The sequence below is a fragment of the Oculina patagonica genome, chromosome 13 (assembly GCF_052425735.1).
Source record: "Oculina patagonica isolate OP01 chromosome 13, crgOcupat, whole genome shotgun sequence".
NCBI classification, from domain to species: Eukaryota; Metazoa; Cnidaria; class Anthozoa; order Scleractinia; family Oculinidae; genus Oculina; species Oculina patagonica.
In genome coordinates, this window is record NC_135770.1 from 17,096,203 (window position 1) to 17,167,505 (window position 71,303).

The window sequence follows — 71,303 nt, forward strand, 5'->3', positions numbered from 1 at the left end:
CGCCGCATTTCGGACAAAAAAGTTAATAAGTGCCGCCCCCGAATAAGCGCCGCAGTACCAATGCTGCGCTTATTTGAAGAATTTCGTTTAACTTTAAACGGCACTACAAAGCAACTCTAAAACAAGCTTGAACATTTCTTTGCATCAAAAGCGATGTCTTAAAGTTATGAGTGATTGTTTTACCGCTCTCCCATTAGTTTTTCTATTCAACACTCCTACAATACATAGTTTTGTAAATGTTGTGAAGGCCGCAAACTTTGCCACGACAGCTAGCGCCACTTCTCTCTTGAGCAAGAGACGAATACTGACAATCAAAATACGCTATTTTCAATTACTGTTAAAGATTGTAAGTCCAAATTTTAAATAAGCGCCGCACTTGAGGCGCGAAAAATTTAATAGGCGCCGCGGCGCTTATTCGAGTAAATACGGTATTTAATTTTTCGTGCCACGAGTGCGGCGCTTATTCGAGGGCGGCGCTTATTTGAGGGCGGCGCTTATTTAAAATTTGGACGTCGCAAACGAAACTTCTACATTTACTAAAAGAAGGGTCTTTTGATTGTCAGTATTCGTCTCTTACAGAAGAGAGTAGTTGCGCTTGCTGTCCCGACAAAGCTTACGGCCTTCACAACGTTAACGGAACTGCGTATTGTTAGAATTTTGGATAGAAAAAATAATAGGCGAGTGGTAAAACATAATAACTTTGAACTGCGAAACATCGCTTTTGATGAAAAGGAATTTCCAAGGATGTTTTAGAGTTTCTTTATAGTGCTATTTTAGGTTATACGGAATTCCTCGAGTAAGCGCCGCATCGGGACTGCGGCGCTTATTCGCTGGCGGCGTTTATTAACTTTTTGGTCCCGAATGCGGCGCTTGTTCGAGGGCGGCGCTTATTCGAGTAAATACGGTAAGCACAAAACGTCATTTGCGTGCGCAAGGCTTATATATCAAATAAGCACAAAACGTCATTTGCGTGCGCAAGGCTTATATATCAAGTAAGCTCAAAAGGTCATTTGCGTGCGCAAGGCTTATATATCAAGTAAGCACTAAACGTCATTTGTGTGCGCAAGGCTTATATATCAAGTAAGCACTAAACGTTATTTCTGTGCACAAGGCTTATATATCAAGCAAGCACTAAACGTCATTTGTGAGGGCAAGGGTCATATTTCAAGTAAGCACAAAACGTCATTGTGTGCAGAAAGCTTATATATCAAGGAAGCACAACACGTCATTTGTGAGCGCAAGGCTTATATATCAAGTAAGCACTAAACACCATTTGCGTGCGCAAGGCTTATATATCAAGTAAGCACTAAACATTATTTGCGTGCGCAAGGCTTATACATCATGTAAGCACTAAACGTCATTTGTAAACGCAAGGCTTATATATCAAGTAAGCACAAAATGTCATTTGCGTGCGCAAGGCTTATATATCAAGTAAGCACAAAGCGTCAATTGCGTGCGCAAGGGTTATATATCAAGTAAGCACTAAATGTCATTTGTGTGCGGAAAGCTTATATATCAAGAAAGCACAACACGTCATTCGCGTGAGCAAGGCTTATATATCAAGTAAGCACTAAACGTCATTTGCGTGCGCAAGGCGTATACATCTAGTAAGCACAACACGTCATTTGTGAGCGCAAGGCTTATATATCAAGTAAGCACTTAACATGATTTGCGTGCGCAAGGCTTATATATCAAGTTACAACTAAACGTCATTTGTGTGTTTAAGGCTTATATATCAAGTAAGCACAAAACGTCATTTGTGTGCGCATGGTGCGCATGGCTTATACATAAAGTGAGCACCAAACGTCATTTGTGAGCGCAAGGGTCATATTTCAAGTAAGCACAAAACGTCATTGTGTGCAGAAAGCTTATATATCACGTAAGCACAGAACGTCATTTGTGTGCGCAGGGCTTATATATCAAGTAAGCACAAAACGTCATTTGTGTGCGCAAGGGTCTTACATCAAGTAAGCACTAAACGTCATTTACGTGCGCAAGGCTTATATATCAAGTAAGCAAAAAACGTCATTTGCGTACGCAAGTCTTATATATATCAAGTAAGCACAAAACGTCATTTATGTGCGCAAGGCTTATATATCAAGTAAGCACAAAACATCATTTGCGTGCGTAAGCCTTATATATCAAGTAAGCACAAAACGTTATTTGCGTGCGCAAGGCTTATATATCAAGTAAGCACTAAACGTCATTTGCTTTCGAAAGGCTTAAATATCAAGTAACTCCTAAACGTCATTTGCGTGCGCAAAGGTCATACGTCTAGTAAGCACTAAACATCATTTGCGAGCGCAAGGCTTATATATCAAGTAACCACTAAACGTCATTTGCGTGCGCAAAGGTCATACGTCTAGTCAGCACTAAACATCATTTGCGAGCGCTAGGTTTATATATCAAGTAAGCACAAAACGTCATTTGCGTGCGCTAGGGTCATATATCAAGTAAGCACAAAACGTCATTTGTGAGCGCAAGGGTCATATATCAAGTGAGCACTAAACGTCATTTGCGTGCGCAAAGGTCATACGTCTAGTCAGCACTAAACATCATTTGCGAGCGCAAGGTTTATATATCAAGTAAGCACAACACGTCATTTGTGAGCGCAAGGCTTATATATCAAGTAAGCTCTAAACGTCAGTTATGTGCGGAAGGCTTATATATCAAGTAAGCACTAAACGTCATTTGTGTACGCAAGGTTTATATATCAAGTAAGCTCAAAACGTCATTTATGTGCGCAAGGCTTATATATCAAGTAAGCACTAAACGTCATTTGTGTACGCAAGGTTTATATATCAAGTAAGCTCAAAACGTCATTTATGTGCGCAAGGCTTATATATCAAGTAAGCACTAAACGTCATTTGCGTGCCCAAGGCTTATACATCAAGTAAGCACAAAACGTCATTTGCGTGCGCTAGGGTCATATATCAAGTAAGCACAAAACGTCATCTGTGAACGCAAGGGTAGTACATCAAGTAAGCTCTAAACGTCATTTTTGTGCGCAAGGCTTATATATCAATTCAGCACAAAACGTCATTTGCGTGCACAAGCCTTATATATCAAGTAAGCACAAAACGTCATTTGCGTGCGCAAGGCTTATATATCAAGTAAGCACTAAACGTCATTTGCTTTCGAAAGGCTTATATACCAAGTAACTCCAAAACGTCATTTGCGTGCGCAAAGGTCATACGTCTAGTAAGCACTAAACATCATTTGCGAGCGCAAGGCTTATATATCAAGTAAACACAAAACGTCAATTGTGTGCGGAAGGCTTATATATCATGGAAGCACAAAACGTCATTTGCGTGCGCAAGGCTTATATATCAAGTAAGCACTAAACGTCATTTGCTTTCGAAAGGCTTATATATCAAGTAACTCTTAAACGTCATTTGCGTGCGCAAAGGTCATACGTCTAGTAAGCACTAAACATCATTTGCGAGCGCAAGGCTTATATATCAAGTAAACACAAAACGTCAATTGTGTGCGGAAGGCTTATATATCATGGAAGCACAACACGTCATTTGTGAGCGCAAGAGTGATATATCAAGTAAGCACAAAACGTCATCTGTGAGCGCAAGGGTAGTACATCAAGTAAGCTCTAAACGTCTTTAATGTGCGCAAGGCTTATATATCAAGTAAGCACTACACGTCATTTGTGTGCGCAAGGCTTATATATCAAGTAAGCTCAAAACGTCATTTGGGTGCGCAAGGCTTATATATCAAGTAAGCACTAAACATCATTTGCGTGCGCAAGGTTCATACATCAAGTAAGCACAAAACGTCATTGAGTGCAGAAAGCTTATACATCAAGTAAGAACTAAACGTCATTTGTGTGCGGAAAGCTTATATATCAAGTAAGCACTAAACTTCTTTTGTAAACGCAAGGCTAATATATCAAGTAAGCACTAAACGTCATTTGCGTGCTCAAGGCTTATATATCAAGTAAGCACTAAACGTCATTTGTGTGCGCAAGGCTTATATATCAAGTAAGATCTAAACATCATTTGCGTGCGCAAGGCTTATATATTAAGTAAGCAGAAAACGGCATTTGTGAGCGCAAAAATTATATATTAAGTAAGGACAAATCGTCATTTGTATGCCCAAGGCTTAGTTATCAAGTAAGCACAAAACGTCTTTTGTGTAGGCAAGGTATATATATCAAGTAAGAAAACTACGTCATTTGTGAGCGCAAGGATTATATATCAAGTAAGCACAAAACGTCATTTGTGAGCGCAAGGATTATTATATTCCATGTATATTCCATGAAGACAAGAAACATTCTTTTAAAGCAGGGGGCAAATGTTGTAAGCAATCTTCAAACGTTATTTGGGAGCGCAGAGGGGGATTAGCGAGCACCCATGTTACTTTTGAAGGGGAGGGGGGTGGTGGGGTCGGGTGATTTGTCGTGGGAAGAACTTTTTCAATTCCTTCATTCTCAATAAAGTTCGTTTCATGTAAAAACGAAGTTTGTCCTAGAGTAAATCTTCTCACGTTCTATTCGTCTAAGGCGTACGAATAGAACGTGTTGGTCGATCTTTATTTAGTCGGACGAACTAAACTGAGTCAAACATCGAGCTTATCATGAACTTAATTTGCTCAGTTGAGCTCGTTCATGTGAAGTTCGACGTTTGGTCCGGGCCATAAAGAGGTTTTACTGACCTTTATAGTACATCAACAGTCAACTCACCCCCCCCCCCCCCCCTTGCGTACACCTCAATATTACGGACACGCCGTTGGTCCTGAAGGTTTTCGTTGTAGTGGAAGTTGACTGTATTTAGCACTGAGTGTAAAAGCAGCGAGAGGGAGACCCCTTCCCACTGATAAAAGGAATCAGGCCTATTCCAGGACAGCTGCTTTCTTTCAAGCCATAATAGGAAATTCATTGGCCCTGTACAGATATCTTGCACGTGTAGTGATGGCTTGAGAAAAATGTGAGGGTATAGAGCCTGTATCTGAAATGAATAAACAAAAAAAATGAAACCAACAATGCGTTATATTAAAGACGATACTATAAAGCAAGAAATTAATTGTTGAGGAATATTCATAATACTGTAAATTTGCATCAATATGGCTATTGCTTTCTATTTTTTAATAAAATGTACCATTATTTAATGGTATTAAGGAAATATCTTAAGACGGATCCGTTTAAGGTTCAAGCAATGAGTGCAAACTTAAGCACCAAAAATTCTACTCATAGCACGACAGCATACTATTTTCAAAAAGATCTTATTGAAATTCATTTGTCTAAGTGACTTCGTAATTAAACTTTAAAGCATGCTCGAGAAAATCAGTCAAATCTCGTAAAAATGTTAAAAACGCGTGCCATTTTGTTTTGAACTGGCGTGAAAAGCGGGGTTACCCTGAGTGCTAAAGTTTTGGCGGGTTTTTGTTAGCTGTACGTAAACCGTTACCATGCCAAGAGGTGTCTTTATTTTTTGCCTGTATTAATCGAATGTTGGGCGGAAACCATTGTAATTGTTTTAAAGTACCTTGTTCCAAGGAACTGGATTTGCATGAGAAAGTCTCTTTCTGCAAGACCACCTGAGGTTCACAGAAATTCGACATACACCACAAGGAACAATGGTGCAGCATCTGGGAGGTGGCGAGTACTTTGGATCCTCAGACCATCACAGTATGCACGCTGAATCAGCCTGGGTATAAAAAATGGTTGCTAAAAATATATTATTGACATACTGGGTTAATTAAGAATTAAAGGCTTACATATCTCCATCACGGCCATCAGGCACTGTTGATGATAGAAAGGTGTACCAGCGGGATCAGTTAACCGTCTACTGCATTTCCTCCACACATCACCCAAGCTTGTATCCCTCTTTAATATCCTGGTCTACAACAACAAGCTTTATTTGCATGACTATAAGTACATACAGTATTGCAAAAGCGTGAAACTTAACTAAAGCGAAACTTATGACAATCATAATCATGTAACAGGTAAAAAAGCAATAGTTAGTTAGTTGAACTTGTTGAAAAGACAATCAAGCTGATAGTGACAACCTGTACTTAAAATCCAACTTGTAAGATCCAACTTACCAGAGATTTAGAACCATGATTGCATTTCCTGACAGGACAATCTGGGTTTGCTTCACGATTCCCATTGCGACGTTTGTTATATTTAGAACAAAAAATAAACAAAGATTATTATTTGAAACACGTCATAAGCAACAACAGTTTAGGAACACTTACATTCACTTTCTACTAGAACTCTTTCTGAGAGTCAGTCTACCAATAACCATACAAGTCAGAAAACAGAACAGCCAAACCACCTAACCCTATTTCACTGACCTGCTGCGCTAACGATTAGAAAAAATCACAAGAAAAATGCTAAAATTATATAAAGACACCATCATAATTCTAAATACCAAAAAAGACATCTAAAAAAGTTGCACCCTTGCTCTTCCATCTTGCACCAGGCCAACACCTAAAAGTCAAATATAATAACATTGTCATGGATACATTCGTTAAAATAATATAATACGATGTGACTGTTACGTTTGTAAATGTTAAAACTCTTGATGTCGTTAATGTAAACCTCATTGTAAGTTACAAACTGTCAGTGATTGAGTAAGTTGATATCAAAAGATACAACAAAAAGCTGGCCAATGACCAAAAATACTTATATTTCAACTTGGAATGATGAACACACCAGAGATTTAAAACCATGACTCCATTTCCAGACTGGACAATCTTGTTTGCTTCGTAATTCTCAAAGTGCCATGGTTGTTATTACACATACAAACAATAAATATTGTTAGAAACAGTCAACTACAGTTTTGGTTCAGTAAAATTCACCTATTTCTACAAAAGCTTGTCATAAATGTTCGTCTAGTATACATGGAATGTATTTAAAGTAATTAACTAATATATATCACGGTACAGTTGCTGTTTTCAGAAAAAATGACGCAATAATTCAACCGTTAGAAGAGTCGTTGTCATTTGTTAAACAACACTGAAGAACTTCTTGAATGCCTGGATTTTTCCTTACTAAGAATTAAAGACGTAGATCGACTTGTAATGCTGGTCAGTTGACGAATCAAGCAATCGCGTGAATACCAACGGAAAAGAGAACTCCGACAGAAATCAAAATGGCCGAGAAAAAACTTGTTATCTTTTAAGAACTTGAAAACTTTCACGTGACTGGGTAATTTGGATCAAACAGGTGCACACAAACCCTTGCATGGGATACTGGTGATCAGGAATTTTGGACTCTCATCGACTCTCATGTAAACCAGGCGGTTTTCACATTAACAAATACAATCATCGAGCCCCAAAAACGCAGCCGAAGAGAACCTTCGGTGATTTTACCAAGTATCCAGGAAGAGTATTGCATGAACCAGGAACAACCAAACCACCTAACCCTATTACACTAACGTGCCGTGCTTACGAAAAAACAACATAAGGAAAATGCGAAGATCGACTTGTAATGCAGGTCAGTTGACGAATCAAGTAATCGCGTGAAACATCAACGGAAATGACAACTCCGACAGCATTTAAAACAGGCTAGAGAAAACTTGCAATCTTTACTGAGCTTGAGGACGTTTACGTAAAGCAGTTAACAAAACCGTAAAATTTGGCTCAAATAGGTGCACACAAACTCTTGCATGGGATACTGGTGATCAGGAATTTTGGACTCTCATCGACTCTCTTGTAAACCAGGCGGTTTTTATATTAACAAATATAATCATCGAGCCCAAAAAACGCAGCCGAAGAAAACCTTCGGTGATTTTACCAAATATCCACGAAGAGTATTGCATTAACCAGGAACAGTCAAACTACCTAGTCCTATTTCACTGACTTGCTGTGCTTACGTCTAAAAACAAGGAGAATGCGAAGATCGACATGTACTGCTGGTCAGTTCACGAATCAAGTAATCAAATTATCATGCATGCATTGGTTGAGATAATATACCATAATGTAACTGTGATGATTGTAAATGCTAAAACTCTTGATGTCATTACTGTAAACCTCATTGTAAGTTACTGAAATACAAACTGCCAAAAGATACAACAAAGCAGCTGGTAATAACAACAATTAATTTTTAAATATTTAACATACCAGAAATTTAAAACAGTGACTCCATTTCCAGACAGGATAATCTTGTTTGCTTCGTGATTCTCATTACCATGGTTGTTAATACACAAGAAACAAAGTTTGTTAGAAACAGTATATAATTAACTACAGTTTTAGTTCAGTTAAACTAACTTATTTCTACAAATGCTTGTCATAAACGTTCGTCTAGTGTACATGGAATGTATCTGAAATAATAAACTAATATATATCACGCTACTGTTGCTGTTTTTAGAAACATATGACGCAAAACTTCAACCAGGAGAAAAGTCGTTGTTATTTGTTAAACAACACTGAAGAAAATTTTGAATGTCTGTTTTTTTTTTCATTACTTAGAAGTAAAAAGATGGAGATCGAATTGTATTGCTGGTCAGTTGACGAATCAAATAAACACGTAAAGTACCAACTGAAAAGAGGTTTCGGATGGAAATTAAAATGGCCCAAAGAAAACTTGTTATCTTTGAGCAACATGAAAACTTTCACATGAAGAGAGAAATTTGGATCGACACAGGTGCACACAAACCCTTGCATGGGATACTGGTGATCAGGAATTTTGGACTCTCATCGACTCTCATATAAACCAAGCGGTTTTCATATTAACAAATATAATCATCGAGCCCAAAAAACGCAGCCGAACAACACCTTCGGTGATTTTCCCAAGTATCCAGGAAGAGTATTGCATGAACCAGGAACAACCAAACCACCTAACCCTATTACACTAACGTGCCGTGCTTACGAAAAAACAACATAAGGAAAATGCGAAGATCGACTTGTAATGCAGGTCAGTTGACGAATCAAGTAATCGCGTGAAACATCAACGGAAATGACAACTCCGACAGCATTTAAAACAGGCTAGAGAAAACTTGCAATCTTTACTGAGCTTGAGGACGTTTACGTAAAGCAGTTAACAAAACCGTAAAATTTGGCTCAAATAGGTGCACACAAACTCTTGCATGGGATACTGGTGATCAGGAATTTTGGACTCTCATCGACTCTCTTGTAAACCAGGCGGTTTTTATATTAACAAATATAATCATCGAGCCCAAAAAACGCAGCCGAAGAAAACCTTCGGTGATTTTACCAAATATCCACGAAGAGTATTGCATTAACCAGGAACAGTCAAACTACCTAGTCCTATTTCACTGACTTGCTGTGCTTACGTCTAAAAACAAGGAGAATGCGAAGATCGACATGTACTGCTGGTCAGTTCACGAATCAAGTAATCACGTAAAATTCCAAAGAACAAGAGAACTCCGACGAATATCAAAACGGCCTAGAGAAACTTGTTATCTTTTGCAACCAAAGAACTTTCACCTGAAGCGGTCAACATGTCTGTGAAATTTGGATCAAATAGGTGAAAACAAACTCTTGCATGAGATACTACTGGTGATCAGGGATTTTGGACTGTCATCAACTTTCGTGTAAACCAAGTGGTTTTCATATACCAAATATTATCATCGATTAACAGTGAATAAGGACACCATCATATTTCTAAATACCAAAAATTAATAAAGCCATTCTCTGAATATACTTAATGTTGCTGTTAAAAAATGACAATGACTCTTACCTGCAAATTTTAAGATCAGTAGAAGGTTTAATAGATATATCCAAAAAGTTGCACCCTTGCCCTTCCATCTTGCAGCAGGAAAACGCCTTTAGGTCTAACATAATAAATAAAATTCCAAATTTAATTATCATGCATGCATTGGTTGAGATAATATACCATAATGTAACTGTGATGATTGTAAATGCTAAAACTCTTGATGTCATTACTGTAAACCTCATTGTAAGTTACTGAAATACAAACTGCCAAAAGATACAACAAAGCAGCTGGTAATAACAACAATTAATTTTTAAATATTTAACATACCAGAAATTTAAAACAGTGACTCCATTTCCAGACAGGATAATCTTGTTTGCTTCGTGATTCTCATTACCATGGTTGTTAATACACAAGAAACAAAGTTTGTTAGAAACAGTATATAATTAACTACAGTTTTGGTTCAGTTAAATTAACTTATTTCTACAAATGCTTGTCATAAACGTTCGTCTAGTGTACATGGAATGTATCTGAAATAATAAACTAATATATATCACGCTACTGTTGCTGTTTTTAGAAACATATGACGCAAAACTTCAACCAGGAGAAAAGTCGTTGTTATTTGTTAAACAACACTGAAGAAAATTTTGAATGTCTGTTTTTTTTTTTCATTACTTAGAAGTAAAAAGATGGAGATCGAATTGTATTGCTGGTCAGTTGACGAATCAAATAAACACGTAAAGTACCAACTGAAAAGAGGTTTCGGATGGAAATTAAAATGGCCCAGAGAAAACTTGTTATCTTTGAGCAACATGAAAACTTTCACATGAAGAGAGAAATTTGGATCGACACAGGTGCACACAAACCCTTGCATGGGATACTGGTGATCAGGAATTTTGGACTCTCATCGACTCTCATATAAACCAAGCGGTTTTCATATTAACAAATATAATCATCGAGCCCAAAAAACGCAGCCGAAGAACACCTTCGGTGATTTTACCAAATATCCACGAAGAGTATTGCATGAACCAGGAACAGCCAAACCACTTTACCCATTTTCACTGACTTGCCGTGCTTACGACTAAAAAACAAGGAGAATGCGAAGATCGACTAGTAGTGCTGGTCAGTTGACGAATAAAGTAATCGCGTGAAATACCGACGGAAATGAAAAATCCGTTTGAAATCAAAATTGCCTGAGAAAACTTGCAATCTTTACTGAGCTTGAGGACGTTCACGTAAAGCGGTCAACAAAACCGTGAAATTTGGATCGACACAGGTGCACACAAACCCTTGCATGGGATACTGGTGATCAGGAATTTTGGACTCTCATCGACTCTCTTGTAAACCAAGCGGTTTTTATATAACCAAGTATAATCATCGAGCCCAAAAAACGCAGCCGAAGAACACCTTTGGTGATTTTACCAAATATCCACAAAGAGTGTTGCATGAACCAGGAAGAGCCAAACCACCTAACCGTATTTCACTGACCTGCCGTGCTTACGACTAAAAAAACAAGAAGAATGCGAGGATCGACCTTGTATTGCTGGTCAGTTGACGAGTCAAGTAATCACGTGAATTCCAAACGGACAAGAGAACTTCAACTGAAATTAAATGCCGATAGAAAACTTGTTATCTTTTAGGAACTTGAGAACTTTCACCTGAAGTGGTCGACATTACTGGGTAATTTGGATGCCACAAGTGCACACAAACCCTTGCATGGAATACTGGTGATCAGGAATTTTGGACTCTCATCGACTCTCTTGTAAACCAAGTGGTTTTCATATAATTAAATATAATCATCGAGCCCAAAAAACGCAGCCAAAGAACACCTTCGGTGATTTTACCAAATATTCACAGAGAGTTGTTGCATGAACCAGGAAGAGCCAAACCATCCAACCCATTTTCACTGACCTGCCGTGCTTAGCACTTAAAAACCAAGGAAAATTCGAAGATCGACATGTATTGCTGGTCAGTTGACGAATGAAGTAATCCAAACGGACAAAAGAACTCCAACTGAAATTAATTTGCCGATGGAAAACTTGTTATCTTTTAGGAACTTGAGTTGAAGCGGTCAACATTACTGGGTAATTTGGATTCCACAGGTGCACACAAACCCTTGCATGGGATACTGGTGATCAGGAATTTTGGACTCTCATCGACTCTCTTGTAAACCAAGCGGTTTTCATAAAACTATAATCATCGAGCCCAAAAAACGCAGCCGAAGAACACCTTCGGTGATTTTACCAAATATCCACAAAGAGTGTTGCATGAACCAGGAACAGCCAACCAACCTAACTCTATTTCACTGACCTGCTGTGCTCACGATTAAAAAAAAAACAAAGAAAATGCGAAGATCGACTTGTACTGCTGGTCAGTTGACGAATCAAGTAATCGCATGAAATACCAACATAAAATAGGAACTCCGACGGAAATAAAGATGGCCTAGAGAAAACTTGCAATCTTTTAGAAGCTTGAAGACGATCACCTAAAGTGGTCAACAAGACCGTGAAATTTGGATCGACATAGGTGCACACAAACCCTTGCATGGGATACTGGTGATCAGGAATTTTGGACTCTCATCGACTCTCAGTTAAACCAAGCGGTTTTCATAAAACTATAATCATCGAGCCCAAAAAACGCAGCCGAAGAACACCTTCGGTGATTTTACCAAATATCCAGGAAGAGTATTGCATGAACCAGGAAAAGCCAAACCACCTAACCCTATTTCACTAACCTGCCGTGCTTACGATTAAAAATACAAGGAGAATGCAAAGATCGACTTGTATTGCTGGTCAGTTGACGAATCAAGTAATCACGTGAAATCCAAACGGACAAGAGATGCCGATAGAAAATTTGTTATCTTTTAGGAACTTGAGAAGACAAAAACTGTAATAAGTAAGCTAAAAACATCACTTGGGAGTGAACGGCAACTGTAACAAGTATGCCTAAAACGCCATTTTTGAGTGCACAGCATCACGATTTTAATAAAATGAATGAATAATTCAAGTTGCTGTTAACGAATGACAATGACTCGTAACTGCAACGGTTTAGATCATTTGAGGATTAAAAAGGCAACTCAAAATACTTTACACATCCTTGGTCTTCCATCTTGCAGCAGGCAAATACCTTCAAGTCAAACATAATGAATAGAATTTCAATTTCAATTATAATGAAAATATTTTTTTAAAATAATGTTAAGATGTGGTTCAAATGTTAAATCACCTGTTGTCATCACTGGAAACCTCTTTTTGCTACTAAAAAAACCTGTCAGTAATGAAGTTAGTTGAACTTGTTGAAAAGACAATCAAGCTGATAGTGACAACCAGTACTTTAAAAAATCCAACTTGTAAGATCCAACTTACCAGAGATTTAGAACCATGATTGCATTTCCTGACAGGACAATCTGGGTTTGCTTCACGATTCCCATTGCCACGTTTGCTATATTTAAAACAAAAAATAAACAAAGATTATTATTTGAAACACGTCATAAACAACAACAGTTTTGGAACAGTTACATTCACTTTCTACTAGAACTCTTTCTGAGAGTCAGTCTACCAATAACCATACAAGTCCGAAAAACCTGTTATCTTTTAAGAACTTGAAAACTTTCACGTGCACCTGAAGCGGTCAACATGACTGGGAAACCACTTCCACATTTGTTGAAATAATATAATATGAAGTGACTGTAATGATTGTAAATGTTAAAACTCTTAATTTCATCACTGGAAACCTCATTGTACTGAAATACAAACTGTCAGTACTCAGTAATTAAGTAAGTTGACATCAAAAGATACAACAAAGTATCTGGTAATGACAACAAATACTTGTAATTTCGTCTTTTAAGGTCCAACATACCAGAGATTTAGTGACTCCATTTCCAGACAGGACAATCTTGTTTGCCTCGTGATTCTCATTTCCATGGTTGTTATTACACACACAAAAAAACAACAAAGATTGTTAGAAACAGTAAATAATTAACTTTAGTTTTGGTTTAGTTAAATTCACTTTCTACTAAAGCTTGTCATAAACGTTCATCTACTACACATGGAATGTATCTGAAGTAATTAAGTAATATATATCACGCTACGGTTACTGTTTCAGAAAGACAATGACGCATCAATTCAACCAGGAGAAGAGTCGTTGTCATTTGTTAAACAACACTAAAGAACAGTTTAAATGTCTATTTTTAATTGAGAATTTAAAAGACGGAGGCGACTTGTATTCCTGGTCAGTTGATGAATCAACTAATCGCGTTGAATACCAACGGAAAAGAGAACTCCGACGGAAATCAAAATGGCCGAGAGAAAATTTGTTATCTTTTAGGAACTTGAAAACTTTCACCTGAAGCAATCAACGTGACTGGGGAATTTTGCTTAAACAGGTGCACACAAACCCTTGCATGGAATACTGGTGATCAGGAATTTTGGACTCTCATCGACTCTCTTGTAAACCAAGCGGTTTTCATATTGACAAATATAATCATCGAGCCCCAAAAACGCAGCCGAAGAACACCTTCGGTGATTTTACCAAATATCCACAAAGAGTGTTGCATGAAACCACCTAACCTATATTTCACTGACCTGCTGTGCTTACGACTCAAAAAACAAAAAAGGAGAATGCGAAGATCGACTACTACTGCTGGTCAGTTGACCATAGTTAACTAACTATGAGTTGACGAATCAAAAATTCGCGTGAAATACCGACGGAAATGAAAACTCCGATAAAATCAAAATGGCCTGAAAAAACTTGCAATCTTTACTGAGCTTGAGGATGTTCACGTAAAGCGGTCAACAAGACCGTGAAATTTGGATCGACACAGGTGCACACAAACCCTTGCATGGGATACTGGTGATCAGGAATTTTGGACTCTCATCGACTCTCTTGTAAACCAAGCGGTTTTTATATAATCAAATATAATCATCGAGCCCAGAGAACGCAGCCGAAGAACACCTTCGGTGATTTTACCAAATATCCAGGAAGAGAGTGTTGCATGAACCAGGAAGAGCCAAACCACCTAACTCTATTTCACTGACCTACCGTGCTCACGACTAAAAAACGAAGAAAATGCGAAGATCAACTTGTACTGCTGGTCAGTTGACGAATCAAGTAATCGCATGAAATACCAACATAAAATAGGAACCTTCGACGGAAATTAAGATGGACTAGAGAAAACTTGCAATCTTTTAGAAGCTTAAAGACGATCACCTAAAGTGGTCAACAAGACCGTGAAATTTAGATCGTCACAGGTGCACACAAACCCTTGCATGGGATACTGGTGATCAGGAATTTTGGACTCTCATCGACTCTCTTGTAAACCAAGCGGTTTTCATAAAACTATAATCATCGAGCCCAAAAAACGCAGCCGAAGAACACCTTCGGTGATATTACCAAATATCCAGGAAGAGTATTACATGAACCAGGAAGAGCCAAACCACCTAACCCTATTTCACTGACCTGCCGTGCTTACGATTAAAAATGCAAGAAGAATGCAAAGATGAACTTGTATTGCTGGTCAGTAGACGAATCAAATAATCACGTGAAATCCAAACGGACAAGAGAACTCCGACTGAAATTAAATGCCGATAGAAAATTTGTTATCTTTAAGGAACTTGAGAGCTTTCACCTGAAGCGTTCGAGATTACTGGGTAATTTGGATTCCACAAGTGCACACAAACCCTTGCATGGAATACTGGTGATCAGGAATTTTGGACTCTCATCGACTCTCTTGTAAACCAAGTGGTTTTCGTATAATTAAATATAATCATCGAGCCCAAAAAACGCAGCCGAAGAACACCTTCGGTGATTTTACCAAATATCCAGGAAGAGAGTGTTGCATGAAGCGGGAAGAGCCAAACCACCTAACCCTATTTCCCTGCCGTGCGGTGCTTACGACTAAAAAAAAAACAAGGAGAATGCGAAGATCGACTAGTAGTGCTGGTTAGTTGACGAATAAAGTAATCGCGTGAAATACCGACGGAAATGAAAACTTCGTTAGAAATCAAAATGGTCTGAAAAACTTGCAATCTTTACTGAGCTTGAGGACGTTCACGTAAAGCGGTCAACAAAACCGTGAGATTTGGATCGACGCGGCTGCACACAAACACTTGCATGGGATACTGGTGATCAGGAATTTTGGACTCTCATCGACTCTCTTGTAAACCAAGTGGTTTTCATATAATGAAATATAATCATCGAGCCCAGAGAACGCAGCCGAAGAACACCTTCGGTGATTTTACCAAATATCCAGGAAGAGAGTGTTGCATGAACCAGGAAGAGCCAAACCACCTAACTCTATTTCACTGACCTACCGTGCTCACGACTAAAAAACGAAGAAAATGCGAAGATCAACTTGTACTGCTGGTCAGTTGACGAATCAAGTAATCGCATGAAATACCAACATAAAATAGGAACCTTCGACGGAAATTAAGATGGACTAGAGAAAACTTGCAATCTTTTAGAAGCTTAAAGACGATCACCTAAAGTGGTCAACAAGACCGTGAAATTTAGATCGTCACAGGTGCACACAAACCCTTGCATGGGATACTGGTGATCAGGAATTTTGGACTCTCATCGACTCTCTTGTAAACCAAGCGGTTTTCATAAAACTATAATCATCGAGCCCAAAAAACGCAGCCGAAGAACACCTTCGGTGATTTTACCAAATATCCAGGAAGAGTGTTGCATGAACCAGGAATAGCCAAACCACCTAACCCTATTTCACTGACCTGCCGTGCTTACGTCTAAAAAAACAAGGAGAATGCGAAGATCGACTAGTAGTGCTGGTTAGTTGACGAATAAAGCAATCGCGTGAAATACAGACGGAAATGAAAACTCCGTTAGAAATCGAAATGGTCTGAAAAAACTTGCAATCTTTAGAGGACGTTCACGTAAAGCGGTGAACAAAAACGTGAAATTTGGATCGACACAGGTGCACACAAACCCTTGCATGGGATACTGGTGATCAGGAATTTTGGACTCTCATCGACTCTCTTGTAAACCAAGTGGTTTTCATATAATAAAATATAATCATCGAGCCCCAAAAACGCAGCCGAAGAACACCTTCGGTGATTTTACCAAATATCCACAAAGAATGTTGCATGAACCAGGAAGAGCCAAACCACCTAACCCGATTTCACTGACTTGCCGTGCTTCCTATTGTTTTCTGCGTTCTTTGTCAAAACGTTTCGATACGGCGAATTTCATTTGCCGGGTTTTCCGCAGTTGCTCCAACAATTTTAGTTGATGACAACTAAATTATGACAAGTCTGTGGATGCCCTTAGTTTCCATGCAAGTTGAAACCAACATATGACCTGACATCAACTTTGAAAAGAGCGCTGTTTACTTGGAAAAATTTAAGTTGACAAAGAACAGCATCACGTAAAACGAAGCTTGAAACGAAGATTATTACTCTAAATTTCTCATTTGTTTTGTGGAAAAAATTAACTGGAATATCGATACAGTTTGAAAAAACATTTTACTGAAATAAAAAAGCCATACGCATTGCGTTTATTCCACGGTAAATTTTGTCAGTGCGGATTAAATCTCTTGTAGCGGACATAGCTGTAGCGATATCATTAAATGTTTTGGAAATTGTGTTCCTTTATCACGACTTCGAGCTTACATACATGTAAGATATCCAGCTTGCTTATTCAAGGACTTATTGACCAGTAGTCCAGTATTAAAGCGCAAATAAACCGACTAACCTTGCTGTCTTTGCTTTCAAAACCTCTTCTTGCACATTAACAAAGCCAACATAACTTTGTTTGTACTCGTTTTCTTGGCTGGAAACAGCGGCTTAAACCCATTTATACTTTTGTGTCCTGTTTCACTAACTCCCAGCCATTTTCACGCAGTAAGCCAACTAAGTCTGGACTTGGAAAGCCGATCAGTTTGAAGTCGTAAACTTTATCGAAACGTGACATGCAACTCGAAGCACAAGCAGCAAATAATTAAAAACTTTGCATAAAACCAACATTAGCATACACTGCACACGCCTGGAAAATAGGGAAATTCCATCATGCAGCGTCTGCAGAACAATACAAGCATTCAAGCGCACTGATTGCAAACATCTTTGCTATTGTTTTCAAACTTCCAGACTAGAAGGATTGTTCTACACCCAACACTTCGCTAAAACACAGAAAGGGATATTGGAGAGAATTGTTAATTTATGCATTCGATTTAACAACTAAAAAATGATTGTCCATCCTCTGTAAAAAAAAATCCATTGGGCGTATTCAATGGTTATATTCCAAAACACCGTCTACATTGTTCCGGATCAATTTGAACACGCAGTTTAATATTTGCCTTTGAAAACGGATAAAATGTTTTACTTCCACAATCCGGATAAAATTAAAAACGAACTCTACATCGCACGCAACTTTGCAACCCACAAGCGCAGATTTGTTTATGTTCATGACCTTTTGACGTATGCGTTTTCGCAAAGCCCCGTTTTCGTCTTCCACACTCCACTACCGACACCAACTAGCGGTTAGCCTGCGTAGTTTTTTTTTTTTTTACAAAAGAGAGCGCGATCGCGAGAAGGCCACGCGAAGAAAAATCGAGGAAGATTTTTTCCTCGCGTGGCCCCCTCGCGCCTTTCGCGTTTCCCATACGCGCGCTCGAAACTACGGCGCCTGCTACGCATGCTAACTAGCGGTGTTTTCAAATTCCCGCTTTCTGGTGGCTGTTTTTGAAAAGCCCCATTTTCTGTGACCGAAATCACCGTTTAGAAGTATGGACAGGGCCAAACCGGAAAAAGTAAGATGAGTTTTCAAATTTACCACACGTTTAACCTTTTACCATTTCATATTAGTGAAATGCAAGTTTAAAGGCGTTTCCTCGCCCACCAAGGGGATCAAATGGAGAGGTATATTGTTCGAAAAACTGCGAAGGATAATTTTCAGCCTGGAAAGCAGTGTCAAATTTTTATACAAAAGCTGGAAAAAACATCGCTCAGGGACAGAGGTTATACTCCCGGGACAACTGTTCGGCTCCACAGCAAAGGGACGTGCATCTAAACTGTGGAGCAATTATAAAAAGAGAGAACATTTTGCGATAGGGGCAACCGTTTCAGATCGACTTAGGGAGGGGGGGGGGGGGGGGGGGGGAGAGGGATCCCAGCATGGGCCACTCATTTCTCCTCGTCAAATTTTCCTTTCAAGATTTATATTTTTGTGAAACACTTCTAATGCTTCTACAACTCTTCATTTTCCACTTGAACCAGTTAAATTCCGGCGTTCACGCGATCAGTTTCACCGTAAACTCGGTAAATTGCAGTTAAATTAAAACGCATTCCATGTGCAGAGGGGGGGGCCCGAGCCGGAGACAGAAGGGGAGTTTTGTGAAAACATGAATCGTGGCTAGTCTGACGCAGCGTTTCCTTCACGCGGCCAAGGGACTCTTTAGAAAAAGTTTCAGCGAGTTTGCTAAGCAGAAAGATAACTGTCAACTTCTATATTTAACTTGACTTTTGCCATGGAAATGACTAAGGTATGCTCTATCTCACGTCATTTCATTCTTCCTTTGCCACAAAACCTAACAGAATAATATACTTATTATTAGCAATCAATCTTTTCGGGAGAACTTAACTCAAGCTAACATCCTTTTAAAATTCTCGGGTAAAAAATTTTTTTTTTTTTTTTCCTAACTCGGAAATCATAAAAAATGTTCATAACACAAACACAATGCTCTTTCTAATGATTTCTTGTTTGTCGTTAGATGATAGCTCCAAAAATTAAAGTTTCCAATGAAGCAAGGTCAAGTGTAGCCAAGGACTGCCATTATAAAGTAAAGACGATAATATGCTAAGGTGCTACGATCACGTAAACTGTTTCAGGGGGTACACGTGCGCAATGCAGCAAGTCACTGTTGTAGCTCGCAGAATACAGTCGGGGAAATAAGTGCCAGATATTAGAGGCAAATCGTAGGAGTCGTTGAAGCACTCGACAGAATTTCCGAATTATGGTTGCATCCAAAACTACAAAAACTGGCGGCAAGCGCTCACGAGTACTCCAAAAAAGCTATCGCGCGTACAAATACATCATGTTGCTATATATAATACAACCGATGTGCACGGTCATGGACCTGCGCGCCTAGTCAGGGACTCATCGGTACGTTGATATTTGGGGATTCAAACCATTGCGCGAGACTTGTAGCAATGTGGCATCGTTGTTGAGTCTCAAGACGCATGGTTGATGAATACAACTACTGGCGCAAGTGCTCACGAGTACTGCAAAAGCTAGCGCGCGTATAGAAGGAATCGTGGTACTTAGCAACCTCTGGGACAAAAACCGCGGGCTCAGTCACTTCTCGGAGAAGTGATGTCGCCATCAACTGGCACTTGTTCTCCCGACTGGAATTCAGGTTTCCGTCGACTCCAGGTTACTTTATGCTTTTCATTCTCCATCGGTTACTGATATTTGTAACATTACATCGTCTAGACTGAAAAAATATATCGTTTAATATTGCTTTCAATTATTTTATTACAATGCTTTATAACTTTAATTTTATACATTTATATTATATATGCCATTCTTTTCTGTTAGATTTGTTTATCTGTATATAGGTATAAAATGTTATTTTTGTGTGAATATACTAAACCTTTGCATAAAGAAAAAGATCGATGTTTATCTATGTAAGTGTAAAGAACGTTCCTTTGAGAACGGAGCAAACTTTTGGTTAAAAATACTGCAGTCTATTTTTGAAATATCCTTTGTTCTGAAATCATACCTCAAACGTCACAAAAGATAACCAGGAAAATCCAGCACGACCTCATGTTTTGGATATTCAATGAGGCATCTCTTAACGAACGTTTTGCACGGAAATATCTGTTTTATCTGAGTAATGTTGACGTTATAAATTGATTCAAACAATGACTATTTATCGAAAACATAGTGGTGACTTTTAGCTTATTACTTGTTTCAGTCAATTTGAACATGTACAACTTTGATAATGTTTCCTTTTTGGTTACTAAATAATTTTGATTCCATATAATTTAACGAAATGATCAAGTTGAGACATTATAAAGTATAGGGGTAAAATACAGCGATTGTGTATAACTAATGTGGATATTTGTAACGTCTTTTTATTGTCCAGTTAATAATTTTTCGTGGATCGATTTTAAATTAAGTGCGTATAATTAATGTTATTTGCCATCGTATCCATATGTTGGTTTTGGAAAACATTTTCTTAAGAAACCGTTGCACAAAAATCTATAGTAATAAAAATGCTTTGCCTTCCAAGGCAGACCGTTGCTTAGGAACAGAGAACAATGTTGCCTGTGTCGCTACCAATCAGCAGCAGTCTGTTGAGTGGCAGGTACCCAAGACACGTGATACCACCGCGGAATACGTCACTGCTCAGCTTGTAACTGATGTAAGGATCCTGTGCAAAAAAAAAGAAGAAAAGTTGTTAGACAAAGAATCGTGTACAGACGCTGTTTAAAACACAACTCTGCTTAAAGAAGGAGAAGAAGAAAACAATGATCTATAGCGAGGTCCCCTAGCAGTTTTTCATATAAGCGGGTGGTTTCAGGCAAAAAAAAACGAGAAGGTCAGCTACCTGGCTCGTCAAATTACCAGAAAACTTCTGATGATTTCGTGGGAGCAGTGGGAATTTGGTCGAATTTGACACGTGGAATTCCTTGCTGACACCTAGCCTAAAAACCTAACTGAAACGCTGCCCTAATGTACTGGCATAGCTTTTCACTCATAGAAAAGATGGACTCATGGAAAAAATGCAAAGAACTACATATAGGAAATGCTCAAACTTTGTGGGAAGCGCGGTGGCCTAATGGTTAGCGCGCTCGACTCCGAGTCGAACGGCCCGGGTTCGAGGCCTGGCCGGGGCGCTGCGTTGTGTTCTTGGGCAAGACACTTTACTCTCACAGTGCCTCTCTCCACCCAGGTGTATAAATGGGTACCGGCGAATTTACTGCTGGGGGGTAACCCTGCGATGGACTAGCATCCCATCCAGGGGGGAGTAGCAATACTCCTAGTCGCTTAATGCTACGGAAACCGGGATAAGCTCCGGCTGTATGAGCCTCATGGCTCGGACACAGACTTTACCATGGAAAAAATGCAAAGAACTACATATAGGAAATGCTCAAACTTGTTCCCAAACCTACTAAGTTCTTTGCACGCGATGCGTGCCTATATCTCATAGTTAATGGCAGCGAAGGAGGGAGAAGGGATGACAAGCTAACCAGCAAGGTACCTCACCTCTGAGAGATCTTCCTGTAAGTTATGCACACCAATTCTACCGCTGATACTGGCTGAGATCACCTGGTCACGCCACACCAGTAGAGAGGGGAGAGGATCGCTGGGACCTGCAAAATAAAGAGCAATTTAATTTAAAACCATCTCGCATAAGGATCCCATCATCCTCTGTTCAAAGCGAGTCCTGGCGCAAAACGCTTTTACATGAAATACGTTTACTCAGATTTTCATTTTCGTGCAAAACAAGTCAGTTCCATTTTGAATCGTTTTCCAGCAGGCTTCGTTTTGAAACAGAAATATGCAAAAGGGAATTGGGAAGGCACTGCGAGAGTAAAAAAAGTTGAAAAATGGCTATCAACAGTTTCTCATTTTCTCTGACATTACCTTTGAGTGTTTTCAAGCGTAACCCGTCATCTTTCCACAACGACAAACCAGAGTCTACAGATGATGTTACAAACGATGTACTTGAGAAGGCTTTAACCTACAAAAATACGAATCGGTTAACACATAATTTTATTATATACTGTGCATTTTCTGTGCCATTATGCCAACCCTGGGATTCATGATATCTGCCGACTTGACAAAAGTTTTATAGCAAGTAGCCGTTAATCATACAGTGAGGCCATTCCTGTAGAAAATGCGAGGGAAGGAAAAAAATGAAGACCGCAAGAAATATCGTACAAACTCTAATTAGCCCCATGCACATAGTGGTTTTCAAGCTTTTTTCATAGCGGAGAAAAGGAGACTTAAAAGAAAGGAAAGAAGCTTAATCAAGTCATAATTAATCTAACACGTGAAAATATACGTAGCGGGCGTTTGAGAATATTTTAATATTAAACGTTTTACGTTAAACAACAGCTTAACAAACACAAATCTAAAAATAAACTCAATGGACTGATAGCTCTAAAACCAAATGTACAGTTATTTCTAAATACAATTAGGAAATGTCCTAATTGCCATTAGAGAGGGAAAGGAAGCTTGGTAGAATAGGATGAGTCTTATATAAAATTGAGATTAAAGGGCGAAGGGGAGGATGTTAAAAGGAGAGGACTTCGACTGTTGTGCTTGTTATACCTGAAGTATGTCGCCTGTATGAGCCCGCCTCTGGCTACGAAGCAGTCCACCACGGATATCCAGCACGGAAGCGAGGCCAGTTGAGAAACCAAAAGCGATCCACCTGCCATCAGGGCTACAACAAACGTCACGCACTGTGCCTGCCAAGTCACGCAGGAAAACATTGTATGGTTAAAACAGTTTGCGCGGATGAAAGTACAAAAGAAACATCAGGGCCCGGCCTTTCTGGCTGTTCAGGGCTTCCCCGATGTGCGTTGCAGACGAAGTAAACCTCGCATATTTTGATCGTCACGCCATCTTTTAGCAAAAAGAAATGTGAGGTCCCAAATCATGGCTGTAAAGTTTACAAATGATGATCATCATCTTTTTAAATTCGGATTTGCTTCACGGCGGCCAAAGGACTTATTAAAAGTAAAAAGTTCTATCGGACAGACCTATCTGGCAACAAATTTTTTGAATTAATTTGTTCGCCATTAGTGCGAAATAGATGAAGATCAGCTTTAAGTATTCTTGTGAGGACGTTTAACAAGACAAAAGTACAGTATAACAAACCTGGTACACTACTGGTAGTAACTTTCCACTCCGTAACAAAACTGTTCTGACGAACATCAAGAAACCTGCAAACAGATAATCAAGTTGGTAAAACACTTGCAACAAATAAACGGACAGATCTTCAAAATATTCTACAACTAAAACCCGTTGTTTCCATTTTTTGTATTCCATAATAACAAATGACTCGAAGTTACATGAAGACAAAAAGGAAACTTTCATTTCTTTCTTCGTAAGTTATGCCTTTTAAAACTAGGGCTCTCCTGTCCAGGGTTACCCCCAGCATCAAATTTGCCAGAACTCGTTTATACAACTGGGTGGAGAGAGTCACGCGAGAGTCACGAGCTCGAACTAAGCTGCCCAACCCGGAGTTATACGCACTAACCATAAGGCAACCAGTCCCATACCTTGAGATATGAACGTCACTAACGTAACAAGGTCTCTCTCTCTACCCCCAAACAATCTTGTAAAAAGTAAAATCGTTTGCTGGTTAAAAGTTTGTAAAACTATTAGCCTTGCGCTGCCAACATACAGGCTTACTCAAATTTAACCAGTGGGCGTTTTCAGCTTTTACAAATATGGTTAACCATATTTATTTACCATATTAATTTTTCACAGAGTAGTAATTTATACTATTTTGTAGTTCATTCGTTGGTTGGTTGGTTGGTTGGTTGGTTCACACTTTAGTCGTTAGAGTAAGAATTGACAAAATTCTCTCCATCCGTTATTTTTCTTCAATATTAACCTGGCAGTTCGTTCGTTCGTTCGTTCGTGCGTGCGTGCGTTCGTTCGTTCGTTCGTTCGTTCGTGCCTGCGTGCGTGCGTGCGTTCGTTCGTTCGTTCATTCGTTCGTTCGTTCGTTCGCCATCCTTTATTTTTCTTCAGTATTTACCTGGCAGTTCCTTCAGTCGTGGCCGCCACAACACATTGACTTGGTGCTGGAAGGGTCGTCACGGCAGCTATAGGGTTGTTCCTAGGCTGGTCAAACACGCCGAGACAACGACCGGAGACTGGGTCCCACAACTGAAAGAAAAATTGATTTTGGGTTCTGAATGGGCCTTTTGCAGCTTACGGTCACATTGTACAACACTACAAAAACCGCCACGCTGAAGGGCAAGCTCCGCTATGGGATATTCAAAACAAAGGAAAGTCAAGCATGACTGGTTGAAGTCGCTTTGTCTTGGATGTCCCAGTGCGTTGCTTGCCCTCCAGCAAGGTGTGATTTTGTACCATGTGAACGTTAGCTGCAAAGGGCGAGCACGCAAAATTGGGACTGGTCAATATGCACGGAAGGAGACCGAGGGGATGACCTTTGAGAACATTTAAAAAGGTTGCTTTGCAAAAAAAAAAATAATAACGTGTGACACAAAAGAAAAACATTTTACGAAAAAACAACAACTTATATTTTCCTTTTTCCCACAACCTAGATACTATACCACCAGTCACGTTTGTACTTACATTAAGCAATGAAAGGTCAGTTAACAGTTCAGTTATTGAGTTACAAAATCAAATGGGCATTGACGACACAAAATGATAACTCACATGAAGGCTGCCATCACATGACACGGCTTGCCGCACGGACTCCACCATACCCACGTGAAACACGGGCCGCGTGTGCCGGTAGTACGTCCACGAGCTTGCTGACTGGGCGGTGCCATCACCATGGTTGCTAAGCGACCACAGTTTGACAGTTTTGTCTTTACTGGCCGACAAAAAGCAGTGTTCACTATCCTGAACATAGACTGAACGGACTGGTCCACTGTGACCTGTGCAACGTAAAATTATCAAGATTATACTCCAACAGAGGGGAGGGTGCTTATGTGGCGAAGATATAGTGTTGACTGGCACCACTGGTGCGGGTACTATTTTTTTTTTTTTTTCATTCTCGTCCCTAGAGCCGCCTGTCCCTCTTACGAGGGGCCTTTGCACAAGGCAAATGTAACTCTGGGAACACATGATTTCATTGGCTATGTCATCTATTCCTGCACGTGAAAGATAAAATAACCTGGCTCCCAACGTGCAGCTTCATAGCTCAGTTGGTAGAGCATAGCCCCCGTATCGCGGATGTCACGAGTTCGAATCTCCTTGAAGCCCTGAATTTTTCAGGTTTCTTTTTCCCAATTCGTTACCGGTAAATTTACGGGTTAACGGTCAGGATTGTGTCATTACCCATTTACTCAGTCTGTTTTGTTCACCCTTGTACACTAGATATCGATTTCTCCTGTGGATAGTGTTATCCACCCTTTGAACAACTGAACCCGGGCATTATCGCAAAGGTCACGAGTTCGAGTCTCATCTAACATTATTTCATGGACTTCCCTTGCATTTCTGCTCCAATTGGGGGGATCATTTTCGGTTTCAAAGTTACAAGACTTGCTATTTTCTCCAAGAAGATAAGTAGTTGTATGCAGTAAACTCACCAGTAAAGGTCTGTAGTTTGACATGTTGAAGACTGAACTTGTTTCCCACCTTGCCCTTCACACCTGAATTAAACAAAACAAACATTATCATAGATTTCGTGGTGTCATTAAGTGACAGAAAGAAACCTTTGACTGTGCTATTAATTCCTCCCTCCCCACTCTTTTATCGTAGTCGTACAGTAAACAGAATCTATCACCCTTTAAAAGAAGCTTTGTGATGTATCTAGATTTTCTTCAATCTTAACCATCTTGGTTTGGTTCAGCTTTGTTTTGTTGTTAAATTTATGGTGTTTCTTTTTCACCTTAGTAAACTGTCATTTTGTGATTTCGATCGATTTGGAAGCACAATTCTACAAATAGAAAAAAACGTAAAATATATTGTGACGTACTTTATTTTTTAGCCAAAAGAAGGCCAGGCGTCACTAAGTCTATTTCATAATAATAATATTTTCTGTACAAATTTTACATACTGTCGCATGCGACTTAGGTTCACAGCAACTTTTAACTTCTTCTAAACTCGCCCAACTGCGTTACATTGGCCGGTGTAAACAAGAGTGCTAGATTTCTATTACATGAATTTGAATAAGAAAATTTTACATACTGAGTTGGTTTTCCCAGTGAGTGAGCCAGCTACCACGGAGATACTGGTCAGAGGACGAGGAGGAGGGCCTGCCAGAAGATTAAGACAAATAATTTGTGAGGGGCGGAAAAGGGGAATGGCGAGCTAGATATCCTGACAAGCGAAGCTAAAGCACTACATAATTATTTTCTTGGGCGTGAATCAAGTGAAAGTTGTTAAAAGCTACTCTCCTCAATTGTTTGCCAGAACGGGGAAAAGGTTCTCTTATCACTAGAATCCAGGCTGAGATAGTTCAATGAGGGGTTGGCTAAAAATTAATATAATTATATATGAATCAAAGCTTGTTGCGACTTACAAGTTCGTGGGTACATCCTTTGTCTTGGACAATTTTCTAAACCACATTTGTGGCTTAGGCTTTTTCTTGATCTTTTCTCCTTCCTTGCTTCCTTTCTTGTCCTGCAATCGTTCTTCAGCAGTGCTATCCGCGCCATGAGAGTCACCTACATCCGCAGAATCAACTTCGGATACTCCAACACCTACTGTGTGGTTACCATTCTCCTCCCCATCTTCTTCGTCCTCTGAAGCCCTGGTATCTTCACAAGTGGGGTGAGACAGCTGGACATCATGACTGCAGCACAAGTTCCAGATGAGGTCGTGGTTATGCAGTGAGGTTTCCATGTATTTGCTTCCCATGATGCCGCACAAGGGGACAAAAGCGTGGTGAGCTATCGCTGCGGAGAACGTCTGGCACAATTCCTCGTAAACCGGCGTGTTGTAGAGGTCTTCTTGAGCCCCTTTAGCACCGTCGTTTTCCTCGACACCTAAAGCATGACAACAATGTTAGGGCGTTTTAAGTCATTCTTCTGATTACGTTCAAATTGAAGGGAACCACAAAACAGTAGTTTTCTAACGTACAAAAAAAACATGAGAGTACTAATAACAAGCGCAAAATAAATAAGGATGGTTTCGACTGACGAAGATAAAGATGGATTATGAACAACAAACTTGAAAAAAATTGCCATCAAGTTGAGTTGTCCGTGACGTACAGTAGCTCCTTTAAGGTTACTTTATCTGTTTAGACGCTAAGATAAGAATTATAACCCTTTTACAAGATAACCCCGGGGGGGGGGGGGGGGGGGACTGGAATAGTTACATTTTCACCAAAATTTCTTTCATTTGCATTGGACAGATTTTCTTTTTTCGTCTATTTTTTCTTTTTTTTATTGGCCTTATTGCCGATTTTCCGAGAAACGACATCACTTCAATGTTTGAACCCTTACAGACCAGGTGGCTTATTTGCATTATAATATCAAAGTATCATGGCAGGTATCGTGAACATGGTCTATATAGTAAAATGTTAGAAAGTAGAATCGTGGTTTTATCAGACTATATATATCCTGCAAGAACGGCTCAGCGGCTGTCTAAGACATGAGAGGTTTACTCCATATACACGCACCTGAGGTGTCCTTCTCCTCTCTCCCCTCTGAAGCTCCTTCCACAGCATTTTCAGAATTTGTTTCATGCCCCACAGGCGAGGACTTCCCTTCCATCTCATTCATCTTAATCGTTCTCATGCGCTCCAGCTCGAAACACGAGAAAAACTGCTGTAGGGGAGCCGTCATGTTTTCTCGTGCCAGGTCTCTCTCCAGTTTTAAACACACAACCGTTAGGACATCAATGTAGCTCCGACAGATTGCCTGGCGCGCTGAAACACCGCCTGGAAACGTCAGGTTGTAAGATGACAAGATACGGATTACAGGTTGAAAGACGCCGGTCATTAGTTCAGCTTCGGTGTAGCTGGACAGAGTGTCACGTGATAAATAGGGAATGCAGTACTTGAGAAGTGACAGGACACCAGCCAGAGCAGCTTCACCTCTTTGCGTCACTTTGGTTTGCACTCCTCTAATCTAACAATATATAAAAAAGAAAACAAATTTGATGATAAGACCAGATGTCCGTTATATTTAACGACTATAACGGACAACGGATATATATATGTATCAAACAACGGATATAACGATCAACGGGATTAACGAACGGATATAACAGCAGCTGCAACGAACAACGGAGCCAAGCGCGTTAGTTTACCCGGATAACCCTGTAGCCTGTTGTCACAAATCTATCAGTTTAAAGGTGGGGGTGTTACACGTGAAATTGTTTGGCAACTGGCAGTGCAACGTTTGTTGCATTGCGAGTTGCAAGGAAAATTGCGTCGTGAAACACGACCTTTACACAACGGGTCTTTAGGTCTACACTTGTATTTATGCGGTCACTTACCGTTTTGTCGATATAGGGCAGGTATTGATTCAACATGAATGCTTCTCCATACAGGGTACAGAAATTACTCAAACAGAACAATAACCACTTGGCATTTCTATCGTTCACCATTTTTGTATCATCATCGTCATCATCTGATCCCACGTATCCCAAGTAACAGTGCGGTAACATGGTTAACAGTTGACTAGCAATGTACTTTGATGTGAGGACAGGCCCCAGACGAGGGGCCAGCCACACGATGCTCTCTGCTGCGATACCTGAGATAGTTCCGGGGGTCAGCTCATCGTGTTGTTTTGGGGGCTTCTTTTCCTGCTGCACAGTTTTAGATTTGGTGCCATTGTAGAACGTGTTGATTTGATAGGCTGATGGCTCGTCCTTTGTAGCCTCTTCATCTTCTGGCTCTAGCATTGCATTACCCTGTGAGTCATCTTCGCTAGAGGATTCTTCATCTTCTTCAGACGCCAGATTTTCCTCCGCCGGTAAACCGATCTCTTCAAGGCTATCCTCCCCATTGCCGTTAGATTCTTCAATGTCCTCCTCCTCATCATCATCAACGGACCCATCTGGATTTCTGTCACCAACATCTTCTTCATTAAATTCCTCCATTGCTCCAACTCCTTTGTCCTTCGTTTTTGTCTGAAGAATCACATTCCTGGCCACCATGTTGTTCACTCCAATTTCGTGTCCTGCCTTCCCAGTTACCGACGAATCAGAGATTTCATTTTCTAACTCTTGCAATTCTACGTCTCCCTTATTCACATCAAGATCTTCTTCTTCGCTTTGCAGCAACTCCATTTCTAGGTCATTCCTGTTGTTGGCTTCAAACTCTACAGATTTTCGTTTCTTCTGAATTGCACCAGATGAAGGCTCATTTTCAGACAGAAGGTATTTGTCTTCTACATCAATGATGTCAAAATTGTTGGCATTACCATTGCCTGTACCAACAGCAGGAGAAGTAAAACTGTCGTTCACATCAATAGCGCCATCACCGGCACCTCTTTGTTGAGAAACAACATCACGGACGTTGTCAATGCCGGCAAACTTGCCAGACCGAATTCCGTCATCTACTTCATCTGCGACAGGATCATCGTCATCTGAAATATGTCCCTGAAACAACCGTCCCTCGCCTTCTTCGTCGATAATGCCCCTTGGTAACAGTGTCACTTGTTCAGCAATCTCGTCATCTTTATCATCGTCATCCCGAACTTGACCAAGATTATGGCGGCTGACTGCGAAATTTCCCTGCGTCTCGAGTTCTTCAATACCCATGGAATAACTGGCAATTTGAACGTCTTGATCTTCGGATGTTTCCCTTAGGAAGCTACCAGGAAGTTCCAGATCGTCTATGTCCAGTGAAACATCTTTAGCAGGGTACTCCATTTCTGAAACAGGTCTGTCTGAGGAAACACCTTCTGCGCTGTGGATAGACAGCCTGTCTCCTTTCTCAGCCTTTGACTCCACCTTGGAGCTGAATGCAACGGCGTCGACAACAAAGCTGATGAAATGTTTCAGAAATCCATCCAATCCAAAACGAACTATGATCTGAGACAGAAAGGTTTGCTTCGTGATAACCTCGTAAATATCCAGCGCGTGTGAGTCGAACAGGCTTAGCAGGCATTTCAAGAATGTCTTCACCGTGTTCTTTGGTCCAAGAGCTTGTGCTAGCATATCAAACAGCTGCGTGCAGGCGTGAAGCCGTGTCTGTACACAGGTGAATAATGGCTCCAAGTGATACAGTAGCAGCTTGATGCCTTCGTCGTCTACAATGGAAAGCAAATCAGGAAGGAAGGACGCAGCTATGTCGACTTGTTCCAAAGTGTACCCAGCTTCATTTCGCAAGAATATGAAACTGTCTTGTAATTTGGATTTGAGAGTGTTCCCGTCTACTTTTCTACCGGAGTGATATAACGCTGCCAGGAACTGATGCAACGCACTGAAATATGAAGGAAAAGGGAACAAGCCAAGGTGAGGCTGCAGCAGCAGATCAGCTGTCAGAGGAGGAAGCCATTCATCATGGGAAACCGTGTCATCTTCAGTGGACAAACACTCTCCTTTGAAAAGGGCCTGGACGGCAGCACGAACATACCTAATGAAGACAAAACAAGGGCAATTTCATGTTTGCACTATGGCAGCCCAAAATAAAAATTAAAATGATTTGTGCCGCGTCGGCAGCTAAGTGAAATGCTAAGTCGTTATCAGCTTGAAGACGATTAAGGTAAACTAACCGCCATAGTGTTTGGAAAAGTTGACGTTTCGAGCATTAGCGCTACAGTTCCCGCCAAAACTGGCGCCTATAAATGTCCGTTTTGTACAATGTACGCTGAATGTGCATTGAAAATAAACAATTGTTTTCCACCTAGCTAGTTAATCAGCTCATAATTTGGTTTGTCATATTCTCGTCCCCAGGGCTGCCTGTCCCTCTTAGCTGGCGAGACTTTGGCACGAGAAACAGGTGACTGTCTAGATTTTTTAACAAAGGAAAATTAAAAACTAGCTAATCAAATCCACCGTTTTACAAAAAGGTATCAAACGGTTGGTTTGATTGGCTAGATTTTAAACACCCTTTGTTGAAATCTAGTCAATCAAATCTTGTGTGTCCAAAACCACTTGCTTCTCGTGCAAAGGCCCCGCCGACTAAAAGAGACGGGCGCTCTCGGAACGAGAATGGGTATGTCGTGCTCTTTTATAGCGTCTTCTTCCACAAGTCTTGCACATTTTCGCTTCCAACTCTTTCAAACTTTCAGCAACGAAATCTGGAAGCCGTGGCGTTAGATTTTTTGTCTTTGATGGCTGTGAACGTTTGAACGGCTACATGACAATTTTTGGCTTGTTAAGTTTAGGCAATTCTTTAGTTAGTAGTATCCAACACTTGCTAACAGAATGTCTTCGGTTCATTTTACAAACCTGGGAAGATGCTTGCTGTTTGTTTCACAAAGTTTGATAATGGCTCTTTCTCTGTGTTTTCCTGTCAGACCACACGTGGATAGTTGAACTTTTCCTGGCATAAGCATCTCCACTATTGCACACCCTACGCTTATCATGTCTGCTTGAACCAGTTTCCCAAAAGTGGTCTTCTCCTTAGACTGTTGGTAAGAAGAGAAAAAATAAAATAAACGGTGACCAAAAGAAACAATCTGTAGCACTTTTTTGCACTCTTTGATGGTTGACACAATATTTCCAAGCCCAGTGATCAATGTTCAATTTCTCCTAACAGTATCAATATCTTTTCAAGCAAGCCGGTAACGAGAAGACAGAAAACCATCAACTGGAGGTATTGTCTTGATGTAATAACAAATTCTCAAAATTGACATTCAAGGAAAGGTATATGAATCATTAAGGAGAATTTGTCGAGTCTGACAAGAACAGATTGTTTTCTTTCCGTTGGGTATCAGCAAGTGTGAAGACTAATTTTGGGATTTGCCGTTTTCCCCAGAAGATTGTAAAATAACTGTTAAGAGCTGACAACTGTAAAAGCAGTAAGCGCTTAAGAAAACCCTTGTTCATTTGGGTGCCTTTGCACTAGCGGCATTATCCAATTTTCGTGATTTTCATCTACGACCTTTTGATAAATGAGGGGTAGTTGTAAACAGTCTGGTTTCCTTGTGCAGTTGGAAACGTGTCACCACTTAAGGCCATTAACCCAAATGCACATAAAATGACACACAAATTACGGAGCAACCTTAACAATAACAGTCGGGAGTTTTCCTGAACTTTCCAACCTCAATGCTGACAACGTTGCTAGCATATACACATACTGTAATGCATACATGTACAATGGTCTTACCTTTCCTCCTTTACCACCAATCGCTTCACTTCTGGGGCCAAATTGGTTCTTGAACTTTTCAAGCGCTTCAAACCTTTCCAACATTTCCAGCGGGTTGTAATTCGGTGGAATGAATATTGGCTCAAACTGTGCGCCTTTTGAGCCTTCATCTTCATTGATGGCTTCTTTTCCCGGCACTGCTGCCGGCTTGTTGTTGTGTTCTGGTCCATTATCTACTGCCTTCGGCTGGTGACCGAGAAGGAAATCACTCTCATGGACACTCTCGACAGACATAACAGAGTCCTCTAGTATGGAAGATTTCTCCGCCATGTGGTCACTGTCTAAATGAACCAAGCTTCGTATGACTTTGCCATCTACGAGTTCACGAACTCCTCGTCCAAGGAACAAAGTGCTCGTGTGTGGCAAACAAGGTTGCGCTCGCTCTGGGTGAGGCTCTGTAAAGAGTTGCACAACGCCATGGTTGCTCAACGACTGGTGTTTGTCGATGAGATGGAGGTACACGTTCTTCGCCTTCACGGCTGCTTTACCAGCAAGCTTGTATCCGAAAGTCAAGTCAATCCAGTGATGCAAATTACCAGACACTGCCTCGCTTTCTAACACACATCTATGCCATTCAATAAACTCCTCTGCAGAATTTGTCCATGGCGGCAGCTCCAAATCGGGAAGGTCTTCGTGCACAGATTCAAAAATAGTTGCATCAGAAAAGAACTGTGGAATGCATTCATCTGGCGTCCAATGGTACAACCTTTCCATACTGGATGGGTACTCATTTGCAACCCAGTTAGTCCTCACATGATCACAAAGAACTGATTTAGGAGTTCTTCGCGCCAGATATACATGGTATGTAATGTCGGACAGCACATCCGACACATGGTGAGGAGGAGCCCCTTCCTGGCTGTCCAGTAAGGCAGCTTTGTACGTCACATCAAGCTGTCTGTCTCCTTTGTTCAGGCGAAATTTAGACTTTTTCAAGTCTCTATATCCACCATCTCGAACAGAGAAGTCTGTCACCCATGGAAACACTGGATGGTAATTGGGATCGCCAAGCCGACGACCCACTAAGAAGTTCAGTGCCATTAGGTAATCAAAGTTGCTAATTGTTCCATGCACCCATAACTCAACAAGATTGGGTAAATCGTCTCTAGTGTATTTAGAAACCAGTGATCTATTTACGTTGAATTGTGGCGCTGTGACAGCTTTACCGCGAGATACAACGTCAACTTCAGATAACGAAAGCTCTGAATGGCAAGTGCGAAAAAAGTCAGGTGATTTAAGGTAAATCCACAACCCTTTACTGACTTTAATTTTGTGAAGGGTTAATGCACCGTGCGCTAGTCCACGGCTGTGGTACCAATGAAGGGCATGAAGAAGCTCGTAAATCATAAACAATGGCCTCATGTGCGATCCAGACAAAACCGACGGGCTAAATGTTACCATGTTATGAAGACTGTACTGAAAGTACGGTTCGATAAGAAAGTACGCAGAGTTTCCTTCCAGAGCGCAAACAAATGGAACAACATTCTGTTTCATTATCAGTGATAATAATGACCCCTCTGACTCCTCTTTAAAATCATCAAATGCATCCCGTTCAGCTGTTGACTCAAAATTACCGTGCTCTGAACTCTCTGAATCTGGAAACAGTTTTCTTGCTGACAGACCATATGCTTGTAATAGCATTTCGTCAAGAACATTCTGCAAGGATACACATTCTAATTAATTCTATTAAATATTTAAGTTAGTTTGGTAGTGTGAAAGCTGTTTTTGTGTGTCCAAACATTTTAAAATCTGGGGCTAAGCCTATGTGCAAAAAAGTTAATTTTTCGAATGTAGGAGTACACATAGAACATACTGATAGAAGCTGGGGACTTGAAGATGTCCATTACCACAAAATAAATTATTTTAAAAACTTGGGGCTTTGCACTTGTGCTGTACGAATATAGTAAAAGAAATAATACCTCAGTTTTTATGTTTTTACTCTCAAATAAAAAAGAAAGGGTCACACTGCAGCAAGTCATCTCTACCATCTTGGGAGTGGTCATAGATAAGTATGACATGCTATAATAATTATCACAGTAGCCATGATTGGGCTCCATGGCACCATAAAGACATAAGGCCTCCAGAACAAACATGAAACCTGAGTTTTACAGTGCAATCCTGATTTCAGTCTTGAACCTCCTGATAACTTTAACCAAAAGCCAATCCACTTTGCTCAGTTGAACTATGCAATTCTCCCTACCCACCCATATACCTGCCAACTTTTTCTCGGTCAAAGACGTGAGATTTTTATCCTGAGAGTGCCAGGATTTCCAAAGATGATATGACCATGTCCGACGATTTCCAAAGATGATACGACCACATCCAGTGCTTGGATGTGTTTTGCTATAAAACACGACCTTGTCCTAATGTTTTTCTTGTCAAAACTCTGAGATTTCGGGGAATGAATTGTCATTTACTCATTTTACATGGAGTTTTTGTTTCTCACATTGGTTTGAGTTTACATATTTTTGGAAAGTGTGTCGGTTATTGTTGTAATAACTCACATTTTTCGACTAGGCGTGAGAAATTGGTTTGTAAGCTTAAGCGTGAGTTGGCGTGAGATTTGGCAGGTAAACACCCACCCCCGCCCTGTTCCTGATTTCTCAAACCAATTTTCATTTCCCTTGGAGGTTCAATAAATCGGAATTCCACTATATTCCTTAAATAGCTCTGCATACATGCACACCAGAGTTACCCTCTGGAAACCACTTAATTTTGTTTCCTGAGAATCTCAACGTTTCAGGAGGTGGTTTCCCTCAGGACCAGTCAGTAAATATCAAATGTAAAGCGTTACCTTGTCTGATTCCTTCCTTATTGGAGCAGGCAGGACACAGTGTGCTGCAAGAGGGTAACTGTCCAAAGCACTGTCCCAGCTGTGTTGGAAATTATGGACACCCACGCTCTGCATGAGCTCAGCAAATGACAGGACACTTGATTTACCTCCATTATCCACTGCACTTCCAAAAGCATTAGGAAAGCTGAAATTATTTTTAACATTTAATTGGATATTGGAAGGCAGTTGACAGTGGGATATTAAAATTAATGATCAGAGTGTTGGACCTTGAACCAAGTGATCTGAATTTACTTGTTATTCCTTGCTACCCTGGTAGCTTTTCTCCAAGTAAATGGTACTGGTGAATTGTTAGGGTCACCTGACAAAACTTATGTTGCGGGGGGGGGGGGGGAACCTGACACAGACAAGCACCCACACACAGGGGTCAGGGGGTTATTCAGGGTTCTCAAAACAAGCTGGCAACTGCCGGCAACAATGTGCTTCACAAAAGGGGAGGGTCAGGAGAATGTTAACATGGCCTCCCTCATTTGCACAAGCTCCCCTACCCCTCTAAATAATGACTGGTCCCTAGGAAAAGCTTCATGTACTTGATGCCCAATTGAACCTTTTTGAGAGCTGCACAAAGCTCTGAAGTAAAAGCTAGTGCAGCCTATATGAATCCAAATATGGACATCAATATCCCAAGATGAAGACTGATTTTATTACGGTAATTGTAACATGGGTGCTTTCTTGCAATAAGGGTACCTTTAAAAAGGGAGGGCACTTATGAGAGGAGTTTTCATTTTGTTACTCTCTGTGATTGGTTTAGAAAACTAAAGCCCTCTGCTCCTCTGAGCATTTGCAAAACAAAAATCAATTCTGACAAAGAGTTGCTTGTGTTTTTCCACACATGGCACAAGTTATGTGTATTTCCTTGCATTCCCATTGGATCATTGCATTGTGTACATTTGTTGTTACTGGTAAACATTATTCAGTTTCGTTTTTACAACACTCAGTTAAAAAGTGCTCTAGGGAAAGTTATTTAAACCCTTTTTTCAAACCAAGTGACTCAAAAAATTGCTGCTTAAATCTAGTTTCCGTCCTTGTAAACAGTCGCTTTGTCAGGTTGCCTGAACAATTTACCAGTAGCTACATTCATCCATCATGCCGGCACAGTAAGAACGTGCACAAACAATTAGTGCAAGTGAGGTTACACCCGCTTTCAGTGTTATGTGTATAGCGCTACCTTTTGACATGCTAAACAAACAAGATGGTTTGAATTCCCCCAATCACAGTCCACCAGGCATGACCTTCTGAACTTGTGGGTCATTTGCAAGAAACAAGCACAGGTATTCATTGGTTTTGATTGAGGGCCTCCCAGGAGGGGTCCAGGTTCCCTTGTTCCCAACAAAATTTTCCTTGTATTCCATGTTCCTTGAAAGTATTTCTTCGATTTTAGTGTTCCCTGTTCCCTCAAAAATAATATGCTTTTGTTCATGTGTCCCCAGTTTTACTTTTCTTTTGCTCCCATGTTCCCAAAGAGTTAATGGCCATGTTCACTTGTTCTCGAAACCCCTGGGGAGCCTCTTGATTGGCTCATTTTCAAACAGCACGTCGAAAGACAATGTTGAAAAATGGATGTCGAATAGCCGCTGTGCACATAACACTGAAAGCCGGTGCATTTGCTACAGAATGAGATTAACCTTTTCCTTAATGGAGCCTTCCTGATTGGCTTCTTGATAACCTGGATGCTGATTCGGATCCAAGGGGCAGCTGGTTCAGGGTGTGACGGCTGCAAAATGAGCTGATGTTCATAGGGGCTCCACGGTGACACATGTCCAGGTTCCTCATGAGATGGGACCCCTGCTGTGTGCCTCTGAAGCCAGCCCTCGTGAACCTGAAAACAAAGTTCATAGGTTCAAGATCCTTCTAAAGAAGTATATGTTGTGGTTTAATTTTATATTTGGTTTAAATTTTTTTAAACCAGTTTGATTTTTATTTCCCGGCCATTGTCTCATATTCATTATTATAATCTGGAACAAAGAGAAATGAAAATCAAACTGGTTTGAAAAATTTTAAACCAAAGATAAAATTAAATCATAATATATGTACACTGTATGCAATCTATGCATCTAAAAGAAAACAAACAAGATTTAAGATTTATCTTGTTCTTTTATAGGTAATAGTGGGGAAGATGAGGTAGCCTAATGGTTAGTGTGCTAGACTCCGGATTGGGCAGTCTGGGTTCAAGCCCTGGCGAGGTCAATGTGTTGTGTTTTTGGGCAAGACACTAATTACTCTTACAGTGCCTCTCTCCACCCAGGGGTCACCTTGTTATAGAACAGCATCCCATCCAAAGGGAGTAGTGATACATGTACTCCTTGTCACGTTATGCTACTAAAACCGGGATATGTACTAGGCTTGAATGCAGCATCCCCCCCAATTACCTCAGTTTATAGGTAATAGTAAATTACATAGTACACTCAGGATCATTATTTTGTACTCTTGGACAAGACACTTTACTTTCACACCGTGCCTCACTTCAACCAAGAGTACAGATGGGGTAATAGTAAACTAGGGCAAACTGCAGAAGTGATGAAATGTTATGTGAGGGGGAGGGTGAAGTGGACAAGTGGTTAGGCAATTGGTTTCAGTGGTATCTATCTATGGTCTTTAAGAGTGCAGACCATGGAAAAATGTGGACTGTTTGTTTTATACAATAATATTGAAAATTTCCCAGTGAATTACATGGAAAATCAGTGTAAAGTTGCACGTACAGTATGTGTGACAGCTCATAAGATCAGAGTATTCCTACAAAAACCATGACTGTGTAAGAAATTCTGCCCACAACTTGCTAGGTCTGTTTTGGAAACGTCACAGGTTTCCTGAAATTTGCCTTACATTGCATTACAGGTTACATCATTTTCATGGTCTTTACTCTCATCAACCAAAGCTCTTGACCAATAAGAGTATGAGAATTTTCTTGGTTATTGTAGCAAGAATCCTAGCCCCTAGGAGTCACTTCCATGGGTGATGTGCTTGCACTGATTAGCCATTTTTCTCTTCCAGACCACTGGATTACTGTCTAGTCCAACAGCCTGCCCTTGACAAAGTCTGAGAGGCATCAAGGGGTAACATGGGAACTGGGATTTGGGCAAATTTTCACTGGGAAAATGGAATTTGGGTCACTGGGACTGAGAATCACAAACAAACAAAGAATAGAACTGGGAATGATATTTGAAAAATCAGGAAAACAGTAGGCTGGGAAATGGGATTTGGGCAAAATTTGTGCTGGTAATTGGGACTTTATACCCCCCCCCCCCTTTCAGGACTCTCAAGTCTGTGTGACTGGTATTCTCATAATTTTTCCAAAATCGACAGATGGCTCAGATGTAACCAAGAATGGTTTCCATCCAAGGAATTTGATACCATCATAAAATGGGTTCACAGACTTAGATCTTACATTGGCCTCATGGTAAAGATTATTATTGCATCATGAAGAAATCCACGTTCACGATATTCACAATTTATTGCTTTGAAATTAAATTTTAAACTTTGCTGAAGAAACTGAAAGTATAAGTCATTTATCAGTTTTGCCCCTCTCTTATTCTATAGAAACATGTACAAAATGTGCCCTCTAAAAATGGCTTAGATGTTAAAAAAGTCCTAAAACTAACTTATATATATAAATCTGGCAACGTAAGCTTAAATAAGCTTAAAACTTTCAACACAAAATGAGTTCCAATCAACAGCTGACACCGTTTTAGTAAAACGAAATAATCTCACGTTTTTGCTCGATTTATTTCTAGTACATTATCATTGTGGCTGGCTCGACATAAGCTAACAGAGTCATTCTCCAAACTACACACAAAACGAAATAATTTTTCACGGAAGAGAAATCTCAAGATATTGTTAAGCCTTAATACGTTCCACGACAGATCACGTCAAATTACGAGCTATTGTACTTTGTACCTACCAAACAGCAAACACGACTGTCACTTTCGTCAAAGCAGGATCGAACACATGATCTATCGATGCCAAGTTCCTCCACAACTAATCTGCATGCTTCCTCTGGACTTAATCTCTTCTCCATAAAACAGAGAACAAATTAACACATTGTGCATGGAGAATAAAAACAACACGAAATCTGCGCTTTGAACATGGCTACCATATCACTACGGTCGCCCCAGTCTCTTACGGAAATAAGTTGCCGAGGTCGTGATCCCAGTGCAAATTTAAGCACAGATATCGAAAATTTTAAATGAAAATGAAACCCAGTGTAAGATGGAAGCTGCCCCTCAACAGTTTTGGTACAATCGTTTTCTTCAAACTACTAATTCGTCGTTGTTTTGCTCAAAAGACAGATCCAGCATTAATTGGTGACTGTCACGCAACACCTTTCCTGAAAAATCTGTATTGTGTGACACAACTCATTGTATACTGTACTTGGTACATACTGCAACTGGTAAATAATAAATATCTTTTCTATAAATTGTTCTTCAATTAAATGCTGATCAAGGGCAAAGAAAACTGTTTTGTGAGGTAATGAAATTATCATTTTACTGATTACTTTTTTTTAATTATGCAAACTTCGTCAGTTGGCATAGTTTGACGTGACTTTTTCAATAGAGAGAACAGAATGTTTTTTTTTTATTAATTCAAAAAGAAAATGAATGGTTATAACTAGAAGTTTTTATTTTTTTACATTTTATCTGGGAAAATGGAAAAAGGGTATGGAATTTGCCAGCCTGGCAGTACCACAGTAAGCTGCAATGGAGCTTGTATAGGTGGTTTTCACTGTCACGCCACTGTCACGGCGCGAAAAAATAGATCCAAAACTATTGAGTCAAAAAAATGAAGAATATTACAGGTTGTAGAAAACTACTAAATAAACTTCTTGTCCCAGTCTAAGGTCAGTATGTTGTTCCGTACTCGAGTTATCCATCAAAATGTTTCACGCAAATTTAGAGAGCACAGTATGGAAACGCCATGTTGGAGTCCATCTGCTTGGGCTCCAACATGGCGGCCGGAAATCAAAGAAACATCTGGCATTAAATTCTGCTACAAACTTCGGTCAGATCACCATCATGAACAAGTAAACATTCACATAAACACTTCTCGCAAAACCTCAACTGTTCAGATTGTTAAGATAAGGCATTTTTTTAAGAGAACGTGACAGCCTTCTGGCGGCAATCTTTGATCTCTTGTGGCGTGAAACTCCGAAATTAAAAATGCTCTATCTTAAAGACCGCGAATGCTATCGAGCTAAAAACCTTCAACAAGATATATATTAAGGACGTCTTATAGCCAGTAAAGGATAAAAACTCAGGGGTCTGGCGATTCTGGATTTTAGAATTTTGATGACGTCACGTGAAAACCAAGAATTGTATCAGAGAGCTACAGCTGTAGTGTCACTGATCTGACTGAGTAATATCTTTCTAGACAGTCAAGAAGTTGTCATCCTCCGATACCCACGGGCAGTTAGTGGGGCTGAGAGAAAGTCTATACTTTTCTTCACCATTTTTTTTTTACCATATAGACCTTCCTTCACCCCACTTACTGCCCCTGGGTATCTGAGGGGTTGTCAAAAAATGTCAGAAATGAGTTGTCAGAAATACAAACATATAAGATTAAAGATTCATAAAAGCAGGAAACTAAGTGTGAGGTATGAAAAAAAAAATCATTTAGTTTAAATTTGGCACATCATGGTAAGATTACTTCCAAGAGGCCCTGCCAGGGGGGGTTCCCGTGTCGCTTATCTAAATTTAAAAATGCGCCATGTCACTGTTTTATCAAACTTCGCATCACTGTTGGTAGCAAAATTGAAGGAAAATTTCTTGTCCTTGTCGGCATTTAAGTTCTTTCAAAAGGGTTGTCGTTTGTCGCGATTTTATTTCATGTGCTGTCGCTACTTTTTGGGCCATGTCGCTTGTTGGAATTTACCCTGGCAGGGCCTTCTCCAAGTCTGGCAACAGAGAGGACTTCCTCAGTACATTATATACATGTACCTATTCTACTCAGATAAACACTTTCAAGAGTGAACTTATATTGTTTTCTTTATATATTGCTATGGCAACAGCTGCATGGTAAATTAGATATCACTGTGCTCAGTGCAACCAAACTCAACCCTCCATGCTCATCCCAGTGTTACAGCCCAGGGGGGGGGGGGTGTGTGCTCGGGATGTCATGTGACTGGGATGATCAATTTATAATCAAAAACTCAGGCATTGATAATGAACAGTGATCATTAAGAGATTGGTGAAGCAACTCTTATAAGTTGTCTTTTCTGCATAGAAAATCAGGACCAAATAACAAACAATTATCAGAGAAAGTACATACAATTTTTATTAGGTTTTTGTATTGCTATGACATTAGGATGAAATGGTTCCTTGTGTGGGGATATCATGATATAAAGTACATGTAAAGAAATGTCTGATTACCCAGGTGGCAATCGTTGACTAAGAGCACCTAGGACACTTTAAAATACAGCATGGCATTCTATGATTTTTTCTGGGTCTACTTTCTCACATGTATCTTGGGTTGATTCTGATTCACCTAGGCCGTACTTTAAATTTGTGAAGCTGCAAAGGTTTACAACATGAAGACACCATGAATAACAACATGAAGGCTTCCACCTCTTATTGAACAGCACCCCTACGGGGCTACTCCCATATGTAAAAGATACGGATGCCTATTGGAAAGTTTGGCTACACATAATTAGTTCGAAGTACATGCAAGGTTATAAAGATGTCCATGTCTGATAATTTAATGGTTACATAAGTTAACTGTTTTTACTGTGAACAAGTCTTGTCAGCTCTCGGACTTGAGCTGCATTAGTGTCTACCAAAAGTTCCAGTTCCTTGACTTGACTTTGAAGATCAAGTAATTTTTCATTTTGCTCCTGTTCTTTGAGTTCCTCCTTCCTCTTTCCTCTGTTATATTCCAGATACATTAATGCTACTGCCACGCCAAACACCAGTGACTCTCCTAGAAGCTCAGCGCCAACATCAACTGCCGCTTGTTCACTCAATGGCTGCACCTTATCTGGACCTGACAGCCCCATTATTCGCATCTTTACATTGGTCTCAAGCCAGTGATAGCCTGCAAGTGCAAACAATATGGGCAGTTATTTTTCTGTCAGCAGCATCGGGGAGTCGGTGAGATGCAGCTCTGCATGCTAAAGCCCCATTTACACGGCAGAAAATTTGTGGCACGACTCGAATAAAATTGGTACGCGTACCAGAAAAAACGGTTCGGCACGGATAAATTTTGTTGTGTAAACGACTTTTCCTCACCCGTGCCGAACCAAAATTTTACCCGTGCTCGGACCTAGTGGCGAGGTAGTTCGAGCACGATGTACTAGGAGTTGAACCAAATAATGCGAGAAGAATAAAATAATAATAAAAAGAATAATCGTTGTTAATAGGAGAGGTACAAGCCATCACTGCTGCCATCTGAACAAGAACCATATACAACTTTCACCCTTTCCTAGTCTTCTGGGAAAAAGCGAAAAGACGCGCGACCCGTATGTGACATTTAAATGAAATAGCGGCATGCTCCACCACCAAGGCATCTAGAATTCAAGATGGCGGAGCATGCCTGACGAGGCTGAGATTTCAGCAAAATTTATAGGAGTGATACAAAGATATACAAATATTTTTCAATATTTTAACTCCAAAATCGTGCGTTCAAAGAAATTACAGAAGTTCAGAGAATTTCAAAGTGAAACAGCGAGCACTGAGGGCATAGAAACACATAAAAGGCTCAGGAGTATATGTTTCCTGTGGATCTCTGAAGGCAAGAAACCATGAGAATTAAAACATTAAATTAAAAGTTTTTCTCGCCCAGTGGCACAACCACCCCTACTTATTTTTCAACGTACATACCCCCCTCCCCCCAACCCCCAGGATTCATCCCCAGGTCCCAACCATTCCAACTAAAATGGCCAAATGCTTCAAACACGGGTAACATTATTTTGGAATTAGAATTTTTTAATCACAATTCTCAAGCCTAAAACAAAATAAAACCGAAAAATGAGTTGCTTAAGACTTAATCTCAATCGAATATCAGTAAGCCTTAAATCTGATGAAATAGGTAGACGTCTTTGCCGATCGATTATAATTCTACTCACCTTGTCCTGGCCAAATACAGACATACTTCTTGAAGAAATTGCTTTGCTTTGCTGTCGTCTTTAAACTATTTGCTATTGGTTTGGAGATTTGCTTTATAGTTAAACTTGCCAACTTGAACAACGGAAAAGCACCCACGACCATCGCGGAAGAGCGGAAATACAGCTTTCAGTCGTCCTTCTGTCATGTACGTCATGTACGCCGTGGCGAAAATGTCTCTGGACAATCTTTTAGAACCCAGTCCTTGCGACCCAAAATTTTACATTCGATTTGTTTCGGACCGGTTCCAGAACGGTACAGTATGTGGCCCTTGGTCCGCGAGTAAAAGTTATAAACTTGAATATCTTACCTGAATCAAAGCCCGATGAGCTGAAATTTTTGCTGAAGATAGATTTTATGTCTCTCTTTATAATTGCAAAGTGGCAATGCCTGAACTAAAATATTTTTCGTGTAATTCAAAAAAACAGTGACCGTGCTCTCAGGTCCTTGGTCCGCACATTTGGTCCTTTATCGGCGAGTCACGTAAACAAAGTGAAAATTACTGTAAATCTCAAAAGAGTTGCAATGTTTTAGCAATATTTAAGTTATTCTTTTCTATTTTTGACATTTTTAAGTTCAGTCTTGCTGGAAGTCGTTGTTAGGTGCGAGTATAAAACAACCAGTATATTCTTCAGATTTCTTTCAGACCGAAGTCTCCAACGAAACCCGCGTCTTAATTTCTTCTCTTTATAACTCTCCAATTTAATTTTGAAACATTTGAAGCGAGGATAAATGCCGTAGCACCAATGTGTGCACCCAGTACTTAATATTTTTCTGAATGATCGTTGTTTTAGAACATTTTTTTAATTCACAGTCAAAGGTCACGGACCAAGGACCCATATGCGAAAATTGTTTATAACTTTCATTAGTCGCTAAACCGAAAATTTGCAACTTTGCAGCAAATTTCTTCGCAGATTCTGAAATCTATTGATCTATTAACCTGTTCTCCAAAAAAACACGTTATCCCGTTGCGTTTAACATACCAAAGAAGAATAGTCAAAGAATCATTGGAAACATTCATTTTTTGCCGAAGTTTAGATATCGAGGAAATATTAAATCATATTCGAAAAAGTCGCGGACCAAGGACCTCACGGACCAAGGACCACATACTGTACCATGTAAACATCTGGATCGGTTCCAAACGGTTCAAAACCAACAAAAACAGACGTTAATTTGCAAGGACCACCGTGGCAAAATATAATTACCGGAACGCCCCACTGTAGAGGATCTAAACAGCCATAACTAAATAACTTACTGTGACTATATTTAAATTCCTGTATTTCGGAAGGTAAACGTTACAGATTTAAAATATGGGAAATACGATATAACAGTAAATAACAAAAGCCAAAGAAAAAAACGTTAACATTTCAAATTGTCCAAACGGTTCCATGTAAACAGCAGCCGATAGAACTGTGCGATACTAATGTTTACATCAATGCATTCTAAATCGATTCTAAATTAAATGTATTGACGAGCAGTTAAAATTTGTTTCACTCGGATACATCCTTTGCAGCTTTCTTTCACATTGTATCCGAAATACCAGCCTGCGTGGCATACGTTCAAACCGCGCTTCCAGCTTCTCATTCTTCCCTCTAAATCCCGGTTGGGGGAGGGGAGGTTATCCCCTAAGAAAATTACGTGGGTACTCGTCGGAAAATTTCAAAAAAAAACCTCTAAAAGGTACCAATTTTGTGGGCGTGGACTTAATCCATTTTCACCCCTTATGTAAGAGGTACTTATCCTTAAATAACATATTAACTGGCCCTGGCAATTTGATGACTGGATGACTTTTTTCAAGTAGCTTATTCAGGCCCCTTAAAGGTACCGCGACGACTCTGGTAGCGTTCATTTTAGGTTTTACCACCCTAAGCGGTACAAATCCACAAATGTTACCCCCTAGCAAGTGCAACGAACACCCCACCCCACGCAGGCTATCGAAATACTTTTGCATTATATATCATCTTTCTTTTCAGGAACGCGAAAATGAACCGGAAATCTCAAAAAAATCGAAATAAAGCGGATATTAAACTACAACCAATAAGATTTTACTTTCTGCAATTCAGTGTTTTCCTTAAGCCAAGAGAATATGAAAAAATATGCTAAAGCTCACTCGATTTCCCACAATGAGTATCAATATTCTGCTAGAGGTATGTCGTCATACATGTATCGTGTTTAATTTTACACGAGGAGTGATGGAGCATTACAATCCAGAAGAACCGTAACCTGATGAGCAGGCTTTTCTTTTCCCTACCCCCCCCCCCCCTTAGGAAGGCCTGATACTCAGGTTAGAAGAACCGGTATCGCTCCTTTCAAAGTCCTTTCGATCTGATTACAACCGTGATATTAAATTTCCTTGTTACTTTTGATAAAGTCCCTACTTTCCCAGGCGGCACTCAATACTTATGGAACTTTGCTATGCTAAAGCTTACATCAATGCATTCTAAATTAAATCTGCGACGAGGGATAAACCTCAAGAGAGCTACTTAGAGTACTATTTGGACGATCAAAGACAATACTGAGATTAACACTTTCTAACTGAAGCTGATTGCACTGATACGTCATTTGCAGTTTTCTTTCACTTTGCAGTTGGCATACTACCTAAATAATGTAACATGAGATCTGAAGCGGAAATCAAACCACAAGCAAGAAGATTTTACTTTCTGCATTTCAGTTTTTTAATTTCGTGAGCTACTTCGCCATCATCTCTTAACAATGAGTAGCAGTACTCTGTTAGAGGTATTTGGTCACGTCGTGTTTAGTTTTACACGAGGAGTGACAGAACACTACAACCCAGAAGAACCTGAGTTCCCAGCAGAGTATTTTGGCTACGATCCTCTACAGAGCACAGGTCGAGAATGGTATTATCTTCCTGTTGATGAGCTGATTTATCAAGAATACAGCGACAGAGAAGTCACGAGTTTCAGCAACTACCTAGCGTCTAACAGTCTTGATATAAGGGTTATAGACGCGTGCTCGCCAGAGGAAAACGAAGAAACACAAGTAGATCAACAAGATGAAGATAGATCAATGGCTTGGAAGCAAATCAGACCATCCGCTCTCCGTACAGTTTGTAAAGCAATGTACACTGGAGCTTTGATTTCACTCCTAACTGCAACCATCATAGGTTCATTATACATGTTGATCTCCTATCTATGTTATAAAACTGTAAACAACTGTGAATTTCACCCAAAGAAGTCTATTCCGGTACAAGTGCAATGGACGAGATCAATTTCTGATGTGATCTCTTGTGCTTTTCTTTACACCTGGTTCTTTTTATGTTCGTTATTCCTTTTCCGCTCATATCAGTTGACGGGGGCGAAAAGAAAACTAATATTTGTCATTTGCCTCGCATATTTCTTGGATACAGTTTATCGTGTGACTCTTCAAGCCCTGAAAATAACTCATTCTAAGCTTTCTACTTTGCAAAAGATTCCACTCAACGTAGTATTTTCAATAGCTGTGTGTTGGCAAGTTTATATTCTAACGAATCATTTCCGTGGACAAAGGACAGGGAGGCAGCAAGTGATTTTGTTCTTCCAAATGATAATTCCACTCGCTTCTGCTTTAATTACCAGCAATCCAGTGGCTGATATCATTTATCCAGAGTATAACAAACAAAGTAGTGTAGGCAAACAGCGTCTGGTGATAGCTCTCTTCGCTCCTCTCATTGGAGTTGTACTCAAAGTCATCTCGCGAATTTGTGTTCAGCGATTATGGAATATTACCCATCCGGGATATTCGTATGTCTTATTAGCGCCGTTGTATTATGCCTCTGCGGTTATTTTTCGAGTGTTGCAAGCGGATCTTGACAGTTTGCAATCCATTGCTATTCTTGGAATAATTCATGGCGCTGCAGAAGTCATAGAACGAAGCACCATGGTGATTATCGATCACATTTGTCATCTGGTCTGGAAGAGAACATCAGCTTCTTGGGGAACCTTTCGGACGCCTCGCCGTGAGAGACTTATGGCTGATATTGCTATCATGAGCATGTTGTCTGAATCAAGTGCTATAGTATCTGTTAACGGCTTTTTGTACTTGTATCAGTATATTTACGAACAAAACGATTCCCTTTTAATGCTGCTGCAGTCCTTTGCCCTCACAACGGCAGTTCAACTGGTGATTGAGTGGTTTTTCACCAGCATATCTATAGCGATCGAGACTCGCTATCAGAATATGGCTGTCATGGCTGTTTGGCAAAGAAGATGGAAAAGACACATTTTGGTGGCAATTCTTACTGCGTCGTCAATAGCAATATGGACCTGCGGAAATATTTTAGAATTTGTAGATGAGCGCTTTAAGCACTCTAATCAGCCTTGTAAAATGCCATTTACTTAGTAAAAGTAATCAGTCTGCGGTTTCCATGCCAACTGGCAGGTCGTACCAGATGACGTCGCTCTACAGAGATGTGTGTTGTCTCTGATTGGTTGTTGTTTGGTTTCAAATTTTCGCGCGCAAGTCACGACCAATCAGAGTCTCTGCAGAGCTACGTCATCAGTATTGAATCACGCTTTTTGCGGAACAAGAATTGACCCCATAATGAGAAGTAAAAGCATTACTCATGATTAAAAATGTTCTTAAAGTTTGTAATAAAGTCCACGTTTCGGCTGACACTTCAGCCTTCATCAGGAAAAAGTGATAAAGTAATTTGCAAAGGGTACGTTTTATCTTATGCAAATTCGAGTTCTGTCCCTCAAAGCTAAATTTATAAACTCGATGAATGCAGTCATCCCGATTCAACGGATTCCTGCAAATGTTTGTTTCCCATGCTTCTGGAATGGGTCGGTTACGCCAATTTGCACTTGTGCGTAAAATCCTGGAAGACTCCCAGGAGACAGTGTAGCCAAAACATAAACAATGTTCTGCCAATGCTGACTTCTGCCCGCGACTGTTCGAGACTGTGTTTATTTTCTGCCCCTTTCTAGTGTTCTTTAGGCCCCGTTTACACGGGTCCGGACACATTTTTGCACGGACGAATTTTGTACCTGGACCGCCTGTTTACATGGATCCGTGCAAATTTTGTTACAGATTGCAGTGGTGTTTACACGGAACCGTGCAAATTTTAGACCAGTCGCGGCATTTGAATGGCTTTTTTACGTCTCTGTTGTGATTGGTTATCGCTAATGTTTTAAGCCAATCATGTTGCAGCTAATGCAGCACGCGGCAAATCAAACATGGCGGCAGAAGCGGCAGACAAGAACTTTACGTGGTCTGATGAAGAAATTAATTTGTTGCTTAATGTAGTTATAGACTACAAAGCAAGAAAAGCAGGGGAAGGAGTTGATTGGGAAACGGTCAGGAGCAAGTACGAAGACGTAACCAAAATGTTTTTGGAAAAGTACCCTCATAACGACAAGGAGAAATTCCCCCGACGTACCGCCGCTCGTCTTCTCATATCTGTGAACTGCTTTCTGGGTTTCTTTTGCCTCAAATTTTTAAATTTTTAAAACAAAATGTAACAAAATAGGAGCATAATGCGACAAAATGTTTCATTTTTGCTAAGCAACCAGGCAAAATATAACTAGATTCCAGGCCTTAACCGCGCTATCTGTGCAAAAAGTTGCACGGTTCGGGTGTTTACACGAGTCCGTACGAAATATGGAACCGTGCCGGTCAAAAATTTGACCTGCTTTTTTCAGGTCCCAAACTTGCAAAATTAGCCGTTCAAAAATTCGTCCAGTTCCGCCGGTCCCGTGTAAACGCAAGGTGGAACCGTGCAAGTTTTTGTCCGTGCAAAAATTTGTCCGGACCCGTGTAAACGGGGCCTTAGTCGAGTAGCAAATTTGCGTTTCATTTCCCCGATATTAATAGTTCTTGTCACATTCACAATCTTGGCAAGGGATTGAATAAATGGCGCCATGAGTCTGATCTTTTGGGACTTGGTCTTTCGGTTTAGAAAACAAGTTGCCGACTTTGGTTTACAGCGACTCTCCGAATAGAAGTCTAATATTTATTAGATTAAGATTTAGTTCGTAAAGAACAAATTAAGTCCGTGACGATTTAAGTCTAACTGATACTGATGTCAATGTCCAGTTAATGGCTCAGTAGTGTCTCTGTTGCAGGTTAAATCCTTTTTTACACACAAAATAACTTGAATTCATTGGAAGGAAGTCCGATAGATTGTTATCTTCAGGTTGAAACAGATTAAAGGAGCTACGTCACGAACAACGCATCTTGAAAAAGCTGGCAAGTTTTTTCAAGTTTGTCATTCGTAATCCATCCTTGTTTATTTTTGAGGGTTTTTTTATCCGTTGGTGTTTTTCTGCATAAGAAAACTACTATTTTGAGGTTCCTTGCAATTTGTCTCGCTTGTTTAGCTGTAAAAACTGCGTTACTCTCTTTAAAAAAAAGTAACTGGTATTCGCCGGTTTCAAATCGTGTGCTATTGTAAGCACCAACTGTGGTACATGTGCCAGTGCAGTATGATCACAGCTGAGTAGCACTCTTTGGTCGAGCCATGGTTCGTATTTTGGCGAGACGCAGTCGAGCCAAAATACACATGGCGAGACTGAAATTTAGCCAAAAATTCGGTTATATTTAACGCTCTGTTGAAGCCATGCTTGCCAGGTACGTAGTGCAAATTGTGTTGACCTGCTTGTGCTGATACCTGTTTGTTCTTCAAAACTTTTATCAAGTTCCTCTTCTGCCTTTTGTTCCACTCGTTTGGAGTTTCATTCTCTAAATTTTCAAAATCAAATTAAGCGAAAAATGTGGAAATTCCAACTCCATTGTTTCAGTCTGAATGTTACAGTACTTGTCGGCAAACATCGCGCAATTGGCGAGCGCGCTCAAGTTTAGTTTTGGCGGGAAAGTTTTTCTCCTTTTACTATCGCTTAACACCAGCTAAATTTAAATTACGAGGTTCTGTTTTATTGGTAAAACATCTTTTTAATTCATCGCTCGGTAACACTACTTTACTTCAAAGTGACCGTGATATGGTGGCATATCAGGTCAGTGACTTGATATCGTAGGATATCAGGACAGTAGATCGCGCTTCTGATTGGCTACTTGCGAATTTGGGTACGGTAATATATAAAATTTCTCTTCTTTAGAAATTTTAGCTATCATGATGTTAGTCGACTTAGCTGTAACAATGATATACAATAAAATACAATACCTTTAATACAAGGTATTGTAGAGAGAATTCTCGCGCTCTCATTGGTCGAACGTTCAAGGTTAAGGTCAATGAGAGTATCGACCATGAAAATGATGTAACCTGTAACGCAGCGCAAGGCAAATTTCCGAAAGCTTGACAAATGATTATTACTTTTCCATAAAACATATACTGGTGACTTGCGAAACAAATAAGACGGAATTTCCCAACATTCACCGGCTTCAAGTCGACAAAATGCGATCTTACGAGCTGTCACTCGCGCGGTTGAAATCCACAATAGGAATAATTTTTTTTCACTTTTCGGACAGAAAAATGCGCGCCTGGTTCACATGTCCCATTGGCGAAAAGAAAACAGCAGGAGAAACAATCAGATTCAAGGATTTCCAATAAACCACAGCGAGTGTCTTCAATCTGCCGAGGGCCAGCACAACATTTACTGAGAAATGACTCAAAACAAGAAAGATTCTCCTGATAGAAATTCGTATGCGCAATCTGACGACATAGAACGACTAGTCGAGACCAAACCAACAAGGCAAAGCCTAATCTTTCACCGTCTTGGTTTTAATTTCAGTCTTGAATTCATTTTTAATTGCAAATCCAATCTCCGTTAACTTTGATGGCAACTGTTAATTAAATGTTGCCATCAAAGTTAACCGAGATTAGATTTGCAATTATAATTGAATTCAAGACTGATTTTAATCCTGAACATTGGACATTTGAGCAAATATTAGCATGCAAGTTAAGCAGGTGTTTTTATAACATCACTTTATTACCGGGAAATCAAAAGATCATCACATCGCTTTTTAAGCACACCAGAATCAGGTCAAGACGATAATAATTGCGTGTTTGAATGTTTTGATGAGTCGTCAATTCCTATTTTCACACTCTTATCTACCATTAGCTTGTTGAAAACAGGGCTAAATAACGTGTATTCTCGGAAAATTTTGAATGAAAATTTGATCATAGTAGCAGTTTAATAAAGGTAAAAACAATAAACAAATCCTCATCGGGACGGCCAAAAGATTAATTCAATGGCGAAACCAAATTATACCTAAACGCTAACGAAACGAAACTTAAAAATATTCCCATCGTAATCACTCCCGCTGAAGAAATACGACACATGAGCACGTTGTCAAGTTTCGTCCTTTATGCCCTGCCGTGCAATAAAGTAAGTTTCTACCACGCTTTATGCTAATTTCTGACGAACCCCTATTAGCGGCAACTTACCAATTTCCTAAAGGTGGCCGCCTTTAGGGTTCCGAGTGCATTTTAATCCCTTCTCTTGCCTTTGAATATCTTTTCTAAACGCTTCGTTTTACTTTTAAATATTCGAAGACAAAGCCTCTACTATTTAAATTACAAGTGAAACTTCGGCGAAAAAGCATTTTTTCACTAATTTGAAGAAACATGGATTCGTCTGCCTCATCTAACTGGACTGAAAACATTTGTAAAATGTTACCGAAGTTAGATCCACAGCATTTTTCTTTACTGTTTTACGGTTTTCTCATCACAGCCGCTGTTATTGAATTGCTTTCTTGTCCTTTTACAGTTTTGTTGAACGCGTTGGTAATGGTGGCCGTGAAAACCAAACGACGACTACAAACACATCTTAACATTTTGTTTGCAAGTTTGGCGCTTACTGATCTGATGGTGGGTCTTGTTGTACAACCCCTGCACACAACTGTGGAAATTTTGCTTCTTCAAGGTAAACGTTCGGATGAAATTTGCAATATAACATCAGCATTTCTCATCTGTTTTTTTCAGTTTCGGCGCTACATCGCTGTTTTATCTGGCTTTAATCAGCGGAGAGCGATATTTGGCCATTAAACACCCTTTTATTCACAGCACCGTAGTCACTAAACGTCGCCTAATGTTTGCTTCGATTGTTGGGATGCTTCTCATCCCATTAATACTCGTTTTAACGTCTATACTGCTGGATGCTGCAATTACTGTTGTTGCTTCGATTATCTTGCTTCAAGTTCCAGTTTATAGAGAGGCCCGTAGACACGAAAAACAGATTATTTCTCAACAAGTTTCCTTGGAGGCTAGAGCGAAATTTCAAAAGGAAAAGAAAGCATTAAAATTAACGACCATAATAATATTAGCGATCGGCTTGTGTTACTTTCCGCCATTCATATTTATATTAACTTTAAGACAGTATATCGGACAGCCGTCCGATATAGAAACTGTAGTTCTTCAGATAGCCATTGTACCGGTGATTCTAAATTCGCTTCTAAACCCGGTTATTTACACAGTACGAAAGAAACAGTTTAGAATCGCGTTTATTGAGCTGCTATTAATGAAAGATTTTCAGGGAGCCAAGGACGTTGAACGAAGACTGTTTGGATCTCCAAACGTTGTTGAGCCTGCAATCAAATCTGAATCCAGACGACGAATCGAAGCGGGGCGGGAACAAAACGGCAAAGGAGCGAAGGAGTAACTACAGTCAACGTCAATGATCACTGAATTCCTTGACCCTGGCGGCAATTTTATATACACTTAACAGTCTAAAACGACAAAACAAGAAAGACAACCAGAGAAAGCGGGACATGAAAAAAGTGCAAAAACGTGTACAGTGTATCAGAAAGGAAAAATTTCAATTTCAGCAGGGCAAGAAACAAGTTAAAACTCTTTAAAGTTATTATAACTGCAGCGACCAAAAAAATGACAAAGGACGCCTTGTTCTTTAAGATAAGCATACTATTTAAAATGCAAATTACCTTTCGTTTTCTTCGAGGCAAAACCCCGAAGGCTTCAATTGTAATTTTAATGCTTTTTAATCCGTGATAATAATGTTACATGGTTACTTGCCTAATGTACATATTCATTTATTTATTTGACATATTTTAGGCATTGGGGTTCTCGGAATTCTTGCTCTAAGTTAAACCAAAAAAATCCGGAATTTAAGAATAGTTGAATCTACGATATTGCAATAAAGAATTGTAAATTAAAGATTGACTAAACAAAACTTTAGTGATGATTTAATGATGTATTTGTATAAAATGGCTTCGTCAGGTGCTTCGTCATTGCTCCAATAATTATCGCTCGATCCGTCAACTGGGAAACTCTCCAAGCAGAAATCTGCTTATGGCAGCAAAATACTGTGTTGGTCAGATTTTACATCTTTTCACTGTAATCTTGGCACTGTTATTATGGATATTTACATTTCGAATCATGGACCTTATTTTAAAGGCGGTACAGTATTTCTAAGTTTTTCCCATTATTTATTTATCCATATTGCAAAATTACCGTTACGTAAGTCTGATTTTATTGTATCAAAATAAAAAAATGTGAACAGACACTTGTTCATTCCTGCAAAACGTAGGAACAAAGGCATCGGCCCTGAAATACCTGTAACGTATACGTTTCATCACAAAAGGGGGTCAAAAATACTGAAACTTATGATAAAGAGGCTTAGAATACAGATCATTCGTACGAAGCTGTTGAGAGGTAGTTGGGGATCACTTGATGATAAGATGAGTGAAAGGGGAGACTCATTTATTTCACCTTATAGGATGATCGATGATGAAATTCATGCCGGAGATTTATGCCGGCCGAAATGCCTTTTTAATGTTTAAAATGTGCAATCAGTGCCGGTAAATGGAAAAATTTCAAAATAGGCGGCCTTTTTAAGACACATTTCCAGATATTTTTGAAGACCAAATATACCTAGGGGAACATGCCCCCAGACTCGCCAAAATAGCTTGTGAACTCTTAAAATTTTGCTCCCCTCCTCTCAGTGGTCGCGTTGTATACTCTACTTTAGGTTATTTCCAGTTCGTGTGCGCTATTTTCGAGAACGACGCATTAATATAAGCTGCGGTTGTTCGCTTACAAACCTAACCACCCTAATCACTAGCTGGATATTGAGTTTACACGGTGTATCTGTAATTCTCAGAACAATTTTAGCTTACATTCAGGGGGATATTTACTTTTTAAATGACAAAATATACAAGAATGCAAAACCGACAGAATTGAGAGTGAACTCAAGTAAAAAAGAAACTTTAATAGCTTTCAGTTGTAGCGTTTTCATAACCGAGTAAATGCAAAAGTAGTTTTAGGAAAATTACAGTATTTATTATGCAGCCCCTATGTAAAGACGTTTACAAAACATGGACCCAAATCCGTGGACCACCCCGGCCCTGACAAGCTGTGGACCAGGTCCATGGACTACCTCGTGGACCAAGGACCTGGCCCATGGACCGCCTCATGGACCCGGTCCATGAATCACCCCTGTAGTCTTTGGGGAACCAATAGATGGTTTTTGTATTATCGTTTGACAACTGGCTAAAAAAAGTTTAACAAAAATAAACATTACAACGAACGTTGGAAAAAGACGTTTCCATCAAAAAACCTTCATCTTTATATCAGTTGATGATTTAATGTCACGGTAATTCTAAAATATATGAGGAGCAGCAAATCATGTGTCCTAGTATATATTTCTTCTTGTTCCTTTTTCTAGCATAAGTTTATAAGCTAAAATGAGGTTTTTATTCGTCTGTTGTTTGTATTGGCTGCCATTTGAGGTGACTTATTTTTGTTCGGTGTCAGCGCTGTTGCCATGGAAATTGCCTCCAGGAGCTAGGACTTCACAAGTGGAGTGGGGTTACTCCATCGGCCTCCTGTTCCTTACTTAGTCGTCCGGCTCCGGTGTTACCGGCCTAACAATGTTTGGAGATCCAAACAGTCTTCTTTCGACTTCTTCAGCTTCATGAAAATCTTTTGTTAATAACAACTCAATAAAAGCGATTCTGAACGGTTTCTTCCGTATTGTGTAAATGACTGGATTAAGAAGCGAGTTGAGAATCATTGGCAAGACTGCAATAAGACATAACGTTTCCTGCATATCGCCAAAAATTTGTCGCCTAAAAGTTATAGCGAAGAATGATGGAAAATAACACAAACCGATTGTCAATGTCATCAGAGTCGTTAATTTTAAGGCTTTCTTCTCTTTTTCAAATTTCGCTCTAACCTTCAAAGAAACTTGTCGAGAAAGAATCTGTTTTTCGTGTCGACGGGCCTCTCTATAAACTAGAACTTGAGACGAGATGATTGAAGAAACAATTAATCCTTGGAGAATAATTGAGATGGCCGGTACTCGCGTTAAGACGAGTCGTAATGGTATAACTGTCCAGCCCAGAATCGAAGCAGCCACTAGGCGACGTTTAGTGATGAAGGTGCTATGAATAAAAGGGTATTTAATGGCCAAATATCGCTCTCCGCTGATTAAAGCCAGGTGAAACAGCGATGTAAAGCCAAAACTGAGAAAACAGATGAGAAATGCTGATGTTATTTCACAAAATTCATTAGAACGTTTGCCTTGAAGAAGCAAAATAGCCACGGTTACGTGCAGCGGTTGTACAACAAGACCCACCATCAGATCAGTAAGCGCCAAACTTGCCAACAAAATGTTAAGATGTGTTTGTAGTCGTCGTTTGGTTTTCACGGCCACCATTACCAACGCATTCAAGAAAACGGTAATAGTACAAGAAAGCAATTCAATGACAGCTACTACGATAAGCAAACCGTAAAACTTTGTAGGAAAATATTGTGAATGAGAGTCTGACATAAATAAGACTTTACAACTGTTTTTAGACCCGTTGGATGAAGACGAAGTCGACTCCATATTTAAACTGTTAGATACGTGCTCAACTGTCTTTTCGCCGCACTTTTTACCTGCAATTTAAATTGCAGAGGCTTTTAATTGCCGTTTATTTCAACGTAAAACAATGCCTTTTTTAAAGAACTTCAAAGCGGCAAAACTTCGATAAAGTGAAAATAATATAAATGTAAAGTTGTCGGAAAACGTACGTAAAGGAAAATCATTCTATGTCTTTCTACAACGGCGAAATAAGGCAAATTCATATCTGAACAGGGAGGATTAAATTCAGGATTAGCGTCAGGCTCCAATTCATTTTAATTCGCATTTCATTTTAGTTTATGTTTTTAATCAACGTTGATTGTAAAATTCAAATAACCAACCATATTCTAACTCGAGGTTTTTGCCTTCCCCGGCTTGCTACGTTCATCAGCGTCAGAATTTACTAAATATTCGCTTTCTTAAATGTAGATTCAGAGTTGTTGCTAAGGGATTACTGAAGACCGTGTGTTGTGGCAAGCAATTTTGGAGTGTTTTGTAATGCGGCTAAATATTGAATTTTATTAGGGGGAGCACCTGGTTTGAAAAATATATCATTGTACGTGAGTATTATAAATTAGTGCCAGTCCTAAACAGTGCGTTAAAATTAAAAAACCCAACACCATGATGTAAAGCGTTAGAGTTCCGATCTTTTATTACGAAACAGAAATAACAGAGCCTTCTTTATAATCTGACTTATATAGCAATAACACACAAAAAACCGTTAACACACAAAAAAGAAACGTTACTGAAGAAACTCTGTAAATACGAGTGTTAATTACATTACAACTTTTATTAAAATGCGAATTTCAAAAAAAAAAATGAAACGTCAAATTAAGGTTGTGGACGTTCTTAATCTAAGGCACTCCTTTTAATGTCCAAATCTTAATGCCGTTAGAGTTTTAGTTTTTTTTTCATCTTTTTGTTCTGATCGCGTGTCAATATGGCCGTGATTTGAAAATCTTAAAGGACTCTTTATGTAACAAACATGTACAAAAAGCTTATCTGTGAAAGGTCTGCCGGGTTTTAAAAATATGATGGTTAGAAACCTATCTTTGCAACGATTGACCCCCCTGAACTGTTTGCTGTAAATTTCTAAAATATTCACCGTTAGCGTTATAACGTTAACAACTCAGTACTGCACTATTAACAGAGGGTCTCAATGGGGTTAACCGTTAGCCGTAAAAGGGCCAAAAATTTAGCCGTTAGGCGTAAAAATTGGAAAATTTTAACCGTTAGCCGTAAAATATGTTAACCGTAAAACATCGGTCAGTAGTTATGAATAAACCAAACTAGTTCACTTTATCGTCCCAGAATGGTCCTAAGTCCTAAAATATGTTTTTCAATAATGGAAATTAATTTTTAACTTTTAAAAACAATGGAAATTAATTTTTAACTTCTGTTAACCGTAATGGAAATAAATTAACCGTTAGCCGTAAAAAAGCCAAAATTTTAACCGTTAACCGTAAAAGCCACCACCCCATTGAGACCCTCTTAACAGAACTCTCATAAGAAGTTCTCAAATCAGTTTCTATCATCAAACACGAAGCAAGTACTACAGACCGCTGGAAGAACGACTTTCAAAAAGATTAACTTAAAGAAAAGAGCTAATAAATTATTCTCCTCAGCAACACTTTCGAACCCGCTTGAAAAGTAAAACTCATAGTGCGAGATGTTATAGATGTTAAAATACAACCTTAAATGTATCATTCTCGAGGTATTCTTTACACAATGAATTAAAAAACGATGGCATTTTGTTAAAAAAAAAAAACAGTTTTTGTGCCTTGTTTTTGTAAGTCTTGTCCTGCTCGTCCCAGTGAAACTCAACTAACAATTATAATCCGATGACAATTTCATTTATTCTGTCAAATATAATCCGATGATGAATCTTTCTGAGCTACCTTCTGTTTTAGCCTTCCTTTGTAAAGGAATACTCTACAACAAATTATCTCGATTAACAGCAAAGTGCGTCTCTGATCGTCTGCTTTACTGCGTGTTTGACTTCGCTGATCTTCCAGCAATAAAGAAGCGGGTTTAACGATGAGTTTAGGTATACCAGAGTCACTGCAAACTCCAAGACAATAGGACCAATAAGATTGGATGAAGATAGTACACGTCTTCGGACAAGAGCTGCCATAATACCATAGACACAATACGGTAGATAACAAAAAACTAATGTCAACTGCAACCATATTGCAGTGAACACTGCGTTTCTGTATCGCGCTATGTTCAGTGGAATGGCTTGGCTCGGTTGTTCCCGTTGAACTTGAGTTTGATGGTGACGGAGTGTTAAGAAAATCTTTGTGTAGCAAATGATTGAGGTTAACAGACATGATACTATCATCATATTGCCATACCAATATGCAATAAGGTGATTAATAAGGTACAATGTCGCAGCGACAGTGGACACAACCCAAAAGCTAACTACGACCACGTAGGTTCTCTTCAAAGTTACAACTTGTCTATATCTCAGCCCCAAAACTAAGGCGAGAAGTCTGTCCACGCTTATAGCAGTAAGCGTCATCAAAGAAACTGAAGCTAAGGTATATCCCGCGATGAAGTAAGAGGCAAATGAATATCGGCAAAGATTCCAGTCTTCGTTAACTATAGATATCCAACGGATAACGCCGAGAGGCTCAGAAATTAGACCAACGCAGAGGTCAGTTGTTGTCAGACAACGAAGCAAAAGTTTGGACGGCGGATGAAGGGAAGACTCCTTGCGAAGGGCAACTAGGATTAGAGTATTTCCAAGAAATGCAGTTATGGATAGAAAAATGTTGAGTGCTGATAGATATATCAAGTGTACGTGCATTCCCTCTGTCAAAACGACCGAACATCGAAGTTCCTTAAATGTTTCAGTATTGCTGTCTTCTCCAGTAAAGTTTGTTGTCGCCATTGTTCTGCAATGAGGTGATCTGTAGCTTTACCGTTAAAACTTGTACTCAAGTGAAAAGTGTTTTCTGAATAAACAACATACTAACTGGAAAACGGAGTTCGATTTTCGTTTTCTGTGTGTCGTCACTTTCGAAAACAAAAGCGAGAGTTTCGACTTCCGTTTGCTAATTCAAAATAAACATTGCATTTACAGTACAATCAGGGGAGGGGGGGGGGGATGTCTCTAAGGAAAATGTTGGTTTAATCATCGCTACCAGTATGACGTCACGCTTCGCATGAGTGCTATTCAAGATGGCTGGCAAAGTGTCATTTGAGAAACGAGTTTAGAATGTGGCATTTCCCTCCGTTACCTTCGTTCATTTACTAACTTGATGATACAGAGATGTTTGTGAATATCACCGTCTCTCTTCTGGTATTTTTGTGGTAGATCAGACATTAGATTCTTTTTTTTAAATCAACTGAAACACGCTCTCAAAGGGTAGAATGTTCAAGAAACTTCCGACTTCTCGAACCAATTTTATTTTCCCTTGGATAGTACTTCTCTGTTATTTTACTCCCGATTTTTTCGAAGCAACGTTCGTTTCCACTGTAGGTTCGAGAAATCAGGGGTAAAATTACAGAGAAGTATTATCCAAGGAAATTGAAAATTGGTTCAAGAAAACGAGAGTTTCGAGAAACCGTGGGTTCGAGAAATCGAGATTCTACTGTACTTTAAACTAATCTTAATAACGAAATCATTATTCCATAACTCTCAAATGTGATTTTGGCGCAAGATACTTCACCATTTTGACGAGCCAATCAATGTTTTCCCCCTGCCAGACAGCATGGTTAGTTTGCTTTATAAAAAAACAAAACAAAAACCATCATAGCGGTGATCATGAATATGAAAAATATAGACGGCAAACTGATCCTGACGGCGTAAGCGAAAATAAACAAAATGGATAAAACTATTAAAATATAATGAAAAAACTTTGCCCTATATTTCGGTTTGCAATACCAACCTTCCTTAGGGGTTGGGCGGAAAAATGTGAGAAAAGTAAAAGGATCGTTACAAACAAAATGTTTTGAAAAAGTACTTAACAATGATTGGTTATAAGAACTAATTAACAAGTGCAATTGACGTGCTTCGTCACGTCTGTTTACGCCAAGGGGATGTAATGTTTTGGCTTTGTTAACTGTGGTTTACGTGGAAAGTTTGTCCATCACAATATGGAGTCCATCTTGGATATGATGACGTAAACTACGCATGCGTACCCATTCCAGTCTTTCAAGAGACTTACCGTATTTATTCGATTAAACGCCTTCCTCGAATTACCGCCGCCCTCGAATAAACACCGCACATCAGGGTAGAAATATGAATAAACGCCGCCCTCGAATAAATGCCGCATCATGATGCGGTTATTGCAATAATAGAGTCAAAAAGCAAATGCAGTAGTGATCAAGTTTAAGCAAGCCTCAAGAAAAACATTTTACTTGATTGTAACAATGTTTTAAGATATTGAAAATGCCTTTTCAGACAAGAACAAAAACATTTTTTTCTGTTTTTAAAATTCAAATGTTCAGTTACCATACTATTGTTAGCAAGAAATAAATTGAATTCTTAATAAACGCAGCCCTCGTATAAACGCCGCCCTTGAAGAAACGCCGCACTCGAATCACGAAAAATTTAATAAACGCCACGGCGTTTAATCGAATAAATATGGTATTTCATATCGAAACGAGTGGCCGTTTATCGTTTATATGATACTGGATCGAGTTTCCATTAATGAACGTTAATGAACTCGCACCGTTGTGGTGTGAACCAGTGAACCAAAAAGTAGTGTTCGATTTACACTCCAACTGAAATTTCCGTAAATATTTAATAAATGGTAAACAACCATGGTTTCCCATTTTTTGTTTTCAGTGACAGGTACAAAAGAACGTCTTATCGTTTCGGCTTAATTCTATGTAACTATGTGTTAAAGTAAACTAAAGAAATTGTAAATTCCGCGACGAGACATGTCGTTGAGAGAAAGGTTACTTTTACGTGCTGAATGGAGCACTAGTATGGAAGTCTCACTGCAAGCAACTAATGTCAACTGTACCCCCAATGCACTGGACACTGCCTTTCTGTATCATGCTATATATGTTCAGCGGTTGCTGTTCTTGTTGAACATGGTCTTGTACTTGAGTCTAATAATGATGAAGTGTGGTAAACATTTACTGTAGAAGACGATTAACGTTACTAGGCATAATGGTATAACTAGATAGCCATATCTAATCTTTATGAGGTGATTTATAAGATACGACGTGGCAGCGACAATCGTCATTAGCCAAAAGGTAAAACACATATGATCGCTTCAAAGTTACAACTTGTTTGTATCTTAGCTCAAGCGACCACCCGATCTACTTAGGGAGGAGGGAGAAATGGCCAAAAAAATAAGAGAGGAGGGAGAAATTTTGGCAAAAAATAGTGAGGATGGAAAAATTTTGGCTTAACAAAATAGGGAAGAGGGAGAAATTGGCACATATTGGCCGGCAGACTTTATCGAGGAAGCCATATGTAAACATATTATCATACGTCTAGATAAACACGCTTTTAACAGATTTATTATTTGTCAGTTGCCAACTTTAATCCCAGTGGAAAAAATATTGATATTAAGAGAAATGTAAAGAAACTTCCTCGTGATGATTTTAAATGTTTGGTAGAAAATTGAGCATCTTGAGTCTATATCTTGAAGCACTTAATTTCTGACTTATTTCCTAGGTAAATACGTCCATTTCTTGACCATTTCCTTGGTAAAAGAGACCATGTGAACCTAGTTGTGAATGTGCAATAAGCATTTCTCGTCAAAAGTTGAAAAACAGATAGCGCGTTGACGTGTGATATCAAGAATGTTTATATTTAAGGCTCTAAATCTAACACAAACACAGACACACAATCTGACGACAAAGAACGACAAGCCGGGACCAATCCAACAAGACAGAACCTAGATTTTCACCGCCAATAAAAAGTTAGCGTCAAAGTATTTTAATCTTGAACATAATCCTTATAAGCAAAGGTTTAGTGATACATAAGCGAGTTAAAAAAAGTCCGAATTTTGGCTTATGCGCATGCGCCAAAGTAAAATATTGTACATTTTTACATGGAATTTTCATCAAAATTTACTGATGTTTCAGAAAGTGCATTTCTAGCAAAGTTTAGAGAAATTTAGGACCGTAGAGTCAAGAAAACCAATTAACGGTTAAAAAAACGTGTTTTTGGAGTAATTTCAGCATATTAAGGGTTAATATATTCAGTGCAATTGTTACTGAAAATTGACATTCTTTTTAGGTTTCCAACCGCACAAATATATATTTTGGTTGTTTTAAAATTCTTTTAAAATCCGTGACAAAGCCCCATTGAACAAAAGAGCTAAGTGCTGATCTTTTAATTTCCCGACAATAAAGTAGTATTTCTATCAAGCTTAAAGATAATTGCCGACAAACTCCTTTAAGCGGCCACTTACCATTTTAATATGGGTTCGACTGAATTTAAATCCCTACTTTTGCCTTTGAAGTTCTTTTCAAAAAGCTTTGTTTTACTTGTAAAGATTCGAAGGCCAAGTCTCTTTTATTTGAATTACAGGTACAACTTCAGCGAAAAGGCATTTGACTATCGCTGATTCACTTACTAGAAGAAATATGGATTCGCTTTTCTCGTCTAACTGGACTAAAAACATTTGCAAAATCTTACCGAAGTCAGATCCACAGCATTTTCCTTCACAGTTTTACGGTTTTCTCATCGCAGCAGCTGTTATTGAATTGCTTTCTTGTCCTTTTACAGTTTTGTTGAACGCGTTGGTAATGGTGGGCGTGAAAACCAAACGACGACTACAAACACATCTTAACATTTTGTTGGCAAGTTTGGCGCTTACTGATCTGATGGTGGGTCTTGTTGTACAACCCCTGCACGTAACCGTGGCCATTTTGCTTCTTCAAGGTAAACGGACTGATGAAGTTTGTGAAATAACATCGGCATTTCTCATCTGTTTTCTCAGTTTTGGCGCTACATCGCTGTTGCACCTGGCTTTAATCAGCGGAGAGCGATATTTGGCCATTAAATACCCTTTTATTCATAGCACATTCGTCACTAAACGTCGCCTGATAGTTGCTTCGATTCTTGGGTGGCTTGTCATACCATTACGACTCGTTTTAACGTATATACCGGGCGCTGCAATAATTCTCCAAGGAACAATTGTTGCTTCGATCATCTTGCTTCAAGTTTTAGTTTACAGAGAAGCCCGTCGACATGAAAAGCAGATTCTTGCTCAACAAGTTTCTTTAGAGGCAAGAGCGAGATTTAGAAAGGAAAAGAAAGCCTTAAAGTTAACGACCATAATAATATTAGCGATCGGCTTGTGTTACTTTCCGCCATTCGTATTTTTATTAACTTTAAGACGGTATATCGGTGGACAGCCGTCCGATATAGAAACTGCAGTTCTTCAGGTAGCCATTTTACCAATAGTTCTCAACTCGCTTCTTAACCCGGTGATTTACACAGTACGAAAGAAACATTTTAGAATCGCTTTTGTTGAGCTGCTGTTAATGAAAGTTTTTCAAGGAGCTAAAGAATTCGAACGAAGGCTGTTTGGATCGCCAAACGTTGTTGAGCCAGTCACGTTGGAAACCGGACGATGAAAACTGGCGATCGAAAACTGGCACCTTTTCATGTCCGTGAAATGTGCTAACGCTCACTCTTGCCCTACTTGCTATTATGGCTATGGCTTTGTGTTTTAGGGCAACTCTGCATCGACCAAAAATGTGAAAGAGGACGCCTTTTACTTGTAAGAAAAGCATGCTATATATAATGCAAATTACCCCGAAGGCTTTAATTAAAATTTCAATTCTGTTTAATCCGTGATAATAATGGTACATGCCTAATGTACATATTCGTGTATTTATTTGACATATATATTTTAAGCATTGGGGGTTTTCCGAATTCTTGCTCTAAGTTAAACCAAAAAATCCGGAATTTTAGAATAGTTGAATCTACGATATTGCAAAAAGAATTGTAAATTAAAGATCGACTGAACAAAAATTTAAAGACGATTTAATGATGTATTTGCCTAAAATGGCTTAGTCAAAATGCTGTGTCATTGCTCCAATAATTATCGCTCGATCCATCAACTGGGAAACTCTCCAAGAAGAAATCTGCTTATGGCAGTAAAATACTGTGTTGGCCAGATTTTACATCTGTTACCGGCGCTGTTTTCTTGGCAATGTTATCATGGATATTTACATTTCCAATCTTGGAACGTAGTTGAAAGGCGGTATTTTCAAGTTTTACTCATAATTTATTTATCCTCACTGCAAAATTACTGTTGCCAAAGTCTGATTTTATTCTGTCAAAACTGATCTTTGTAATTTTTATACTACTGTCGACAATTTATTAAGCTGCACAGGCTGGGATCAGTGGTTAAATTCGATTCGTCAAAAAAGTGTTTCCTCTCTGATTGCTTGGTCGAAGAAAATATGCCACTTACTCAGCCGGTCTCGTGCGCAAGCTTACACTCGCTGGTTGCCGTAACTGTGCAATACCTTGCTTTAGCCTAAATTACGACTGACATAGAGGTAAGGATTTGGCTGACAGTTCCAATTATGCATTATAGGCACATCTTAACTGGCAGGTTTCATTTACAGGTCACGGGTCACAAAGATATATTTCTAATTTAAGTATAGCATTGGCACCCGGAAAATTCTCAGTCAAAGTGAATTACAGTTTGAGTACAAAAAAATGATGATATGAAAACAATCCGTCTATGAAGTCCATGCATTCAGTTTTTTGTGGAGTCTTAAAAATGTTGCCCCCTTTCAACGCTACACGTTAAAGAGATGTCCTGGCTGTGACGTTGTGTTCCATGTGTGTTCCATGTAGGTTCCATGTGGTCTTAGCTACCGCAAAAAAGTGGTCAAATCTTTCAATTATGGCGTCCGCATAACACGGCAGATAAGTCGGAAGATTGAGGGAACATGTCCATAAAATCATTGGGAACAGGGGGGGGGGGGGGGATAAGGCTGGGAACCCAGGAACAAAAGCTGGGTTTCTGATATTTTAGGAAACGTGGATCACAAATATCGACAATTGTTTATTGCTAGACGGCAAGTTTGAGAGGTTTCTATCGGCTGAGCCCTAAACCCACTAACCCTAAGTAACCTTTTGTCATTCACAATTTTGTTCTTACCCAAATTTCAGCCTTGGGTACGTTCTTTGGATGTTTTAATTTTAAATCTTTATATTCAAATTTCTGATCGTGTGGCCGAATGCAAAGCACTTTTCAACTTTGATGCTTTTAAGTTGGCTCACAGGTATTCGGTGCATCTCCCAGCCAGTCAGGGAAGAAAACACTCACTATCACAGTGTGCTGAAGAATGAGCAACGTCCAAGAGATCTTCTGCTGTTAGTACAGGTCCTTATGCAAAAAAAAGTGATTTGTGAAGCTCCAAACTAATAGAACAAGCTGAAAACAAAAGCGGGAAACTGTCCTCGTGAATCACTAGTCCCATTACAGGCAATGGGCGAACTTCTGAAGACGAATTGGACACCTTCAGAACCAACAGAAGTGTGTTGTTCTTCACCGTAGCATGACAAAGGACCCTTGATGAGTGACACTAGTTCATACTGTTTATTTTCCACTAAATTAACCGGATGATTAAATAACACATCAAAGCCATAATAACCACAAGTCTCATCATGTACCGAAGCGTAGGATCCTGATTGTTTCACAAGGGAAGAGCCATCTGTGGTATCTTTTACTTCAGTGGAAACCGTGTGCTTGCCACCTTTGGACCCAAAATGCTGAACTCTGTGTAACATGATAGGCTTGTTGACAGTGACAAAAATACGGTCGGCTGTAGAACTAGAATAGCCCCATGAATTACTTTCCAGAGGGAACTTTGCAAATCTGGAGCATCGGTAAACGAGTGCAGTTCTTGGGGCTTCTACAAATGGCAAAGAAGATAGTGAAGAAATTATTCTACATGACACGAGCGTGGGACAAAGAAAAACAATCTGAGTCCCCGACGGGAATCGAACCCATGGCCTCCCAGATACCGGTTGGGCGCTCTAACCAACTGAGCTACGTGAGACTCGCTGTGAGCTAGGCCATTTACTTGGTTGATAAGTGGCACGCGTCCTGCATACTGCTAGGATCAGCAATGTCGAAATCATCAAATTTGTAGTAAATAATAAAGATGGTAGATTTTAAGCTCGGTGATAAATAGTGAAGAAATTATTCTACATGACACGAGCGTGGGACAAAGAAAAATCTCAGATTTTTTTTTCTTTCTTTGTCCCACGCTCGTGTCATGTAGAATAATTTCTTCACTATTTATCACCAAGCTTAAAACCTACCATCTTTATTATTTACTACAAATTTGATGATTTCGACATTGTTGATCCTAGCAGTATGGAGGACGCGTGCCACTTATCAACCAAGTAAATGGCCTAGCTCACAGCGAGTCTCACGTAGCTCAGTTGGTTAGAGCGCCCAACCGGTATCTGGGAGGCCATGGGTTCGATTCCCGTCGGGGACTCAGATTTTTTTCTTTGTCCCACGCTCGTGTCATGTAGAATAATTTCTTCACTATTTATCACCGAGCTTAAAATCTACCATCTTTATTATTTACGGCAAAGAAGATGATAAAACATCACTATAGTATTTCATCATGTCACTAATCTCTTTGAAAGTAAGAATATAACAATCAAATACAACAGAGACAAACACCTTCTGTGACATCAATGGAAACCTAATCGCTTTTACGATCTCTTCTCCCAGGATTCGTCTCTTCGTTTTGCCACCAGGAGTTATTCCTTGCCTTTCAATTTCTTTTGTGGCCCAGCGATCAACAGCTTTAAACAGTTCCACTTCTTTCACGTTCAACCTTTCTCTCTTCACAACAGACTCGACCAGGGAACGCTCAAGTGTAACAAATTCATCTGACGTCACACCTTCTTCTGTTTGCTTGTCAATCACTTTCCAGCATCAACCTTCCAAATTTTTTTCTTCGTCAAATTTCTGAGCGTGCGGCAAAATGCAAAACACGTTTGATGCTTTTAAATTGTCTCGTAGGTATTTGGTACATTTCCCAGAGAGTGAAGGCACCCTATATTTGTTCGCTAAGTAAAACACTTGCATCACATTACTTCCGCTTAAATTTACTTTGTCGCTGTACAAGAAACGAAACAACTCCAGCAGACTCTCATACTCACAGTCAGGCAGTTCAATAGAGTCTGTAGTCTCCGCCATTTGACCATAGAACATGGCAAAGAACACAGGACTGCTGATCGCTAGCACAAACTGTCGCTTTCTTAAATGCAGATCCACAGTCGTTGCTAAGGGATTACTGAAGACCGCCGTGTGTTGTGGCAAGCAATTTTGGAGCGTTTCGTAACGCGGCTAAATATTGAATTTTATTAGGGGAAGCACCTGGTATGAAAACTTTATTCATTTATATATATTCATTGTACGAGTGTAATTAGTGCCAGTCCCAAACAGTGCGTTAAAATTAAAAATCCCAACCGTCGGACGTAAAGATTAAGAGTTCCGATCTTTTTTTTACGAAACAGAAATAACAGGGCTTCTTTATAATCTGCCTTATATAGCAATAGCTGTTTTAAACACATAAAAAAGAAACGTTACTGAAGAAACTCTGTAAATACTAGTGTTTACTACATTACAACTTTTTTTAATAATGCGAAGTGCATGACCACTATAAACAACATTTACTATACATTTTTTATACGTCAAATTAAGCATGTGGACGTTCTTTATCTAAGGCACTGATTTTAATTTCCAAATCTACGTGCTGTTAGAGTTTTTAGCGTTTTCATTTTTCTTTCCGGTCTGATCACGTGTCTTGTCAATATGGCCGTGATTTGAAAATCTTAAAATGACTCTTTATGGAATAAACATGTGCTAAAAACTTATCTGTGAGAGGTCTGGTTAATAACCCATCTTTGCATTGCAACAATTGACTCCACCTTAACTATTTGTTAGAAAATTTTGGCGTATTCACCGTTAGCGTTATAACGTAAACTACTCAGTACTGTACTATTAATAGAACTCTCATAAGAAGTTCTCTATTCGGTTTCTATCATCAAACACGAACAAGTACGACAGACGGCTAGAAGAACGACTTTAAGAAGCTTAACTAAAAAACAAGAACTAAAAAATTATTCTCCTCAACAACGCTTTCGAAGCCGCTTGAAAAGTATCGAAAAGTAAAACTCGTTGTGCTAGATATTGTATTGCGGATGTTATAACACATCCTTTATTTTATCATTTATCATTTATTTCACTGTGAACTCAAAAACGATGGCTTTTTAAACAAACAGTTTTTGTGTCGTGTTTTTGTAAGCCTTGTCCTTATCATCCAAGTGAAACTGACGAAACTAACAATTATAATCCGATGACAATTTGATTCTGTCAATTATAATCCGATGATTAATCTTTCTGAGCTTCCATGAGTTGTAGTTACTTTGTAGAGGAATACTCTACAAAAAATAACTTTTTAACAGCAAAGTGCGTCTCTGATCGTCTGCTTTACTGCGTGTTTGACTTCGCTGATCTTCCAGCAATAAAGAAGCGGGTTTAACGATGAGTTTAAGTACACCAGAGTCACTGCAAACTCCAATGCAATAAGACCAAAAAGATTGGATGAAGATAGTATACGTCTTGTGACAAGAGCTGCCATAATACCGTATGGTAGATAACAAACAACTAATGTCAACTGCAACCATAGTGCAGTGAACACTGCCTTTCTGTATCGCGCTATGTTCAGTGGAATGGCTTGACTCTGTTGTTCCCGTTGAACTTGAGTTTGATGATGACGGAGTGTTAGGAAAATCTTTGTGTAGCAAATAATTGAGGTTAACAGACATAATAATATCGTCATATTGGCATACCAATATGCAATAAGGTGATTAATACGGTACAATGAAGCAGCGACAGTGGACACAAGCCAAAAGCTAACTACGACCACGTAGGTTCTCTTCAAAGTTACAACTTGTCTATATCTCATCCCCAGCACTAGGGCAAGAAGTCTGTCCACGCTTATAGCAGTAAGCGTCATCAAAGAAACTGAAGACAAGATGTAGCCCGCGATGAAGCAAGTGGCAAATGAATATCGACAAAGATCCCAGTCCTCGTTGACCATAGATATCCAACGGATAACACCGAGAGGCTCAGAAATAAGACCAACGCAGAGATCAGTTATTGTCAGACAACGAAGCATAAGTTTGGACGGCGGATGAAGGGAAGACTCCTTGCGAAGGGCAACTAGGATCAGAGTATTCCCAAGAAATGCAGTAAGTGACAGGAAAATGTTGATTGCTGCTAGATATATCAAGTGTACGTTCATTTCCTTTGACAAGCTGGCCGAACATCGCAGTTCCTCGAAAGTTTCAGTCTCTTTGTCTTCTCCAGTAAAGTTTGTTATCGCCATTGTTCTACAATTAGGTGATCTGTAGTTTCACCGTTAAAACTTGCACTCAAGTGAGAAATGTTTTCTAAATAAACTTTATATTAACTGGAAAACGGAGTTCGATTTTCGTTTTCTGTGCGTCGTCACTTTCGAAAACAAAAGCAAGAGTTTCGACTTCCGCCGTTGCTATCGCTTGGATTTAAAATAGGCATTAGCTAACATTGCATTTACAGTAGAATCCAGATTTCTCGATCCCTCGGTTTCTCGAAACTTCCGATTCCTCGAAACAATTTTCGTTTCCCTCTAGAGGTTCGAGAGATCTAGATTCTACCTTATAGCGAAATTATAATTCATAACTTGGTTCTTAAATACCATTTTGGTGCAGATACGTCACCATTTTTACAAGCCAGTTTTCCGAGAAACGGCATGATTTTGAACTTTGTTTGCCCTCTTCCAGGTAGAGAACAAATGGCTAGTTTGAAAAAAAAATGCTGTGTAACCCTTTTTGTTTCAGTACTATACGTTTTGGAAGTAACTTCAACTGTCACAAAGTTTATTTTTTTATAGTAACATGGTCAGTTTGCTTGACAAAAAAAATCATTGCGGCTATCCTAACTATGGTTTGTTCTGGGATGCCAGATATCAAGTGAAAGATCTCGATAATCAGCCACAGTCATCAAATTCGGGTGACAACGCTTACACGAAATTGGTTATTCTGGATATCATAAAAAACCCTCAAAGGTCCTCAGACTGCAATCATTATCTACAGGTTATTCCATGCGGTTAGCAATCTTTACATCAGAAACAAACTCCAATGTTAAAGCTGCCTGTTAACTTGTATGGTCAACCAAATTGTATGGCCTGCCTTATTGCAAAATAAACACTGTGTCTAAGGGTGTTCACACGTGAAAACTCGAGTCGGTGGGAGTTCCATACCGGTGCGGGAGTGCGTAATTCAGTCATGCTGCGTTTACCGGCATGAAGAGACAATTTGCACTGATAAAATACGCATGTCCATCACAAATAAGGAATTCATCTTGGATTTGATGGCGCAAACTACGCATGCGTACATATTCCAGTCTGCCAAGACACTTATCTCATATCGTTAATTGTTTACATGTTACTGGATCGAGTTTTCGTTCAAGAACTCGCACCGGTATGACTCATTGTGGTGTGAACCAGTAAACCAAAAAGTAGCGTTCCGCATGTTCCGTTTACTTGAACTTAACTAGTATTAAATTTGACCGAGACAAATTTCAGCGAGTACTTCATTGAGCGATTTTCGCCCAGCTATTAAATTAGTAGCCGTTAGCAAATAGTAACCTTAAAGTAATCTGCGAGCTTTCGACTAAGGTAGCTAGTTGTCACTGGCATTGAAAGCATAACAAAGAATTGAAAGCATGTAAACTATATATAGTTTTTATGAGCACTTTATTTGGTTTCCATATTTGATGAACTTTTGATTGACAGGTTAAACCCTTTGGAGTTGTGACGTCATACATTTGCATTTTTGGTAACATTAAATATTAAATTGTTTGCAAGGTGGGCTACTTTGGAGTTGTCAAATTTATATTTCGAAAAACATCTGGTCTCTTCCGCATTTTAGTTATTGCGAAAAAGCGATTTCTTCTTATATGCAAGAACACCTGATCAATTTGAAAACCTTTGTTACAATTTTTAAAGCGCGCATGCAAACTCATCGTTCGCC

General features: G+C 39.5%; 7 protein-coding genes and 1 pseudogene across 7 annotated transcripts; 3 read left to right on the top strand and 5 right to left on the bottom strand.

Moving 5' to 3' along the window:
- Positions 1-20,070: 20,070 nt before the first annotated feature.
- On the bottom strand, positions 20,071-39,496 carry LOC144634534 (WD repeat-containing protein 81-like). Its single transcript, XM_078493511.1, has 17 exons — positions 39,314-39,496; positions 37,041-37,234; positions 35,359-35,542; positions 32,529-34,220; positions 31,649-31,827; positions 28,745-30,830; positions 27,924-28,374; positions 26,823-27,288; positions 26,489-26,556; positions 25,888-25,950; positions 25,010-25,233; positions 24,360-24,490; positions 23,471-23,535; positions 22,919-23,058; positions 22,229-22,325; positions 21,848-21,954; positions 20,071-21,011 (listed from the first exon to the last, which is right to left on the bottom strand). The coding sequence occupies exons 1-17, from the start codon at positions 39,428-39,430 to the stop codon at positions 20,883-20,885; spliced, it is 6,393 nt and encodes a 2,130-aa protein (XP_078349637.1). The 5' UTR covers positions 39,431-39,496; the 3' UTR covers positions 20,071-20,882.
- Positions 39,497-41,249: 1,753 nt separating this feature from the next.
- Positions 41,250-43,657, bottom strand: LOC144634711 (optic atrophy 3 protein homolog). Its single transcript, XM_078493747.1, has 2 exons — positions 43,469-43,657; positions 41,250-42,438 (listed from the first exon to the last, which is right to left on the bottom strand). The coding sequence occupies exons 1-2, from the start codon at positions 43,608-43,610 to the stop codon at positions 42,119-42,121; spliced, it is 462 nt and encodes a 153-aa protein (XP_078349873.1). The 5' UTR covers positions 43,611-43,657; the 3' UTR covers positions 41,250-42,118.
- Positions 43,658-46,205: 2,548 nt separating this feature from the next.
- LOC144634570 (uncharacterized) lies at positions 46,206-47,944 on the top strand. Its single transcript, XM_078493575.1, has one exon. The coding sequence runs from the start codon at positions 46,218-46,220 to the stop codon at positions 47,841-47,843; it is 1,626 nt and encodes a 541-aa protein (XP_078349701.1). The 5' UTR covers positions 46,206-46,217; the 3' UTR covers positions 47,844-47,944.
- Positions 47,945-51,342: 3,398 nt separating this feature from the next.
- LOC144636666 (histamine H2 receptor-like) lies at positions 51,343-53,162 on the top strand (annotated as a pseudogene).
- Positions 53,163-58,145: 4,983 nt separating this feature from the next.
- Positions 58,146-59,162, bottom strand: LOC144635999 (melanocortin receptor 3-like). The gene has a single exon (XM_078495134.1). It carries the CDS (start codon positions 59,151-59,153, stop codon positions 58,212-58,214), a length of 942 nt encoding a protein of 313 aa, XP_078351260.1. The 5' UTR covers positions 59,154-59,162; the 3' UTR covers positions 58,146-58,211.
- A 3,653-nt stretch (positions 59,163-62,815) lies between these two features.
- On the top strand, positions 62,816-63,811 carry LOC144636981 (octopamine receptor beta-1R-like). Its single transcript, XM_078496167.1, has one exon. The coding sequence runs from the start codon at positions 62,816-62,818 to the stop codon at positions 63,809-63,811; it is 996 nt and encodes a 331-aa protein (XP_078352293.1).
- Positions 63,812-64,625: 814 nt separating this feature from the next.
- Positions 64,626-67,419, bottom strand: LOC144636982 (BTB/POZ domain-containing protein 6-B-like). The gene is made up of 3 exons (XM_078496168.1): positions 67,333-67,419; positions 66,800-67,149; positions 64,626-66,147 (listed from the first exon to the last, which is right to left on the bottom strand). The coding sequence occupies exons 1-3, from the start codon at positions 67,417-67,419 to the stop codon at positions 65,619-65,621; spliced, it is 966 nt and encodes a 321-aa protein (XP_078352294.1). The 3' UTR covers positions 64,626-65,618.
- Positions 67,420-67,478: 59 nt separating this feature from the next.
- Positions 67,479-69,635, bottom strand: LOC144635880 (melanocyte-stimulating hormone receptor-like). The gene has a single exon (XM_078494993.1). The coding sequence runs from the start codon at positions 69,614-69,616 to the stop codon at positions 68,684-68,686; it is 933 nt and encodes a 310-aa protein (XP_078351119.1). The 5' UTR covers positions 69,617-69,635; the 3' UTR covers positions 67,479-68,683.
- Between the last annotated feature and the right edge of the window lie 1,668 nt (positions 69,636-71,303).

Coding starts and splice junctions, on each gene's coding strand:
- LOC144634534 (XM_078493511.1), bottom strand. CDS start 39,430: ATGGAGAAGAGATTAAGTCCAGAGGAAGCATGCAGATTAGTTGTGGAG. Junction 23,536..24,359: donor ACGACTGAAGGAACTGCCAG/GTAAATACTGAA, acceptor ATCTGTTTGCAG/GTTTCTTGATGTTCGTCAGA. Junction 22,326..22,918: donor ATACAGGCGACATACTTCAG/GTATAACAAGCA, acceptor GTATTTTTGTAG/GTTAAAGCCTTCTCAAGTAC.
- LOC144634711 (XM_078493747.1), bottom strand. CDS start 43,610: ATGGTCGTGGGTGCTTTTCCGTTGTTCAAGTTGGCAAGTTTAACTATA. Junction 42,439..43,468: donor CTGTATTTGGCCAGGACAAG/GTGAGTAGAATT, acceptor TTGCACTTGCAG/GCTATCACTGGCTTGAGACC.
- LOC144634570 (XM_078493575.1), top strand. CDS start 46,218: ATGAGTAGCAGTACTCTGTTAGAGGTATTTGGTCACGTCGTGTTTAGT.
- LOC144635999 (XM_078495134.1), bottom strand. CDS start 59,153: ATGGCGACAACAAACTTTACTGGAGAAGACAGCAATACTGAAACATTT.
- LOC144636981 (XM_078496167.1), top strand. CDS start 62,816: ATGGATTCGCTTTTCTCGTCTAACTGGACTAAAAACATTTGCAAAATC.
- LOC144636982 (XM_078496168.1), bottom strand. CDS start 67,419: ATGGCGGAGACTACAGACTCTATTGAACTGCCTGACTGTGAGTATGAG. Junction 67,150..67,332: donor GTTTCTTGTACAGCGACAAA/GTAAATTTAAGC, acceptor GGTTGATGCTGG/AAAGTGATTGACAAGCAAAC. Junction 66,148..66,799: donor GTTTTATCATCTTCTTTGCC/GTAAATAATAAA, acceptor CGTGTCATGTAG/AATAATTTCTTCACTATCTT.
- LOC144635880 (XM_078494993.1), bottom strand. CDS start 69,616: ATGGCGATAACAAACTTTACTGGAGAAGACAAAGAGACTGAAACTTTC.